This window comes from Haemaphysalis longicornis, unplaced genomic scaffold (genome assembly GCF_048455015.1).
Source record: "Haemaphysalis longicornis isolate Haplotype H1 unplaced genomic scaffold, Haemaphysalis longicornis Haplotype H1 scaffold_1, whole genome shotgun sequence".
NCBI lineage: Eukaryota > Metazoa > Arthropoda > Arachnida > Ixodida > Ixodidae > Haemaphysalis > Haemaphysalis longicornis.
In genome coordinates, this window is record NW_027526203.1 from 412920565 (window position 1) to 412991104 (window position 70540).

At 46.0% G+C, this 70540-nt stretch overlaps 3 protein-coding genes across 6 annotated transcripts; 1 reads left to right on the forward strand and 2 right to left on the reverse strand.

Moving 5' to 3' along the window:
* Nucleotides 1–1834: 1834 nt before the first annotated feature.
* On the reverse strand, nt 1835–19133 carry LOC144155529 (BEN domain-containing protein 5-like). 3 transcript variants are annotated; one of them, XR_013319586.1, is made up of 7 exons: nt 18689–19133; nt 16222–16361; nt 12974–13141; nt 6657–6795; nt 6516–6590; nt 4550–4676; nt 1835–2088 (listed from the first exon to the last, which is right to left on the reverse strand). XR_013319586.1 is itself a non-coding variant. In XM_077687036.1 (7 exons), exons 3-7 carry the CDS (start codon nt 13095–13097, stop codon nt 2001–2003), a joined length of 444 nt encoding a protein of 147 aa, XP_077543162.1. In that variant the 5' UTR covers nt 13098–13141; nt 16222–16361; nt 18689–19133; the 3' UTR covers nt 1846–2000. The 3 variants fall into 3 exon arrangements, 2 of the variants coding, with proteins under 2 accessions (XP_077543162.1, XP_077543163.1); XM_077687036.1 differs by having other exon boundaries at nt 1846–2088; nt 13083–13141; XM_077687037.1 differs by having other exon boundaries at nt 1846–2088; nt 13083–13141; nt 18651–19133.
* A 125-nt stretch (nt 19134–19258) lies between these two features.
* Nucleotides 19259–42872, forward strand: Dysb (dystrobrevin binding protein dysbindin). 2 transcript variants are annotated; one of them, XM_077687034.1, is made up of 10 exons: nt 19259–19987; nt 20307–20345; nt 20432–20488; nt 20589–20649; nt 21144–21276; nt 21913–22068; nt 26856–26897; nt 27923–28063; nt 30755–30868; nt 42573–42872. In XM_077687034.1, exons 1-10 carry the CDS (start codon nt 19932–19934, stop codon nt 42620–42622), a joined length of 849 nt encoding a protein of 282 aa, XP_077543160.1. In that variant the 5' UTR covers nt 19259–19931; the 3' UTR covers nt 42623–42872. The 2 variants fall into 2 exon arrangements, with proteins under 2 accessions (XP_077543160.1, XP_077543161.1); XM_077687035.1 differs by lacking the exon at nt 26856–26897.
* On the reverse strand, nt 41282–52758 carry LOC144155527 (transmembrane protein 231-like). Its single transcript, XM_077687033.1, has 7 exons — nt 52299–52758; nt 51561–51718; nt 51151–51279; nt 47644–47787; nt 46933–47014; nt 46768–46870; nt 41282–43403 (listed from the first exon to the last, which is right to left on the reverse strand). Exons 1-7 carry the CDS (start codon nt 52435–52437, stop codon nt 43247–43249), a joined length of 912 nt encoding a protein of 303 aa, XP_077543159.1. The 5' UTR covers nt 52438–52758; the 3' UTR covers nt 41282–43246.
* Between the last annotated feature and the right edge of the window lie 17782 nt (nt 52759–70540).

A 70540-nucleotide genomic window follows, 5' to 3' on the forward strand; every position in this document is an offset into this window, starting at 1 on the left:
ATCATCAAATCCAGGCATCCATGAAAGCAAGCGTCTTGTTCTTTCAAGCTGCGTGCTGCACGTCCATCGGTCCTTTGAGCAAAAACGTTGCTACCCTACCCTCGTTGCGTGGTCCTTCGAACCACATGACATTTGCGCGGGAGGTTCAAACACGATTTACAAAACATACTGGGTTGCGTTGACGCGCTGCGAGATAACGGCAGAGTAGCGCGCGCCGCCGTGCGTTCGCTCGTCCCGCGATCACTTCCTGAGACACAGCACCTATGCGCCTTGACCAAGACTGCAATTCGCACTGCGCACAAATTTCGCATTAGGGAGTATCGTAATCGTCAGGCATTTTTTTGTCTTGAAATAGCGGTTTCCATTTGCGCTGATCTTTAAAAACTGTGGCAAATCTTTCTTCCAGCTCCTGAACCTACAAATGTGGACAGAACTAGGCCAGAAATGCTGAGTTATACCTTGTTATCAGCAAATAAAAGTGACCGAAAAAGTTTAATTTGTGCTGCAGAGGTAGTCTGGGAGGTGTTTATAGTTACACTCTGAGGAAAATTTGTTATTGCGCGCATTTGCAAAAATTTTTATACTTGTTTTTTAGGATCTTCTGCTGACCAGTGAAGAGGCCTGCGGCTTAGTCCAGCATCAGCTTGACTCGGCATCTTCCCATACAAGCTGTAACGATTCAGCGTGCCGCTACCCTGTGCGCACGTGCTACAATTTTGGTGTAGTGCAGGGAAGCTTTGGGTGCTGCAGGAAAGCCCGCCCTCCTCAAACAAGTTATGGCAGGCAGGGCCATGTTCAGCCTTGATTCTACACGTAGACCCCGCCACCCCACCCGGGACTGACGAGAAGAGAAGCGGTGCTCCTACGGCAGATGCAGACTAAGACTGTGCTCACGCCAGCGCTTGCGCGACACGTGTGCCCGGACGTTTACGAAGACAGTGTGTGCAGTGTGTGTGCGCTCACAACCGCGGACCTCGCCCACCTGCTGTGGGGTTGTGGTGGACACGTAGCAAGCGGGGGCTGCAAGGACCTCCCCCCGGACATTTACGGACTCATGAGCTCGCCAGAATGCGAGCGGCAACTGCAGGCAGTCCAGCGGCTCCAGGCTGCTCTGGCGCAGCAGAGGCGAAAGGGGGACCCGCACCTTCTTCTTTCTGCCGCCCCTCGGGGTGGCGGAGGGAAGAGAGACGGGGACCCTTCTAGTAGCCCAGGATGTGGCCCAGGCCCCAGTGCTTCGAGGTCTGCCTAACCATATAGACAGGGGGGACGGCGAAGCCCTGCGTGGCCTGACCCGTCTCCTCCCGCCGGACAAATGTTCAATAAAGTCATTTCTCTCTCTCTCCGCTCACCGAGATCTCCTCTCCCCTCTCTATCTGACTCAACATGCGCCGGCTTCCACAATCCCGGGAAAGATTGTTCTTGTGCGTTTCTACTTTCTTCGGGCTGTGTGCAAAGCCCCGGGAAGCAACAGAACCGTTGCCGCTTCTGTGTATAAATGACACCCTCTGGGTAGTTCGAGTCAGTTGACTTCTTGGGCTGAACTAAGAGTGCCGCTCTGCCCGTCGGCTCCATGCTGCTCCTGTATCGTTGCTGCTCATCTCTTGCCATGCAGTAATCCAGTTGAATTTGCTCTCGGCTCCTTGTCTTCAACACTGAGGCAGCTCTCTGCTCACCGCTCGTCCACCATGCTACCACTACATGATGGAGGCGACCCAGCCGAAAAAAACCATTGGCCAACCAATTGGCTGACCCATTGGCCAACCAATTGGATCCGCAATGGGTCACCCAATGGGCCCCCAATGGGTCCTTCCTTTTCATGGCTTCAAATATAGCCCTTTGTTACCTCCACTTGGCTGCCAACCAAATGTAGCATCCCAACCCTTTGGCTAGGTCTGTGCATGTGCAATGCCTTTTTCGTTGAACCCTGAAAAATGACAGCAAACTTTCTGCACAATAAACATTTTATTTTCTTACTGCTCCGATGAATAAGCACACCCGGCCTAATCATCCTTGCGATGAGTCGGCAGTCCTCCTGTCCCGTCAACATCTCGATGGTCACGTGGCAGTGCTCCTCTGCTGTCAGCTTCCCTGTGTGATGTAAGAATAGTCAAAAAAAGTTTGTTAGAAGTTGTAAAACAACCAGAAAAAACCGTTTCCTGCTGCTTTAGAGATTATTGCTAGCTATGCTAAGCAAGGGGTGAGCAGGCTACCCAAAGTGCACTGAAATGCTCACTGTGCTACACCATTTCTCATTTCTTGACTGTTGGCACTTGCCATACATAAAAATTGTATTGCAGTCAATCGCGATGTTTTCTACAGATGTGGTGCGACTTTCCTTTGACAAAAATTTTCCACAGGGCGTCCCTAAAGAGACAGAAAGGCTGAATAAATCTTTGTTTTTACTGAAAGCTCAGACGTTTCGCAGCTCTCTTGGCTTTTGTTCGACGAGCAACAATGCATTACCAGGGGTGAGACAGCCCAAAGAGATTTGGGAGCAGTTTTCGGAGCAGCAAAATTTCGATTTTGGAGCAGAAGAATCTTGATTTGGAGCAGTTAGGGACATTTATTACATCGTCTTGTGAGCTTACGAAATCATAATTTCAGCAATTTGAAGGGTCAAGTACACATTCCAATCAGTTTTGAATACACAGAACACTGAAACAGCCTTACGTGAAAGAATTTTTTAAGACTATCAAAAAGTTCTAACTGCATTACCTTCTTCCTAACTAGTGATATTGTGCTGCGGCTGTACACAACACTGACAACAAAACTGCCGTTAACATTATCACATTTAAGGGATCTGCAATTGTGGCGTGTTTTTTTACCGTTTCAATGCTAAAATTATTATTTTTGTAATCCCAGGCTGCGTTGTACGAACGAGTGTAGTCACGGCAGCAGTTGAGCAACTTCGAGCTAACGGTCGCATAGCCCAACCAGCCTAACCGTTGCAGTCCAAGGGGCGCACATTCACCCCACGTGCGCCCCACGTAGCATTACTGTTTAGCCACCTAGATTTTGGCATTAAATTTCACTTCGCATACATCAAGTGTTATTAGTCGCGTGCTATGGCAACCATGCCAACCATGCCATGGTAGCCGAGTAGTGTTACTGTTTAGCCACCTAGATTTTGGCATTAAATTTCACTTCGCATACATCAAGTGTTATTAGTCGCGTGCTATGGCAACCATGCAGTCCTGCAGCCATTGGGCGCTGCCTGAACAGGTCGCAGCGCCGCAGCACAGCCCGCAACTTTCGTGTCGACCATTCCACCCCCGAGGCTCGTGATCACGCTTTGAAGCACAGCAACACCTCAGCATTTTATAACACCACAGTGTGCCAAAAAGTTCACTTCATGAACCCGATTATAGATGCACGCACCGCGTTTCGCACTCCAGGACAAGCCACGCGGAAGTCTTAGGCCCTACATTTCAATGAACTTTTTTTCGAGCTGCGCAACTTCTCGTAATCTCGCACCAATCTCAAACCATAACCCCGGGTTAACATCACTGTTCAGAGCCACAATTGATAGAATTAATAGACTGGAACCCAGCTGATTGCGTAAAATAAACCAGGGAAAATATCGGCGATGCGCAATGAGCGCGTGAAGTAGGCAGTAGCAGCCGGATCAGGCGGTGGCCATGTTTGTAGCCACAGCGATGCGCAATCACGAAGGCCATTTCAGCGAACCCGGACGGAAAGCCAATCGTGTTTTAGAAGCTATCGTTTGCTTCATTTCAGTCTTTCTATTTCTGCCATTTCTGTGTTTGCAATTGACCGACAATAAAAGTGGTGACCAGGATGCACGAGGCTTTCGTCCCCGCCGGAACTGACATGAGCATCAAAATCCGTGCCTTTCAGGCTTTTCTGGAGCAGTTTGGCGCAATTTTCATGCTTTTGGAGCAGCTTGGTGCAGGAAAATGGAATTGTATCAAAAAGGCGCAATATGCGCAGCTGTCTCACCCCTGCATTACTCACTGAGAAATAAGCAAACAAATCTGGCATTTCTCTCCCCCGCTTCCCTTTCATTTTTTCGTGATGTAGCCGTTGCGTAACAAAGAGCAGCATATAAAAGTTGTAGTATGCATTTTTTAGATACGTTGAGCTCATTTAAGGTTTTGAGTAGCACTTATTTCACGAGCTCAACAACTTCAGAACAGTTTATTCTAAGAAAAACACATTTATAGATGCTTAATTCTCCAATGAGCTCTCGCCGTTCTCAACTTATGTGACGTCACAAACCATAGTACCCGAAAACGTACGGGGCGTTGTCGCCTGTTTTCACGTTTCTGGCGTTTTCTGCCTTATTCAACACCTGCCGGTTGCGAGAATGGTGTGTTTAGATTCACAGCACTGTAATCTATTGATGCCAGTCGACTTGTTTTTACCCTTTAGTGTCCCTTTAAAAATACAGCTCAAGAGAAATGGCAGTCCACAAAGCGTGTGAAGGTTCCATAAAAACTAACAATGTCCAACTTTTCATTTTGGTCTCTCTTTCGTGCTCATCATGAATTTTTCAACGAAATTAATCTCAAAAGCCCATTCAGCATACCTTTTCACCATCTTCTCGTTGTCGGCAAGCTTCTGAATGATGTATCCGTTGACGTTTTTCATCGCCAGGTCGAACAACTCACTCCCTGGGAGAGTTCCCTTTCTCTTTAGGCGCTCCATATAGCAGTCTGCAGTTTACAGAATTAAAATAAATCACAATTCGATAGCAAACAAGGATGTTTCCTTTTAATCACATTCTCCGCAAAATGTGACTGCAGTAATGCAGCATTTCACAGTGCGCACTGCTAGTATGGTTGTAAAATTTGAGTATAGCATTGGCGACCTTTTGTTGCAACTTGCAATGCATATTCATTTGCGCACAAAAGTTCACCCAAACAGACACAAGTCTCTTGTTTGGCTGTAACTTAGAATTGACGGTCAACTGCAGAAAAACTTTGACCTCTGAAACCATTTTCATCTATAGTGTGCCTAAAAAAACTGAAATATACAAAATATGAAAGCTGAATTATGTGCACGCATACTACAAGCCACCCACAAATATCATCAATTTTGAAGCTGGAACTGAGACCAGCGGCCATAATGGCGAGACTGAAGCGACTTAGAAGCAGTCTTGGGCACTTCATCCTTTGTGTGGATGAGGCGCGCCGTAGTGGAGGGCTTCTGATTAATTTCAACCGCCTGGGGATCTTTAACGTGCGCCTAAAACTCGAACACACAGGCGTTGTTGCTTTCTGCCTCCATCAGAAAAGCGGCCACCGCAGCTAGGAATCGAACCCGCCACCTCATGCTCAGCAGTGCAATGCCATAGCCACTGCGGTGGCAACTAGCTAATAGTAATGTGTTACCGTTACCGGTCACTAGTTATGCTTTTCTGTAACTTGCAACTGTAACACTGTCACATTTTTACACGATCACTGTAACAGGAAATATTGTTACAGTGACTTCCTTTTTAGATGCGACGCTGAGAGGAGCATCTCTTGACGGCGGCCCTGTCCTGTGTGCGTCCGTCGTCCGCGTCCGCACAGCTGCGTCTCACCTCCGCTCGCCTCCTCTCCTCTCTCCGATAGTGAACACTCTCTCCCAACATCTGCGGTCGCGCTGCGCGCGGCTGCGCACTGTGCGCATATGCAGTACTCTCTCTCTCTCTCCACGGTCTCCTCTCCGTCGGGCGCGCTGCGCATAGAAGCGGAGTGCCGCGCTCCGGCCGGTCTCTCAGTCGACGGTCGTCCGCGCTTGCTCTCTTGCCGTACCTGACGATTGCTTGATGAGACGCCAATGGAACCCCCTTCAGTGTCGCATCACACCAGGGTTCCCGCGAGGGGAGGTGGGCGTAATTTTTTTTGTAAAAACCGATCCAACAGCAACACTCGTTAAAGGCCAATAGCAGTTTACGCTTTCCTCTCTTTTGGACTTTCTTCTTTTACATATCCTCTCCGCCTTTCACATTTTCGGAACAGTTTAGTTTAGGGGAAGTCACTAAAAGGGTTATCTTTCCTGCAGAATACCGAGGTCGGTCCGGTTTTTAAGGTTATTTAATTTTCTTAATTTTATTTTTAATAACTTTGGAGCTATTTTAAACTATTTTAATCCGCACCAATTAAGTCATCTCACATGCCTACCATTCATATGCCAGTTGATGTAGTGGTATCTACTGCGCGTTAAAAAAAAAGGCAAAATCTTGGTTTAGCTGGCCTTTAACAAAAGCTTTATGAAGTGTAATAGCTGCAAGCATTGAAAATTATGGCAAATTTAAGTTCAATGGTCCTACAAAGTTAAACCTCAAACATTTGGTAACCTGTGCACGAAAGAGCACACCGGCTTTTTCTGAGAAACTTAGGCCCCGTGAAAAAACTTTATCATCATAATCTGCCTATTTAGGTTTACTGCTGGACGAAGGCCTGGCAACAAATGAAGCTTGTACCATGCGGTATGAATACTATCGGGAGCAAGCAGTGTAGCATTTCACAAGCGGTTAGAGAAGTTCTAATTCTTGTCAGTGCACTTACCGCGCAACACTTCCACCTTTTTTGGAGTGAGTGCGTCTTTCCTGGGGCGACCTGGGAAGCGAGGGCTGTGTTTGCCTAAAAAAGTGAAGTGATAGTGTTCAGATCAAGGTGACAAAATGAACACCACAAGCAGCCCCTTACCAAAAAGAGACCGGTTCAACAAAGTTGATGGCTCCCAGATCGCCACCAGAAGCTCCTTCACATAGAGAGAGTCTTTTGGCTGCCTTTCGATTCGGGTCCACACTTCCCGCCGAATTTTTACACCCTGCCTTATGTCAACCTAAAAGGAGTATAACAAACCACAAGAACATGTCAGTCTGCACGAAAATCAAAATAAGTGAAAGTCACAAACAAATGCAAAAAACTTGCCGCTGAAAGCATCTCCATACGGACTCCATCGATGGAGTCGGTATGGAGATGCCTTCGCCAACAACGCTAAAGAAAAGCCCCATAAGTCAAACCTGTGTTCAACGACATTTAGCAAGCGTAGCTTGGTTGAGCAGGCGCACACCAAGAAAAAGCCACAAAAGTGCAATCTATGTCTGACGGCGTTTAGCGAGCGTGGCAAGTTGAATCGGCATCCTCACATTCATAAAAATAAGTACAACTGCACCCTGTGTCTGATGACGTTTAAAACCCAGCTGAGCAGTTTAACTTGGCACCTTTGCACTCACAAGGAAAAGCCCCACAAGCGCAACCTGCATTCATTGGCGGTTTCCCAGCGCAGTAGCTTGACTCGAGAATCTTCATGTTTACGAGAAACAAAAGCCGCCCGAGTGCCACTTATGCACGATGGAGTTTCCCCAGACCAGCGACTTGGCTCAACATCTTTGCAATCACACCCTAAAAAAAGCCCCACAAGCGCCACTTGTGCCTGATAGAGTTTCCCCAGGCCAGCAACTTGACCCAGCGTCCTCACAATCACACGAAGACATAAAAGGCCCCACAAGTGTTAGCTGTGTCTGATGGCTTTTAGCCAGAGTAGTGACTTGACTCGCCATCTTTCTATTCTTGAGAAGAAAAGTCCTGCAAGTGTCCCCTGTGTCCGATGGCCTTCAGTCAATGTGGCGTTTTGACTCAGCATCTGCACACTCTCAGCAAAGAAAATTTCTAGAGGTATAGGATGCGCTTGGTGGCATGTACCCAGCGTAAAGTGACTCAGCGTCTCCACGGTGAAATGGAAAGCTCATGAGAAGATATGTTCAAAAAAGTTTACCCATTGTGTCAAATAAAGCTTCTACTCTATCTTATGCTTATTGCACTGATGCAATATTGCTCGCAAAAAAAAAAAACACAAAGAATTTAGGAATAGTCATGAATGCTCAATACCTGTATAACTTTATATGCACAGCACCAAATCTTAAGGTGCATAAGCACTGAAGTTCCTGCTTAGCCAATTGCTGGCATGCAAGTTGGTTGCCACGATCATTTAGAACTGTAATAACCATATGTTTGCGCACTGTTAGCCTAATAATGCCTACTGGAGGACAAAGGCCCCTCCAGTGACTTCCTACCTATTGTCCGTCATCTGAATGAATTTTTTTTTTTGCTGTAGCGGGTTAACTATATAAAACAGCCATGCACACAAAAGTCAAAGTAAATATTGAAGTCTTTGTTTACCCAAGGGAAAACGTTACAGTTTTCTTAGGAACTTCACAGTTGATATCCAGGAATCAAACCCAGGACCACCACCAATCTAGGGCAGTCAAATTTTACTTTGCAGAATCTTACTCCACCATGGGGTTTCCCAAAAATCTGGTTAATTAGTAGAACCCCCTCTGCACTCATGCCAACAGCCTGACACGAGCAAAGGAAAATAATAAAAAAAATTGTTCACTGCAATTACAAAATTTATCACAACTGACCCAGCACGGCTTAAATATCCTGCTCTTTGGTTAAACAAAATAATTGCCCAACACTTACTCCAACGAACAACCCCTCTGGAGTTTTCACATTGGCTATGGTTTTGCTTAATCTGTTTACGGCAGTTTGATTCATGCAGTATTGAGGTAATGGGCATTAATTAAAAGTTTGTGTAAAGGTATTCTCAACATTTTCAACTTGGACGTCGGCGGATTATTCAGCTTTATTTCTGAATTTTTACCAAATAAATTTATGAATTCATTCATCCCTTGTGCAAATGCATCGCTTGCCAGCTGAAGCTGACAATCACTTAGGAACGAGGATCACAAGTGGAGTTAATCCTGAGAGCAGTGATTGAGTCATCTTCCGATCTGGGGCCCACCATTCGCTGGTAAAAGCACGGAGAATAAAACAAAGCCTCAAATTTATCACAACAATTGTTATAAACACAACTCGTTACAATTATAAAGTAAGGCAGGACACCAATAACTCCCATATAGGCCCAAATGGCTTTTAAAGCAGTAATGAGCCCAAAAATTTGGTTTCTTAATGCCTATATGGTTCACTTCATGAAGACGCCAAGACACCTTCCTGAAATAACAGAGTCGAATGTCACATGGAACCAATTTTAAATCAATATTATTGCTACAGTTTTGAAAGGCCGGGAAACAGCGCGGCTCAGCTTCTCAGTACGCGACATAGAAGCATCCAGCTGATTAAACTCGGCGTGGTCAGTCTCTCTCCTCTCAGCAACATGCATTTTGTCAGGAACAAAATCAAAAAGCTCATGCGGGGCAAAACTAACACAAAATAAACGTTTCTGGTGGGGTTTATGGGGTCTTTTGTCACCTTTTGCCCTGCCTACTTTAGCTCTAGACCTTAACTAAGCTAATGGGAAAGTGCGCATAGGTGGCCCTAAGAGTTGGCCTTGGGTGCCCTTGAAGCCATTGAAAAGACTGATGGCTTGCTTGGAAAGAAAGAAGGGATGTCAGGTTGGCCCCCCTCACACCCACTCCTGGGCTCTCAGCAGCTAAAACCAGAAACGATTCCATGAATGGTGCTGTATTTCATAATCGACAACTTGTTAGCCAGTCTTAATTCGTGCATTATTAGAGTTCATGGGCTAGCAGGAACTCATCGAAGCAACAAAACAAAGACAAATTTTCTGTAAGTACTCCTTAAAGAGAATCTTATTTCTACAATGTTTAGCAAGGTATTGCAATAACATTTATTAGGGTACAGAAACCGTAATCAAGTGTTGGTGAACACGTGGAGCCTGTGACACTGGTTCAAGCCTTGCAACAATGCCAGCAGCAATTATTGAAAGCTCTACAATGTGTTACACTGAAGGGTCACCTTTAAATTTTTGATCATTTATCCACTTACCAAACCAATCATTCTGTCCATCGGAGTTAGTTAATTATGAATAAGGGATTTTGTATGGGCAGCTTCAGTGACACTGGTCTACTCTCCCCACCATTCCCCTTTTTTGCACCTGTCAGAACTAATGAAGAATGATCAGAATTGCAGCTTGCTAAAATCGTCTAGTGACATTCAGTTTCCCTCATATGTAAAGAACTAGCACTTCCTCCTTACACCCTCGTCACACCCTCCTCCTTATATCCTCCTTACAAAGCGAACCATTTACTGTTTCGCTTTGAACACTCCTGACAACAAAGTTTGAACCCTCATACAACAAAGTTTGTTGAAACAACGAAGTTTGAACCCTCATACAATTGGTTGTAGGAAGGCTAGAAGCATGGGAATACTTTTATTGCACTCCCTGGTTGCTAAAAAATGCAATGAAGTGCAGTTTAGAAGCATCATTAAAGCAGATTTTTTTTTAAATAGGGGATAGGCTTTTAACAATGAAATCTGTATGAAATTAGAACTACTTGTGATATCCAAAATCTAAATTGATATTTGAAATCAGAATGCTGAAATACATCTGTTTGGAAGTTTTCATCTCAATAGCTTGAAAAATAAAAAAGTTTGTCTAAGACCAGCCTCCCCCCTTAAGCAACTGCTAAAAGGCGCTCGCTGTTTGGCCTCCGTGGCCTCGATGCAAATGGGACTGGACTGAAGCCCCCACAATTCAAAGTATGTTTCGCTAAGTTGCATGATTTTCTGTGTCACAAAACATCCTCTTAGGTCTATTCTACACGTTCTTTTCCTTACATAAGGGTGGTTTCGTACCTTTAGGTGTGCTTAGGTGCAGGGTGCAGCCTATCACCACGTTTAAACCACTCCGCCATGCAGGAAGTGCCGGACCTGTACCTATCGCGGAATGGTATGCCACCATAGACTAACTAAGTGTTGAAGAGAAACAAAGGGCTTGTGTAGCCTCGTGACCAGTTTGCACGCATCATAAGGCTAAACTGCCCAGTGTGGCTAACAGGGGACAGTAATCGGTATTTTCAACCAGACATTGCTACACTGTGAGTGGTTTATATGCCCACGGCGCACCTTTACTGTAGGTCACATAACATGTGCTAGCCACAGTGTCCGAGGGTGGGCTGTACTGCTCCCTTGCCAGCATTTCCTCCCGTGCAGAAAAGCCCTCTCTCGTTTGCAAAGAAGAATTCAGGAGGCTCGTCTGCTACACCGTACCTCTACACAGTGAAATGATTGGCACTGTCCACTTGGGTGATTTCCAATCCCCACAATTACGATACAAATACAGCGATGTCTGAGCATGCACGTGACTTGGTGATATAGTGATAGTGATGCCCTACAGGCGACAAAAGTCAGGTTGGTGACTCTGTCAAAGTTTATTTCTCAACTAACCGGAGGCTGAGCATCTTTTACTCACTTCGAAGTAAAGCACTGCGGTTTCATGCACCACTTACCAATACAAACTAGGGGCTATGCTTCCCGTATCCTACTTCCGCAGTGGGGAATTATTCGACAGCGGAAACCTCGTCCTACACACTCGTCCTAGAGACATGCCCCTGACAGGGCATGTCTGTTCACCCAGCAAGCTCATCTTTTGCTGAAAAGTTGGGAGACTTCCTACCATGTGCTGGGTACCGGAACCCTTTGCAAGAGTCTACATGACACTGAAATGCAGCAAGTGGAGCTCAGTGTTTTTTTGCTCCAGTCAGCTAGCCATGGAAGACCCCTTCAGACAGCGTACTCTAGTGTACAAGCTTTAATGCTACTACCTTTGAACACCACACAGCAGAGGCATAGCCAGGGGGATGGTTCAAAGCCAGAACACCCCCCCGTTCCCCCCGAAATTTTCTGAGCAGTGCATTCCCCCCTCTTTCCCCTCCTTATTTGAGCTTCTTTTTGTCCATGCTGTTCACACTTTGCGTCGGTATATTATTATGTAAAAACAAAATAAGAAAATAAAAAATAAAATGAATATGAAATGTTTGCCCGCAGGCTATTTTTACTTTTCAGCTTCTTTTTTCCGAAAAATATTTCTGGCTATGCCACTGCCACACAGACAGTTTTCAAAACGTTACTGACAACAGTACATTTTCATGCATGCAAACTATACTCAGAGACAACTTTCTGTGCAGTGGAGAGAAAGCTATGGTGGGAGGGTGGAGGGGGAGCTAAACTGCTCTGTGTTGCTGCGCCAAAGTAGTTCTCGACAAACTGGTTTCGGTTTCAGTTTCAGTGTGACAGATATGCCATTGATACACTTCATTTCTTCACATGAGCTCCGTGGTTGAGTGCACTGAACCACGATCACTGAGCATGCAAGCATATTGGCGTCTCCTTCCCTATGCTCCATTTGTTTGTAAACACAAGCCAATGCTTTGACCGGAGAAGTCAGTTCGGCCTTGGCCGATACCGTCCCACTCTGTATATTCCAGAAGTGAAGTAAATTTTGTCAGGGTTGCAGTTTTGAAGGCATGCACTGATACGTAAGCTCTTCTGAAGCTGAAAACTCGGCACCACCACCACCGACATCTGTAGCGTGCTTACATAGCGCGGGCACAAAATATCGAAAGAGTAGCCCGCACACACGCTTACGCACACGCTCGCTTACGCCAGCAAGCTGGCTAACCAAACGAATTCCGGAAACGACGGAGAGTCCCGGCTGCATCAGTCTCACTTGAGTGCATACTTTGCCAACCACTTGCTTCATTTGTTTTGACTGCTCTTGCTTCTCAAGCTTCTTAAAAATCGTATGCAGAGAATGAAGAGGCAAGCTACTGAAAGCTGTTGACGAGGACGCAATGTTTTTTCAGAAGAGAAACTATGCAACGCCAGCGGCGAAGACCGCAACTAAAAAAAATCTGAAAACCTCAAAAATAATGCTCTCTGTTTCACATATTCTGGCTAGTAATTTAGTGGCATTATCAATCTGAGGCTAAAACATAAGAAATTGTTTAGGTTACAGCCAGCCAATTATTTTTGTTGAACTAGTACTTCCAGCTGCGCAGCGAAATGGCGTGGTTTGGCTCCGTAGCCTTGACTGCATTGCCACAGAAAGTTGTCCCTGAGTATAGCGCTCCTTCAAAAAAGTGCCAACCTCAACTCTCACCTCGCTTTTTAAGAACAAAACAAGGATAACAGAACCTTGCCCTTTATTTTAAAAAGCAAATGCAATATTAAATATTAATAACTAATAAACCAACATCACGACATCCAAGAGCTTTTTGAGCTCATGCAGTTGCTGCAGCCACTACTTTGTTGCCTACGGAACCATCAGGGCCATCTTCACTGCAAGCCGTCCATCAAACTTACTTTTGGTGTTGGCATGTCAGGTTGTTCGCTGGTGCCCAATTTTTAGGTGTACAAGTGGCCTGCGAGCATGGAAAACCAAAGCATGCCAGAAGTTGACCGCAGAAACTGGACCAAAAAAAGTCACAGTGCTCCTATAGAGCTGCACCATGGCACCATAAAAGTATGGTTCCTCTTGCATCGTTAGTGACTGTAGCGAAAGTAAAAAAAAAAAGTGTACAATGAAAATAATTATGCTTGCAGTAACAGACACAAAACAATAACAAAAGAAACCCAGCATAACAGTGAAAATGACGCTTCGCACCATGCAATAGAAGACGACAACTTCACCAGTTACAGCGGTTCCGAGAATGCATACAGTTGACAGAACTTTGTTTGTCAACATGGCGTCCATACAGAGTGACTTCAAAGTGTAATGCGCACACGACTGCATGGGCATCAGCAATGACTGCAAGGGTAGTTTGCTGTAGCCAAGATGCAACCGAAAGATGGTCTCAGTTGCACTTCAGCAGGCACTCGTACAACCCCTTTTACTACTTTGCATGGTTTTCACAGGCTCTCTCGGAATATGCAGTGAGCCAAACATGCCTAGGGAAGGAGGGTAAAGCTTTAATTGTGGGCCCCAGTATCTGGTGGATCATGCATGGCACAGGAACATTCTATAGCTTCACAAAAAAAAAAAAAAAAAACCATTAGTTTGGAACACTGCAACGTAAGTGGCCATAAGCATTGCAAATGACAGTGCTGTCTCTTTGGAGAAATGGCCCCACACACTAAATTGTCTCTTGTATTTGGCAAGATCCATTGCACCTTCTAATACACACTGCTCAGAATGCCTTTTGTTTGTTCCTGAGAACCTAACGCAACATATAAAAATCACTGAAACAAGACATCACAAGCCAGTTTGCAATGCAAGTGTAGCTTGGTACGTGCCCCTCTAGCATCAGCATTATCTCGTTTGTTTGTTTGCACACATGAAGTTCGTCTATAGCATTCTCTAAGACCTGTAGTGCAAAATACCACATTTTTTTCATGGGGCGTATAAGCTACAACTAAGCAGCGGGGCACCACTTGAATTCTGTACCGGGGCTCAACGCAAAATACAGAACTTTACAGGGTGCAGTCATTCATTCATAGTTCTTCAGACTGCAGTATGTATGTTAAGCCATTTAGGCTGGGACAGCTGAAGAAGGCACTATCTAAGCTGAAGAAGGCACTTTCGGCATGATTATTCTTCATTACCTTAGATTTATTCATATTTATTTTTAGCCCCACGGCCAGGTTCCTGTTTGAAGTTCCTCAAGCATTTTTTGTAGGTGTTCTGCAGTCTCACTTAGCAGGGCTATGTTGTCTGCAAGCTTCAAATGGCTCAAGTATTTTCCGTTTGTCCTTAATCCTGTGTTTTCTCAGTCCAGCTTTCTGTATACCCCCTCCAGACATGCTATGAACAGTTTTGGCAAGATAGTATTTCCCCGTCTCACTCCTTTTCGGGTTGGGTATTTGTCATTTCGCTTGTAAAGGATTATCTTGCCTGTACATCCCTTATTATATGTTGTCTAGAAGTCTTATGTATGTCTCTTCTATTCCCTAGTCTTTTAATGCTTCCAACTCTTCAGAGGTGCCTATTGAATCAAATCAAATCAAATCAAATCCAATCACATTATTCAAACATCCTCAGATGCTTAGGGTCCTTGATAAATTAAGCCAATGGTTCGTCATCGGTCCAGCAGATAAGGGACAACTGAACAGATATATTCAATTGCTGCCGCCTTTTGGCCATTATAAACAAAAACATTTTTGCTTTTCCTAGCGTAGATATAGGTCATGCACGTCTCTGTTTGGAATTATTTCCATTTATGTAAAAATTTATGGTGCCTATACTTATGCCGTCGGGGGCCTAAATTGTTGTTTTGCCTGCCTATTCTTGGCACCGAGAATGCGCTTTTTTAATGCCTAAAAATCCGGCCTCTACTAATAAGGATGGCATTATTTTCATCTGACCTACGTTTAAAGCAAGCATGTCAGCACTTAACACAAATGAAAAGAGGCGAGTTTCATGGTGTGATAGGTTATTTTAGGATTAATGAATTTAAACGTGACTGTATATCACTTCAAGATGAAGCCCACGCTAGACTTCCAGTTTAAGTCACCCCTTTAGGCATTGTAAAAAGAAGACCTTGAGGATACCTAAGTACTTATGCATTATAAATGTGAGAACATTGACGTCCAATTGAACTGATGCACAAAAAAGTGCTCTTTCACCATGATAATGCACTGTCCTACAAATCAACCATCAAAGTATCAAAATTGCATGAACTTGGCTTTCAAATGGTTGCTCCCCCGTCCCCCCAATTATCCGGTTTTGGTAGTCTAATTTCTTGTTCGCAAACACAAAAATCTGTCTTGGAAGTTGAAAATTTTCATCTAATGAAGGTGTCATCGTTTCCATCACTGTATTTTGCTGCATTTTCCAATCCATGCTTTTGTAATGGGATCACAAAATTGTAAATCCAGTGTACCAAGTGTGTGGCCCTGAACGGAGAGTGTTGCAAAATAAAATTAATTATTTTGAGAAAAAGGTGTTGGCTTATCAAACAACCCTCATACACACAATACAAAGCAGAGAAAAGCATTCCATGAATAAGGGGAACACTCAAGATCACCTCTAACTCTTAATGGCCCAAAAGACATGCATATGCTGCCATCGAAACCAGCCACTTGACATGAAGGGTCTTCGTCTTGACTGTGAGTAGAAGTAAGAGAACACCACCAAAGATTGTCATGGCCTAGACAAGAAGACATTCCCATAACATCCGTATTCTCAGCACACAAGCTGTAACCTGTGTGGAAGGCTCCAATTTTGGCTGCAAACTACTTTAGAAGCGCAGTAGACAAGGGAGCCAAACGAATTCTAATTATGGTACAGTGACCAAACAAATGAAGGTCGCTTTTGCCCAAATACTGGTAAAAAAAAAAAAGCTGCTGTTATGCAGACATTACCTTTATCACAGCTAACTTGTTGGCCTTTTACAAATAGACATTACATAACGGTGTGCAAGCACTCGAAATGACCTTCACAGTTCAACCCACAGTGCACGTGTTAAAGCTTGGGTATTAAACATTTTCAGTGGCAGTTACGTACCGGTATGTCATTGCATTTTGGTCCAGCCATGTCACTGAGGCACCTTATCTTATCCTTCCATTGAGTTATCAGTCTTCTTTTTTAACCCTTCTCTCGGTAGCCATTGTTACTCGGGTGATCCATCAGTTGTCCATCAGCATCTGGTATTACAAAAAAAGTTCCGGTTAGGATGGTGAAGTCAGAAGATGGTTTTTAGGGTCACTGCATTTTTTAGTTACCATATTTTCCGGTGTATAAGTCGCAGATTTTTTTCTGAAATTTTTGTTGGTGCGTCTTATGTATGGAATTAATTTGGTACGTGGCGGCCGCGTGTGGTCCGCGCTCGAAAAGGTGCCTGTGTGCTGCATGATGTCAGCGCACGTCAAGAGACAGAGCTCTATGATCTAAATCAGTGATTCTCAAATGGGGGTCCGCGGACCCCCAGGGGTCTGCGAGAGCATTTGAGGGGTCCGCGAAGCCTACCTCAAAGCTTTTACTCAAAGCTTTTCTCGATTTTGCCAGCACTTTCTTGCAATGCAAAAAATGTAGCTTTGTCGCATTACATGTACATTTAGTTTCTCCGCGTAGCACCTATTTTAACAACTGCTTTTTGCACGACAAGCCAGCTATGAGAAGGAAAAAAGCATACACAGAAGAGGCAATATATAGGTGTTTAGAAGAATTTTAGATTCAAGACCAGATTGTTTAACATGGTGCACATCGTCATTAGCGTCAACCATAAAAGGCGGGCATCGAATAAGTGTGTGGGCTACGTAAGCTGCAAGTAGAAATTGTTTGACATTATGACACCAAACAACATATGCTCCATCGTGGGGTCCCCCATCACTTTAGCAAGCCCAAAAGGGGTCCCCGGGGCAGTCATGGCTGAGAACCACTGATCTAAATGAATGAATTATTTGTTAGCGAGTCGGAGGAACAAGGCTTCGATGGTTTTGCCTAAACGCCGTCTGTAAGTAAATGCCAGCTGTGTGTATCAATAAACCATTTTTGAGAAGTTAGTTCTGTCTAGACTTTGGACGGTAGATGCACATGTCTAGCACTGCTTACCGGGGGATGCGTTCAGAGGCAGCGGCTGCCGCAACCATGTACTTTCGCTGAACTTTCTAATGAACTGATCCTCTACGGGTTTACCTGATTAACAAGTGAGTTTTGTACACACTTAGACACCGGTGCGACTTATATACGTTTTTTTTTTTCCGGAAAAACTACCGTTTTGAGGGAGGTGTGACTTATACAAAAGTGCGACTTATAGACCGGAAAATACGGTACCTTAATTTCACATAGTAGTAGCTTTGAAATGTCATCTTTCATGACAAGATTAGTTTATGGCTTGCGCAACTGGTCAGTATGTACTAGCGATTTTTTTTTAGTATGTTCACACAGCAGAGAAGCAACAGAGAAAATTTTCTAACTGACTGCATGGAACAAATTGCTGTGAGATCAGTTAGCACAGTGTTCTGGGATTTTTTAAAATGCTAGGAGGCCTCTACAATAAATTCAAGTGAGGGAGGTGAAGTCCAGGGTTCAATATAATGTTTCCGGACAGCTCAAGCCAAAAACTTACAAGGTTCATTTTTGCAAATGAGAATTGGTTATCCACCTGAAATGTAGCCACATGGCTACGAAAAAAGCTGTACAGCTCCCCCCGAAAACTTCACAGTTCGAACTTTGAAATGAGTCCTGGTCTAGAATTAGAACCAGGGACCACTGTCTCTCTAGAGCCATCGCTCTACCAACGAAGCTAACCAGGGGGCTAGCCATTTGTAGTACAAAAGCAAATCAGGTGGCAACTTGAAGTGATGGATAAGTGTTAGCCAACCAGTTTAGGGGAAGGGCCCCTGGTGGAGTACTTTACCTAGAGGACTTCCCCTAAACCGGCCAGCTAGGGTGAGAATTTACAAAAATGGACCATCTGCCCCATGACTCAAGCATGTTAGTGGAGCATCAGACCGTATGCAAAAAAAAAAAAAAAAAAGGTTACTGGACTGAAGAATGCAAGCATGCGCTGTAGGAATTCTGCCTTGTGTTATGAAGGGTAGTTCCATGATTCCCTTTCATGGAGCCATGCCCCAACTGGTCTCAGGCCAGTATGTGGTGGTCCATGTAGGTGTTCCGAATCTCAAGTATGTATGTATGTATGTATTTATTGATAATTGGAATGGGAAGATCCACCAACAGGCGTAAATTGTCTTGCCTAGGGGAGGACAACCGCAACGCCTGCTGGTGTAGGGGATCGAGGTGAGATAGGGACTCTCTCAAGGGCTGAAAGCCGTTGTTTTTGGGCACAAATTGCTTTTACATCGACAGGCAAAAGCTGGTGGTCCTGCTAATGTCAGGCTCTGAGAATCACGCGTGGCAAGGCATTAACGTAATGGTCCCAAGAAAGCCAAGGATTTCGAAAGCAACCAGAAGTGCATGCTGAAGCCTACTTGGGGAAGGTCTGGCTTGCAGGCAGGGACTCCATTACCTTTCCCATTGCAGCTGGCTTAGTCACTGTGATGGTCTCAGAGGGCCACACCTCCTTGAGCCACTCTTCACTCTTCCAGTGCCGCGCAATCCAACCCAGTACTTTGTATAGGCCGCACTATCGCCTGCCCATCGCGTTTCCAGCATGCCACTGAATAACCACACCCTTGGGCAGGTTGTACGTTTTGTGTTTTTGACGGGGTCCTTACGCAGAATTAGAACGAGCGCCTCCGACTTGCCGGAAAGAAGACCCCATGCAAAAATCAAACGCGCGCCATGCAGATAAACCGGATAAACCACAGACAGTGGAAACCGCAACAAGCACCTCTAGAGCGATGTGACCATGTGACCAATGTGACCTATTTTGCATTGTTGATGCAACTTTTCTCCCAATCCAACGTAATTTCCGTTCCAACTGTAGCTCATAAATGTATTTCTTTGCGTGTCTTCACCTAGTTTTGCGAATAAAAGTTTTACCTTCTTGCTTTCACAATCAAAATCGCAGCGTGTCAGTGTCGCCACCATCGCTCCCTCACTCCTCACTTGCGATAGCTACTCCATGGAGTATGGAGAAAGAGAGAAAGAAAGAAAAGTAACAGCGGTAAAGGAAAAACAAAAACAAAATAAAACTTTGCTTCCCACTGTCGCCTGCTCTCGGCGGAGCCACCGTTACTGGAGCAACTCCCACAAGTCAGGCCTGGCAATGATCGTGGTTTCATCGTACCTCTGAGAGGTTTCTCAAAGTTTCCAAGGCCAGTGCACCGTAGTGAAGCATCTTTGGGTTGGATGGCATGACGGGGCTGGTGTTTGAAGACTCCCGATCTCTTCGTCCCGTTGCAGCTGGCTAGTCACGTAACCTCCCCGGGCAGCCGCTTGTCACGTTGCAGCTGGCTAGCTGGCTTCAGTGGGTCATACTGACCAAACATACCTCCTTGTGCTGTTTTTGACGTTGGAGCTGACTACTCACGACTCTGATCTGATGAGGCGTTGAGCCGCCTGTGTCGCTTTTCTAGTGTGGCCCAATCCAGTCTGGCACTTCGAATAGTTCTGATAACGTTGGTGTGAGCTTGATCATATGGCTCACTCCAGCGTTTTTCGGGTTCGGTTCTGTTAATTTTTTTCCTCTCTCTCTCTCTCTCTCTCTCTCTCTGCGTGTATGTTGAAGAAAGAAAGACTGCGTGTGATCGCGTATGGCAGCTTTGGCTAGGAATCGCCTTTGAATTATCTCTTTCGGTTGTTTCATAATGCTTGAGAATTTAAGGGACAAGTTGTACAGCGTGCAGCAAGACTTCAGTTTCAGGTTGGTTTATTACATCTTGCGCCTGACACGCGTAATTGCGAAGTGATTATGTGTGTGCGTGACGAATGTCAACGTTTCATGAACGAACGATGTTTCGTCTGACCTTGTTTTATTCCGCTGCCGCATTCGTTCATGTAGCGTTGTTGGTGTTTTTGTTTTGTGTTTTTTATGCCTGTTTTTTATGCCTATTCATGTCATTCCGCGCACTTCATAAATGTCTGAGAGCACTGGCTACTATTGGTACAGTCCGTACGAAAACAGTTGCTTAGAAATAGCTTTTTACAAAGTCTTGACAGATTCGTAAAAATTTTCATTTCAGTCTCCGGAATCTCAGCCTTGGTGATTCTTCGCATCCAAAGTAAGCGCAACCACGTTTCCAGTGTGCCCTGTGTAAATGCTTTGTGCTTACCAGGATTACGCCAATTTTCTCGCCTGTCTCTGTAGATCTCAACAAGAATGCGAAAAAAGGCTTGTTAATGCTGGAGCTGATTTTTTGCACTAGTAAGTAACTGGCTTCTTTGTAACACGTTTTCTAGCCTTCTGCTGAATGTGTCAGCAGTAAGCTCAAAACTGATCATAAATGTTTTATCTGCACTTTCAGCTACCAATCGAAGTGGGAAGAATTGCACAGTCAAAATGAAGGCAACGCAAAGAGAGCGGAGGTATGTCTACTGCCTGTTGTTATTTCCTGTGACATCAACCCTGAAAGGAAGCGTCCTTGAAAAGCAATTGACATGGCCATCTTAAACTCGCTCTTACTACTTACTACTTACTTGCTCTTACACTACAGGGGGGGAAGAAGGGGGGGCTCTTCAATTTACAGTCTCAAACTCGCTGCAGACTCCCCGAGAAGCATTTTTTCCATGTACGTCTATGGCTTTGGAAAATCCTTGGACTACCGGCGGACTGTCCGCCGGTAGTCCAAGGTGATGAGGTCACCTTGTATTTCTTACTATCTCACATTTTCAATATATAAGCCACTCTGTATTGAAGTTTTCTCTTGGCATAGTCGTGATGGGCAATGATTTGGGCTCAGTAGCACAAACATAACAGCTGTGTTATGTGGCAGGTACTTTGTGTGTGTTCACTGCAGCAGCTCCCACGGTGAGCTGCTTGCTGTGGCTACCAGGCTGCCCACTGCCGTTGAACTCTGCAGGAAGTGGACGTGCTGATTGCTGGGCTGCAGTCCTACTGCCACCAGCAGCTGCTGAGCATGCAGCAACTCAACCTGCAACTGGCACAGCTACCCAAGCTGCAGCAAGGGGTCCAGGACCTCATGAACACCATTGGTGAGGCCACAGTTTCCTTCATCAAAGTGTGTTAGACGAGAGAGACAGAACCGCACAAAACAGTGTAGTGCTCGCAACTGCTAAATGTACTGTAACAGATGAAAACGATGCAGCCGTGGGAGAGCTGCCCGACCACAAGGTAAAAACAAAAAACGAAACTAACCATTTGACAAGAAAGCACTGTGCACAGGAAACAGTCCAACTAAAAAGTTTTAGTTTGTCATGGTTTTGTTTCTCAGAGGTACAGTTTAGCGTTATATTTTTTATTTTGGAAAGCCTCACTGTGCTTGATCGGCCCGTAGTACACATTAGCGCACAGCTTATCTTAAGAGACATTGGCAGGCTTCATCAAACTCTGTATTGCATTGTAGCATCCATTCTCATGCATTTCAGAGTGAGCCCTAGTACATAGTACTACGTACTAGCATGGCATTGGTCAATTGCCTAGTCTTGTTGCGGTTGCTCAGGCTCGATGGAAGCACATGTCTGATGCTGTTTGTGCCAAGTGGCCTGCCCTACGGCAGTTCGTAATACTAGTCATTTACATTTTCACACATGCTCATGTGCTCTGTGAAATGGGTAGGAAGCACTCCCGTCTGCTCTCCACTGCCTCATAAGTGGGTGCTTGGTGTGCAGGGGAGCTGGAAGGCATGTTCGAGGAAGTGGAACTTCGCTTGGTCAGCCTGGAGGATGTCATTGAGACACAAGCCTTGCAGGAAAAGCAGCTGGATGAGCGTTTCAAGCTTGCATTGTATGGGGAAAAAAAGAAGGGACACTTCGAGAGCCTCAAAGGTAAGAACAGCCACTGTTCGCAGTGGCTGCTTGTTTTTCTTATGTGCCTCTGAATAGCTGCAACTGGAATCTGTGCTTTTGGAAATATCGTAGGCCGCCTGAATTCCCCCCAAAAACATGTAATCCTCTAATTTCGTAGAACACCAAATAATTAAGCACCTGTTGGGCATGTGGTAGCACATATCAAATATTTACAGTACAGTACATACAATGACTAGAGGAAAAGGATCATGACGTGTCATTCTATCTATCATCCTCGTGTATACTGTGCTGTAAATATGTGACCAAATAATTTTCCCCATAGTTCCAACAGAAGGCTCTCATCCAACTCTTTCGTTACTGCAGGAAATTTGACCGATTTTAGAAGAAAACTTTTTTTCTGTGAGAAAATTGGTTAGGCACTAGTTACAGGAACACAAAATGCAGATTATTTAATGCCCTTTCCAATAACACTAGTTTTTACAATGTTTTCATACATCATAGCTGCGAAAAAAATGTCAAAATCAAAATTCTTGTCAAGTTGTCGAAGAAAACGATAAAAAAGGAGTTGTGTATAACAAACCACCGGCAGTAGAAAAAATTTCAAATATACATTCTGTAGGAAAACATTTCAAAAACAGTGTGTCAGAAATTAAAAAAAATGTAGCACAAGTGGTGCCCGTGTCATGCAGTGAAGCCCAACCTTGATTTCAAAATGTGCAATTTCGGGTGGTTCCCTGGAAGAAATCTGGCGGTTTGACATTATCAGAGGCACCAATTTGTCTCCACGTGATGTAAAAACGTCTTGTCAATGACTGCCTTTGCATTTATGGCCAGCACAGTATCCGGACAAGCACAGGATGCAGAAAAACATGCGCGGAGTTGAAAACGAAGCTCTGTTGTTGATGCTTGTTGAATTTCACGGTCAGTTATCTCTCAAAATGTAAACTTGCTGTTTATTATCATCTTCTGACTCGCTATTGTAGCCCTGCTTGCAGGTATGAGGTGTGATGCGCTAGAATCGTTCCCTGCAAACCTTGGCTGAGTAGCTGTTGCGCAATAAAAAAGATCAGCACTACGAGCCTCTTGCATGGCAACGTCACCTGGCATTTTTTAAATGAAACAGTACACAACTTATTGCTGACTTCGTCCAAATAGACAGTTCAACTAAGGAGCAACACTAGACCTCTGGAGATACCATTGTATGGAAACGAAACTGCCAGGCGAACAGCTGGCAGTGTGTAAGGCCGCTTTGAAGCGCTCTCCTCGTTCGAGCACATATCTGGCGACTGGGTGTTATCATTTGACTTGCATCGCAAGTTCTTATCACAGAAATTGGGTTAGAGTGGGGTGTAATCAGGAGCAGCATTCTTTTTCAAGAATCAGTAGCAGACGCTGAAGGCACCATGGCAGGTAGGGTAACTGCGTAGTAGCGCCAAATATGAATTTCACAATGCAGAAACGAAACCGAAACTGTTGTGGTAAGTAGAACTACAACACAACACAGAACAATGTGCGCAAAGGCAATAAAACTGCCTAGAATCATAAAGTAACTTTGCAAACAGGCACTGCTTTGGTATTTTTAGCCCATTTCAGGAATTATTACTGTCAGAGTGCAAACCTGACGATTGAAAATCTTCTTGTGATTCAGCATTCGTGCCCTGATAACAAAAACTAAACACTGATGCAGAGTAATTACGAGTGGCATGCATTCTTCTTTGGTAGCAGTGATGCGCGATGACCACACCCCTTTTCCACACCCTCGTGATGTAAACACGTGTCAAAAATCATGTTTTTGTTGCAAAAATGAAAACAAAACTGATTTTGAAAGGGCATTTTCTGAGCTAACTCCAAATAGCTCTACGTGTTCCAGAAGCGCCTGGAACGCTATGAAAAGAGGCGCCCAAGGTATCGTTCAAATTGAATGATTTTGAATAGGTGCAGTAATGAAAGAGTTAAGGGCATCGATACGGTTTATCCATATCCATGGAGTAATGCACCTAGTTTGTAAGTGTACTACACCCAGTGGCAACAATTCCTTGATAAGCATTGCGCTGCTGAGCACAAGGGCGCGGGTTCGATTCCTGGCCGCGGCTGCCGCTTTTTTTATTGAGGCAAAAGGCAGAAACACCAGTGTGTACAAGATTTAGGCGCACGTTAAAGATCCCCAGGTGGTCAAAATTAATCCGGAGCCCTCCACTACGGTGCACCTCATCGTCTGCGTTGTGACGGCGTGTTAAACCCTACAATCAATCAATCAACTTCTTGACTAACTAGAGAATTACTAGAATGAAAAGACTGGTATTGCTACCCCCGGCCACTTTTAGCTCAGCAATGTAGGGTGCCACCAATTGTGGGAGAACGTCGGTACCGTTCATCTTAAAACCTATGATGAACATTGATCTAGCTACTTACACATCTGTGAACAAATTCTTCTCAAAGCTGCCTTGTTCACTATTTGTGTACTCTTCAGGGGCTGGCCAGTTGCGGCATCTTAATAAATTTACAGCTGCCTGCACCAGTGGCGACCATATATTACTGCAGGAGCTTTGATCAGTCTGAACAAATTGCTTTTTGGAAGATTAACTTCGGTATCTTATAACTTTGGCGGGAAGTATTGGAAACCCAGTCGCAATCTTTTCCTCATTTTCCTACCAATTAACCGTCACTATTATCCTATTTTCAGTATTATCCCCCGTGAAGAGCTTATTTGCTAATTTTTTTTTTCTTTTGCTGTCCATGCTTAATTGGTCTGCATAGTTCCAAACAGTACAGCGGTACAACATTTTTCCTGATAAAACTTGAAATATTCTGTTTGTGACATCAGTACAGCTTCAAATTACTTGTGTTGTTATCTTCTAGTGTAAACGTCCAACAATTGATAAGGCACAAAAGATTTACATTGCGTGCATTGACCTGTTGCTAATTTACTTCCAAAAAAATGATTTGCCGTGGTTGCTTTTGAAACCTAGCTCAGTAGTCAGTATGTGTAACCTGTAAAAATAAATGTTCCAGTGTGAACTGCCTTCTGAGAAATGGTGGCTTAGGACAGTGGTTCAGCTTTAAACTTTATTCATTCATTTAGCCACCAGTCACACTGCAGATTTAGTAGCTGGCCCTGTGCTGAATGTAGAGCACATGGGAAGGCTTTGCCACGCAAGTACTTGGGGCAGTTTTAGTGTACAGAGTTTGTCCTGAAAATAATATGCTGGCAGGGAACATGGGCCCATGTTTGCAGAGGATATAAAAGTTGGGAAAGGGTCGGGGACTGTATTTAACCTTCCCGTTCAGATATGTAATCAATTGCCCTGACAACACCTGTCAACTGTGCTGAGTTAAGGAAGTCTTCAGAAGCTGTATACAGCGATAACGAAATCACATGAGTACGAAATTCCCGCTGCAACGAAATATTTTTGGATTCCCGGCAAGCGTCCATAGAAGCCCATGTATTTCATATCTCACGGCAATGAAATGTTTTTGGAAAGCTATCCTGCATTAACGAAATCCGCTGCAAGTGTGGTCGGCATTTTATCTACCCATTTGAGGCTAACAGTGTCCAAAAAATGCTCAAAGGCATTTTTTTCGGGCTCAAAGTGCGTAAACTTCTGCCACAGTGTGCTTGCATGGCCGCTGTCATATTTGTTTACATAGAAGAGTGTGCAACAGGAGGCCATGGAGGCAGCCTCGCAGCGACACCACCAGGGGGCAACACAGGGTTACTCAAGGCACATCTTTGGCTTGGGCTATGCTAGGCGGCTAGTGTTGAACAGCACGCATGCGTTCATTGTGTGTGCGGCAGTCGGCATATTTTTTCTCAATCAAAAGCAAAAGTTTTTATCGCTGCAAGATAAGGCAGCCATCATTGTCCAAGCCAGTGGCCCAGTAGAAAAAGAGAGGATAGCGCCGACAAGTTTGGAGCTGTCTGGAGCTCGCTCTACCATTTTGGAAAGCAAGGACACCACTCTTTAATGGCGCACGTGTGCAAAACAAAGCAGCGACGGCTGTGGCCTTTCTGGACGTCAACAAAGCAGTGCACACTTAGTTTTGTGGACAGCATCGAAACAACGAGGTGCCACTGCCTGGAAAAGTTCAGCAGAAGAAGTTGGACTTCGCTTGCACACCCGGACATACTCGGTGCCGGGGCTAACGGAGAAAAACGTGCAGAGAAGGCGAACCTGTGGGATGTTTTGGATGCGTTCGACACGATTCGGTCATTCTTAGGCAAGCACGAATAGCAATGAAGCACTTCTTGTAGTGTGAGAGCTGAGCTGTGAAGTTACTGCACGGTAAGGCTCGCAAAGTAATATAACCGACTTTCGGAAATAAATTTTCAGTTTGCAGGCGATTTTCCTGTCGTTTATATGATTCATTCTCGTGGCAACAGAATTCCCGCAAAAGCAAATTTTTTGGCTTTCCCCGGCGGATTTGCTATTGCGGGGTTTAACTGTATGTATTGCTTAGGTGGGCTGTAGAAGCCATTTACTCTGGCTGGTGGGGCAAAAGTACTAAGCAGCTTCGAAGTTAGCAAGCAAACTCAGAAAAAAGAAGCTCTACTCTAGCTGGCAAAGTTTCTCAATTTGCCTCAAAAGTTTCTCAAAAAATTACAATTGAAATTGTAATTTTCCCCAAAATATACATTTTTGGGTCTTTGTTGTTTCGGTCATTTAAATACAGAAGCTATTTACCGAGGTTGGCTGTTACCTGCATTAATCAAAATTTTGTTTTTCATCAAAGGCGCTGAGGCATTTTGCTGCTCAGTATAAAGTTTCATGGTCAATTCCTTATCATTGCGTTTTTTTTTTTTTTAGGTGAAAAAAAAAACACCCAAGTTTACAGGATACCGAAGCATGGTGAATATCCCCAGGCAGTCTAAAATAACCCATAGGCTGTCATTACAATGCGCCGTATGACCAAGATTCATAGCTTCAGTGTGTAAATCCTGAATTTAAACTTTCGTTGTATTCAAGGCACAATCACAGAGCAGTGGAAAGGCCTGGTGTAAAGGCAAAAAAAAAAAAAAGATGATGCAAGGAAAGTAGTGTTTGCTTGCCTAATGCCACTAGGTGTTGTATAATTGAACCTAGTTAAACTGCACCTGTGGAGATTTAAGGAAAAAGGTTCGCTTGAAAGGTCTACTCTGACACGACTTCTGTTAGCAACATTTAGACAATTATCTTTAAATATGAGCTATGGCATAAGCAGGCTTAGTTTTACTACATATGCTACACTACTACACTGCACTACACTACACTAAGACCTCTGTGCCGTATTTAAGAAGACATCATTCTCCGCATTCTCACTAATTATGGGCGAACAACACACTCCTTCTATGTGCAGTCTTTGTCAAAATTTTCTAGGCCATGACGAAAGTGCACGGGCCACAAAAAATTTAACGTACAAGCTTGCGTCTCGAGCGAGGCTTAATTGTTTTATTCCGGGAAGCTAGAGAAAACACCTTTCTGTCTTACTGTCATAATTTTGTTATAATTCTGTTTGTTATAATTTGTATGTATTGTTTTGTTATAATTTTTTTGTTATACGTTAAAATTTGAATTCTTCTGGTCCAGAAGGCTTAGGTCTGGCCTAGAAAATTTTGGCAAAGACTGTATCGCCTCTGTTTTCTGTAGAGTTGGTGTATCATGTAAAACCTATTAAACTAATTGCACATGAAATGTGGCAGCTTAAAAAAGGTGATACCAAATTTCTACTTTGTCTAAATTTACCCCAAGCATTGACCAGGTGTGGGCCTGGAGCCAGCAGGTAGGGTAGTGTCCCTGTAGAGCAAAACAAGATGTGCCCCTGGCGTCAGGGCTTGGTGCGTATCTGTCTGCCAGTCTCTGTAAACGTGTTTGGGATGGGTTGTGGAAACGCGCAGAGAAGCTGGAAGAGGACCACCAGACTCTGTTGCGGCAGCTGGAGGAGCAGGAGCAGGAGGTGCTTCGGGAGCGACAGGAGACCTTTGGAGAAGTCTTCCGCAAGGACCTCGAAGAGTACAAAGAACAGAGAACACTGCACCGTAAGCAATGCATGGCTGCTCAGCATGGTCTTGAAGACTACTCATTAAAAGGGCCTCTTGTTGCTGCTGCTCAACGTCAATAGCAAGTTTCAAGAAAGATGCGTATTTTTATAAAAGCAGGGTGCCTGTGCCAAATTATACTTTTATGGTAAAGTGCCTTCCAGCGTAAGAGTAGCGACACCGAACTTGCGTTCTTCACTTTTGTTGCTCTTATGAGGCCCCGCTAGCCCACAAACTATAGCGTACAAATTAAAACTGGCCAATGTGCTGCTGGTTCTGAATTACAGCCCCTTTCACAGTTTCGGTTTCAGCTGCTGAGAGCCAGAAAGCAGGTGCAGGCTGTTCTGGGGATGAGTGGATTCGCTTCTGTTTCTGTCCAATCAAGGCAGCAGCCATGTCCTTGCCATCAAAACTAGTCAAGCTCTCCTTTCATGACCACCTGTACTCCACTACTCCCCTAGTGCCTTTGAAGGTACGTCCCGCCGCATTGAGCAAGTTTGATGAAACTGCCCAGATGAGGAAGCGATGGGGTGAAAGGTGAAAACAAGACGCCACAAGCTTCACCAAAAGGGGTTGAGTTTGTGTTGTCATTTTGGGCGTGCACAGACTTTTCGGTTTCTTTCTTGATTAATATGCTTGTCGCTGAAGGGAAAGTGGCAGACCACTTCAAGTTTGACCTGCTTGGAGCTTCGGTCACATACCTCCTACCTCAGCCTGTCTGATGTCACAGAGCAGCTGAGAAATTGTTCCCCACATCTCAAAATTGCAGCAATAATATCGATTTAAAATTGGTTTGGAACAATGTTATCAGGAAGGCATTTTGTCATCTGCATGAAGCGGACTATATTAGGTAGTTTTATAAATAGAACTTTGCTGCCAGTACTCCTTTAAAGTAGTGGCCGGGACTGCTTAAAGATTTTTAATGACTTCTAGATTACACCTTTTTTTTCCTTGCATGTAAATGTGTGTGAGCTTGGAGCTGCAAATACAGCTAATGTTTGAGTACTGCCATGGGCAAAACGAGCCAAGCAGAAGTGAGATATCTGAGCAGCAAACGAGAGCTTGGAGCGATGATATTGCCAACAATATCCAGAAGATCAGCCCCCGAAGTGTTGTCCTCAGTTTCTGCGACAAAACAAAACTACCGTGGCTTTTTTATTATAATTATCAGTGGTCCAGATCATGTGACTCTGGTGTGATCCGGCCCAATCATTATCATCATCATCAGCCTGTCTACGCCCACTGCAGGGCAAAGGCCTCTCCCGTAGACCTCCAATGTATACTGGTCCTGTGCTAATGGCAACCAATTTATCCCCGCAATTTATTCATGACCAAAAGGGGTGCTTAGGTGGGGGCAAGCACAGCACCTTGTGCACTGTTCTTGGAAGCTTCATTTCTGCCATTGGTCCTCAAGAGTGCACACGTTCCACTGGGTAGGTATTGTGGAGAACAGGGCTGCATATGCATGCAAGCTGCATGGCTCACCATGGCTTGTAGCTACTCTGCTAGAAGCAAGAGGCTCAGCAAAAAAGCAACACAAGGGAATCCTGACCGCAGGTGGAAACTGTCGGGCGGTGCAGCCATTTATCCTGGTCCACTCTCGCACATCTCATGAAATCTTGCCCTCAGCAGTGTGGCCAGTTTGTATTGCATTATAGCCTCATGCACTCATTCCACAAAGGCTGTGAACAAGTTAAAATAGCCCTGTTATGCCTTTGTAAAGGGTACTTCCATTCAGGTCAGTGGTCAGTATGCGTAATTTTTGTGAAAGTGTACCTTTAGGAACGGCTGCAAGCGTTCGAGCTGATTTTGTATAAGCAGGGAACCATGTTTTCACTAACTGATCAACCCCTAGTTCAACGTGGGCACCGTACGACTACAATAAGCTCGAAAGAACGCTACAGCATGTTGCAAAAGGTTCATTCTAATTTATGTTTGGCCCCTAGAATTTATGAAATAGTTCTGGATCTTTTGTTTGCTTCATGACTGTATTTACACTGTTTCTTACAACAAATTTACAGGCTTTCTCTCATTTCACTCTTTGCGGAAAATGAATGGTAGGTGTCAAGTTCCTGATCAATAGCCAGAGTGCACAGCTTCTTCCGCTGTGTGCTCTGGCTATTCATCACGCTTGCAGGACTCAACATCTGCGATGCTTTTTGATTAGGAGCTACGTGAGTGGGAGAGCCCAATGCACACTTCCGGCATTCTTGGCTTGCACAGAAACCCGCATGTGCGGTCTCAAATGTATGGCAGTAAGCTTTAACCACTTCTGTAAGTTGCATTTCCATTGGCAGGGCTTCTCGTCGTCATTTCATAGCTGACTGAACCACTGTGCGTTTGCTGAAGTTATAATAAATAGCGACTGCAGGCGTCCGTTGTCCCACTTTGTTTCCGCAATGGAAGCAACAGCAGTTAGTGACTGGTGGCACTGCATCTGAAGTTAAAATGTCTGTTACTAGTGAGGTTGTTGACCAAAATTCAAGGATAACTTGTCCTTTACAATCAACTATCTTCTACATTCGATGTCTATTATAAAAGAGGTCACTTTAATGGGAAAGATAGGGCATCCAACCATGTGGGTGAATAGTGTCTCTTATAACCATTTGTCTCCTTACATCCATGTCTCTTACAACAAGGTTCAAGTGTACTAGTGCCAACAGGTGATAACAGGAAGCGCATCTCATGCAGGCATTGAGGCTGTCCACGAGGCGAGAGTTGACCTGGAAGACATCGACCTAGAAGGAAATGATGAAGAGCGCGAAGCGTTGGACGAGTTCCTGGCTGATGTAATCTCCACCACAGGTTTGTCATTGTCCAGTGGTACTAGCTGCTTTCTAAATGCTAAAGCAAAACAACTCTTTCAGTCTGCTGAAGTCATAATTACATTGAGGTTTGAAATGTGAAAATGCATTTGAACAGGAGCTTGAACACCAGTTGCAAACCCCAGAATCATGATACAGGGCACGGGCCTCTCCAAGTGATCACCAACTGTTTGTCATGCCTAAGTCTGATCGTCAACACGTAGTACTGGCTTATTCAGACCACCCCTATTTTTTTCATCTCGCAAAACATGAAAAAGAAAGAAGGATGGAGCACAACAAGACAGAAATAGACACCGCACACGCTATCTCTTGATGAAATTTCTATTGACACACACAAACTTATAAACCGAGTCGTATAACACTGCGCATGCGTAACGCTCAATACAGTGGCAAGAACTACAATTAAAATGAGGGTTCAGCATTGCTCTTTGCACACACAACAAAAAAACGTTGAAAAACTTCTGCTAACCACTGCACACTAACACTGAAATCAAACGGCAAATCGAGGAAATGCGCAGAATAGAAGCAGCAGTATACCCTGCATACAGTATGTCCAGGGGGTGCAAAAAAGCCCTACGCGAAGTAAGAAGTAAACGGGGCGAAGTAATCAGCAAAAAAATGTGAAAAAAAGAACGGCTGTTATACCTTATATCCACCGACTGTTGCATCAGCTTCTTTAAAAAACATTGCATCATGATATGAAGTAGGCGTCTTTTGTGGCCCCAAAAAACTAAGTAGCATTTGTCTGGCACTAGAGATAAAGGTGCAGGTGGGAGGGAAAAGTGAGGGGATGCGGCACGCTGCACCATTCATTCCGTGTGCGTCAGGTGTCGTATGCAGTCACCGACCGATTCTTTGGACGCCCTATTTTCTGTCCCTGCCTGAATGTCCGGCCTCTGCCATGGCACCGTCACGTGCTCTATGGAGTCTATGGTTCTGCAGCCTTGAACCCATTTTGCATGTGTATCACCAGCTGATCTCGTATACAGCCTTGATAGCAGGCACCGCTTGTTGCACTGTCCTGCGAGCGGCATGGAGGAATGAAGTTAGTCGTCAGTCGCCACGTTGGCCATTCAGTCGTATATGGTCTGCTGTGCTGTTTGCATCGCCGCTTCAACAACCGATCGTAGTTTCAATCGCCAGTTGTTACCGATGGTGCTGACACCGCCTGACTTATCCGCCTCCTCAACGAAAGCTTCAAAATGTCACCTTCGCCGACGTGCAAGCTGACCTATTGGTATACGGCAATGTGGAGCCCTGCTGAAACAGATCGACGAATTTTCCAAGCCACTCGTAAATAATTAACTTTTTTTGTTGCGCGAGTCGTTTTCTCAGGCTGCCCGTTTTTTCGGTCGCTACCTCGGCCCCTTGAGGGTCTGAAAAATTTCAGGCGATTACAGGTCAGCAACTGCACAACCTTCTTTTTGCGTGTGGTCGCATTTACATGGGCAAGACAGGCCGATGCCTAAATGTCAGGATGAAAGAGCATGAGCGGTCACAAGGAACTGATGTTGTGTTGCACCTGACACTGCACTGCAGAGGATGTGGGTGTACTCCGAGGTTTAAGAGCACCACAGTAGTCACTAGACACAAAGACCAGCTTACCAGGGAAATAACTAAGGCATGCCACATCGCAAAAAGTGGCAGTCGTTGCATCAGCTACCCTTCAGTGTCACTGTGCAAAAAAGGAGTGGACTATCCTGATGCTGTTGGAGCGTGGCAATTACCAGAAGTTTTTCAATGTGTTTTGGCTGTTATGTGCATAGAAAGAAACGCTGAGCCCTTTTTTTGGTTGTACTTTTTTGGCAGTTGTGTTGGGTGTTGTACATGCACAGCGTTGTACAACCCACTCTTTAAGTTTGCATGGTTCAATTAAAATTTAGTAGAGAGACGGCGATCATGGTGTCTATTCGTTACTCGTTCTGTTCCATTCTTTTTGAACACTGTGCGAGATGAACGTATTTCGACAAGCCCAACTTTCCACCTTACCTGTTATTTTTATTTGGTAGCCTTTACCTTCAAACTGCACTGCTGCTTTTTTCGTGCATCATTCATTTCGCATGGGCAGAATAATGTTGTTATGTGTCGAGCTGAGTCTCTTGCTGTGACTGACCCTGGTATTCTGAATTCGTCCTCCATACGGGCCTCCAGTCGAGGAGATCCTTGAAAGCGATTTTCACGTGTAAAGGCATTGGGGTATCCCCCACTCACCGAGTCGAGGAAACACATGGAGTGGAGGACATAATCTGAATACGGCCATGAGTCTTGTTCACTTGTGCCACCTCTCACATGAACGCAAAATGTCGCGAGGGCACATCCCATGCTCTATTTTTTGAAAACTTTTCTGCTTCTCATTCCTGACGGGAATTACAAAATTAAGAGAGCGTTTCTTTTGCCTTCAGTTTTGACAGTCTATCGTCGCTAGGTATTATTGCGAACCACGTGTATTAACGTCACTGTGCTTGTGTTCTAGCAGCATTGTGGTACTCGAGTGTTTCACCAAGCACAGATATTGAATATATATGTATACTGAAGGAAGGTGTTAACTAATACCTTTTGAGCACTTCGTCAAGGATGATCTGTAGGAGTAGGCATATTTTGACGACATTATAGCCAGTGATTCAGTTCCTAAGCATTGCAGAAAAGCTGTAGCATCTCTGATTTAAAAGCCAACTGCACTGCACTGAAATTTTACCCCGCCCTGATTTCTTTTGAATGCACAGCTCATACTGTTGTAACTGGGGGATGGCTGATTGGAAACCCTAAAAAAAATCCCGGGCCATCTCTACTAATGGGAAACCTGGGGAGGGGCGAAGCATCCGGTGGGAAGAGCAGTCGCACGCTTGCTGAGGCAGTGGCGTGGTCTTCAAGGTTGGACCATATTTAAGCAATTAAATGAGAGACAGACTGGCCGTAAGTTGTCTTCGTGTCATAAGCTGCAGCTTGTTAGGCAGTATGCTAAGACTGGCCGTAAGTTGTCTTCGTGTCATAAGCTGCAGCTTGTTAGGCAGTATGCTAAGACTGGCCGTAAGTTGTCTTCGTGTCATAAGCTGCAGCTTTGGAGAACGAGCGTCCCAGTGTATTCTTTTAGTACGCGTTACATTTTAGCGCGAGGCTTTGGAAAACAAGTGTCTTGGTGCTTTAGTAGCGTGACTGCACGAGACAACAGGAGATGCTGACAGCCCGAGCCCCTAAGGTGCTTCACCCCTAAAGGCCCCTTAGCAGACGACACTGCACCTGCCGGCGGATTGCGCAAACAGCCATGAAGTGGAAGTGACATTCAGGCCGGCCAGGTACTTGGTCCACTGGGCACACTTCTCCTAGGGCTGCTGTGCACGCAAAGTGGTTGCGCTTATGTAATGGTTGCACTCGTCTCAGCTTCGGTGTCAAAATCACTGATTCTTGCTGATCGTTAGCACTGTGCATGCGCATATTTCAGCTGTCGTATTTGCTATCTTGCAGTCGTTTTAGGCACACTATACGGAAATGGTTCTAAACTTTCAGTCCAGTTCGTCTTTATATGGGTGTCCACACCTCCTGGCTCAGCCGTGTTGTAATTTCATTAATGTCTGCTCAAATGAGAAAATGGGACGTAGTTGGCAAGAAAGGTAGTTGTGTTATCAGTAAACACACTGGTAATGGATGGTCGGGTAGTTCTGCCAGTGAAACAGGAATGCTATACGACCATTGGCAAGGTTGAAAAATTGCAGGAAATATGAAGTGCACCATACGCACAGCTGAAATGTTTATAGAGCAAAGTCCATGTGCCGCTCGTAAGTTGACAAGTTAGCTGCACATAGCATATTTTCTTAGAACTTTGACACTCGGTCTGCTCTTGTAGTCAGGACTACTGTGACCTCCATACTGGCAATGATGAAGAATGTTGTCCTGGATAGGTATATCCTGACTGTGGCCCTGAAGACAGCTGGGCTACCTGTTGCCTGAGAAAGTTGTGTATGGTGTGGCCTGCTTACAGTGAGCACACTGGGGTTCCGAAATGCTTTTATGTGCGCAATTTACAATGTATGTACGGACTTTTTTTTTTTTTTATGTAAGGCCCAATTTTCTCCCAGAAAGTTAGCTGTTAACCACAATATTTATTATTACAAAGGGGCTGCAATTTGAAATAAAACTCTCCTAGCTACATCAAGGTTCACTATTACTACCTTAGTGTCACTGTAGTGTCACTAGTGAATCATGGGGTCATTAAAAATTGTTTACATCAGGGACAGCCTATATAAAGCTTGCTTGGAAACGTTTCTCACCTGTGCATGCTTGAAGGAAATTACCGAAGCATGGCTGAAGACATGAGAGGAATAGCAAATGTCTGTGTGATGTTATTCCCAGTTACAAAATGAAGCAGCCCACAGTTTCAGCATTACTAAGATGGCACCTGCAGTGGTTGTGGGAGTTCGACAACCTTACTTTCATGTTCTTGCCAGATTTTTTTGCATAGAGTGTACATTTGAAAGCATTGAACGTCTTAGAGTATATTAATGGCACCAAAAAAATTTTTGCTTGTTAACAGAAATTAAAACCAAATGATGGGAAAAACATTACTTTAAACTTGATTTCTCCCTAATTGGCAATTTTCAACATAGCACCGAATTTTTCTGCCAGAATTTTGAAAAACATAACACCAGGAAACAAAGGAGTTTAAGTATGCTACTGTTTCAATATTGGCAGGTGTAGAGCATTTTGCGGAGCAAAAGTGAAACGTTTGCCCAAAAAAACTGTTTTGAATTATCCTTGCTTTGTTTTATTTTTAAAGCTGTATACTCCAAACACTTTAAGTTTGTAAAAATGTTGGCTCCATCACTTTTATGCACAAAGTGTTGTGTAACCTTAACGTTTTTACACTCTGCACACATTGCGTATCTTGGAGAAGTGCACCTCTTCCTTAGCAAGATAAGCAACCTGAACGTCACTTGCACTTGAATCTAAGAAGTCCCCCCCGTAGGCCAGCCTTACCGCAGTGCTTTCTGATGACCAGTCAAGGCGATCAGTGGTGTGCTATTTCTCTGCACAGGCAGTATTTTCGAGTGAAACCATATGCTGGGCCCAGCCTCTCATGGGGTTTCTACCACTGATCAATAGAGACCGGAACTTTAGGCACAAAAAATCAAGGTTTTAGCCTCCTATAATAGGCACTGAAAAGTGCCATTTAGGCAAATATAGGAATCAAATATGTTCATTTAGGTACATATAGACTGAATTCGTATTTACTTCAGTATCATATTTTACAACAAATTTTTGACTTGCACTGAAAACAGCGGTAAGTCTTGTGCTGTGGGAAAGTACTTTTATTTTTTTCATGAGAATAAGCCACACAAGAGTTGCTATTTTAGCAGATTTACGTGAAGGGCAGGGTGATTTGACAACAAATAAAAAGCTTAAAAGCCATGACAATCTAGACTCATCCCAATGATTTGCTCCTTGAAGTTGCACCTCCTTTCAGTTGATAATTGTGTGCGAAAAAACGGCGCTCAACGTCCACTAAGTTAGTGGAGCATGCTTGTACTTCAGGACGCTCTATTACCTGATTCCATCTGTAATATCAGAATGCTTGCTGCTCAGAGCCTTCGGCAGTTCTCTTAGCACAGAAAATCTAGGAATTTTATGTCAGACAGGATGGTAAAATGTCAGACAGGAATGGCTCTTATCAGCAACCGGTCCTTCAGGGATGGTGGCATATCTGTCCGGGGCGTTCGAAATCAGCTCAGCATTCTTAGTCAGAGTGGCGTCCCAGCTCTCAGCAGTGGAAATGCTTTCTGCTAAAGGTGTGAAATAAGCACACGAATGTGCCAAGTTCAACTGTAGTGTCGTTTAAATAATTTGGGCTGCGGTGCTTTTGTTGACTGCAAAGGTTGTAATACCACCGGCAAGTGTTTTTGTAGTAGTTTTTCGCCCTTGTCCTAGCTTTTTTAAAAAGGGTTAAAATGGGCTCTGGTGGAAGAGGCACAATTGGTAACTTCTGCTTGAAGACACAACTGCGCCTCAAACAAAGATCTTAACTGGAGGTATTTATTCTTTGACAGGTCAAAACGACCTCCTCAGCCCTTCACAACACCTAGGAATCCCATGAATTGTACAAGGAAGTGCACTAATCCTGTACAAATAACTGAGTTGTTCTGTTCTGGAGGAGCACATGACTAGCGAAGCTGCGGGAATAACACCATTCAGTAACTATGCACTGTATACCGATTATCAATATTAGACAGCACGCAAGATCCTTTGCAATTAATTTTCTCATTGCTAGGTTTCCAAGGGCCCTTGAAGGCTACCCGGCACGGCAAATGACTGCTTCACGACTAGAGTACTTAAAAATTGCCGAAATTCTCATTCCTATAAGATCCGTTTCTCGTTCCTTCTTTATCCTACACATGCTGTATCTTGCCAGCCGGCAGTGTACCCATAATCGGCGCATGGCTGTGCACGTGTTCGTGGCGTCACCTTAAAACTTTGCTGTGTCACATTTGCATGTGGTTTTCCCCTAGGAGGCGTCTTTGACCTTGAGTGGCATGTGTGCGGTTGTGTCGTGTTCATTTTCTTCTTTGCTTGTTTTTATGCGTTAGCAATGGATAGGGCACATCAGTAAACATTTTCACCATTGGTCCGCGCACACAGCGCGTCAGAAGGACATAGAACAAAACAGCTTAAGTGGACAGAAGTGACGCAGGTGAGGTTGGCTACGGTGTCGCTGCTTACGGGCCTCTGGCGGCTTAGTTGGTGTAGCGAGGTCAAGGTGGTGGCGGTTCGAGCACGGTTTGAGTTTCTTGGCGTGTTTGGCATGGCTTACGGATTTTTCTCGTAAATGGCGCGCGAAAAACACCCAGTTGTGGGTCTTTTTGCGAGAACAGTCCTTTCAGATTATAGACTGGAAAAACCAGATGAGGCATATATAACACCAAAAGGCATTTTTAGGCGCAATATACTATTTCTCAAAATGCTCTCCTTCACTTAGTTCATACCTATATGTTAAATAGGCTTGATACGGGCTCAAGGGGAAAAGACGCATTTTGCCTAAGTTACGGTCTCTACTGATCACCATGACTGGTCATTCTGAAGCACTGCAATAGAGCCAACCTAGGGGGAAGACATTTTAGAATGTTCTCTCTAAAAAGCGTGTGCGACTCTGCTTCACCACATCACACCTGAATAACCAATGATTGCGTTCAGAAAAGCGAAGGAGGAGGTCTGTGATGATGCCCAGTGCACGATTGTACCCAAGCAATGTTCCCTGCACAGTGATATTATGCGATGTGAGCATGACTTTTCACTATGCATCATGTCACAGCACACACATCACGTTTTTGCAGCCATTTCTATATGGAACCTTGTTATCCATCAGATTTGCTCATCCAAAACTATGCTTGGTCGTTCAGGCACAGTGTGGTGAACCAGACCCGTGTAAATTATTCGGAATTTTTGTTAGCTTGCATGACTCATGGTCTATTCACAGCAAGTCGATGACAGCTCTTAGGGACTCTGCAATACGGGGGAGGGCACAGGGGGGGTTCGATTCCTCCCCCCCCACTCCCTTTCCCCGGGGCTGAACCCCCCCTGGTCTTAGCGCAACTTTACAAATCATGGCTCTAAAACCAAAGAAAAAATTCAGCCACCTTCGCAGTTGAGAAGTGAAAACTGAAGAAACAGCAGAACTGCTGGTCTTCACTACCTTTAACTTGGCTTTCCTTAGGTCTGACTTTCTTAAGGGAAAGATGGTTAAAAAGCAAAGCTTTCTCCATGCAAACTTAGTTAAATCAAAGTCGACAATCCACCTTCTTAGAGTCCAAATTCCAAACTGCCAAAGTCCAAAGCCAGTGGCCACGCTGCTAAGCTAAAGAAAATGCTGTGTGCCCCGAATGAGATGGTAGCGCAAGATGGTAGCCGCCGGTTTCATAACGCAAGGAACGAGGTTCGATTCCGGCCACGGGAAGCGTTTTTTTTTTTTTTCTTCAGGCGCGCACTCCCAACACCTGCTCGTGGGCTCCTTGCCACTTTCCCTCACACATCTTGCCCTGGCATTTTTCCCCTCTCCACTTCACCGAGCAGAAGTTCCTCTTAACAATCCACACGGACAGAAGAAAGCTTAAACAGCTCCACTGTTAATACTGGCTAAGAGTGGTCCAAAGCATGATGCCCAATACCAATGAGTCATCACACTTTGGACCACTCATCGTTACAAATGAGTTGAGAACGCCCGTGTGTTCGAAATTTCGGTGCACGTTAAAGATCCCCAGGTGGTCAAAATTAATCCGGAGCTCTCCAGTACGGTGCGCCTCATCACCTGTGTAGTGTCGGCACATTAAACCTCATAATCAATCAATCAATCAAATCAAATGAGTCATTCTGCCAGAATCTACGACCCATCTGCCAAGGTTATAATCATTGCTTAATTTACAATTCCTTTTGTTTCTTTTCTTCTTGCAAAGTTTTCCTGCTACAATACTGTTGCAGGAGTTTTGCTGTTCCTGTAAGGAGTAAATTATTTCCTTCCCATAAATTTATTCACAATGTCAGTTGTATCACATGTGAATGCGCTTGCATGTGCAGTTCGAGTGTCATGCAAAGGGTACGATTCCTCTTTTTTAACCAGACAAATAGCCTTAATTATTACAATAAATGATAATTCAAGATTCAGGGGTAAAAGCCAGGGCTGACATCTTAAAAAAAAAAAAAAAAGATCCATTTCAGGCACCAAAAAAACGTGGTTCTGTTTCTGGAACAAAAAATTGATCATCGTTATCATCATCGAGTGCTTCGAGCCCCCCCTGCTTCAAAACAGCTCCGAAACCTCTGCAGTGCTTCATCACTTTGGCTCATTTGAACCTTTCACGTACAGTCATTAAAACTGTTAACAACAACAAACGAGGTGCCAGCATATGCACAGAGTGGCAGCTTACGATAGTGCTCAGGCTGCTAAGCCAGGCTGTGCGCATGCGCTGAAGAACCCGAGTGCAGTAGAGCAGCATCGTGAGGGTCGATAACCAGGCGCCAAAGATGTGACTGTGGCTATCGTGAGCTGCCACTCTATGCGTAGGCAGGAACCTCGTGTTTTGTTGTTGTTAACAGTTTTGACGACTGTACATTGGTACATTTCAAACCTAATTCAGCAAAGTTATATAGGAATTTTGCTTGTTACACCCATGCAAGCTTTTTGAATATTTTCATTCAAGGGGCCATCAAGAAAACATACAACTTTGCTTGGACAGCCCATACCTCGCTGCAGTTTTGTTCAATGGGAAACATCTCTGCCATCACTGAGGAAGTACTGTTTAAAGGGGTGAACTTCAAATTATCCGCTTACTGTGCCATTATATGATGCAGCGGGGGTCCTGTGACGTAGTTTAGGGAGCAGCCAAAAACAGGCAGGCAGTACATGTAGTAAACGCCATTGTTTGAGAAAATGAAAGTTTGGAATCGTTGATCAAAGCTAGTAAAACCAGTGAGGGTGTTTCAGTGAGAGTAGCTCTATGCCTTGTAACGGAATAGCCACGGCCTTTGCCTTTGCTTTGGGCAAGGGAAGTGACTACAACTGAAGATCTTCCGCTCACCTGACCCTTCAGTGCGTCGTGAGAAAACGGTGGAGTCGGTTCTTGTGCATTTCTTCTGACTTCAGAAGCTATCACACTGCTGCAAGAGCCTCTCAATAGATCGCACAGTGCATTTGCAGTGCAGAAGTCGCTTGTGACTTTTTCCTTGTATGCATGTTGATTTCTTTTTCTTTTTTTCAGTGTAGCATTTTGTTAATCGCCTTTTGAGCACAGCACAAAATAACGTCATGCTTAATTTTAAGCGCTATGATCGTTAGTTGCAGTCCTCCAAAACTATTGCAATAATCCATTCGTTTGGTTTGCATAGTTAGACACATTGTGTCACAAATCAAATATGGAGAAGTAGCTAATGAGTTGCAAATGTTCGTTCTGTTTTTATCTCACGTTCGTTGTGTTTTTTTTTCTCAATATAAATTAATTTGGTTTAATTTGGCATTAAAACTGGTGTTAGTGCTAGTCTGACGAGCGAATTATTTTGATGGAGGTGAAATTTTATCTCATCTTCATGGTGCCTTTAAATGTGGACTCAAAGTGCACTGCACGTGCACGAAGAAATGGGAGAGTCAAAGTTTGTAGTAAATAACAGTTTGCTATTACCATGTTGTACTTTAAAATACTGTGAGGCAGCATAAACTGCAAGGCAACTATGAGTCCCGTGGGAAGATTATATCTCACTGCTGCACACAGCAATGGTAGTGCACTGCAGCATTGAACATGGCCACTCGTAGTGCCCCAAAATTTGAAGTGGTGCTTAGGCCAAACAGAAGTGGTATTCATAGAAACTAGTCTTAAGTGCATCACTATGTCATCAAAGTAAAAAAGGGAAATACAAAAGGGAAGGGGGAAATCTTTTATTTGTCTTACCACTCCTTTCAACATATTTGACAGCTGCAAAGTTGTGAAGTTGCAAAGGTGCTGTTTGCAAACAGAAAAATTGTATTTGGGCAGTTGTAAATGCAGAAGTGGCATGAAAAAAAAAAATAATGCAAAGGCAGCATTGCATCATCAGCAAAAACTATTTGATGGCAGGTGACATGAAGCATTCATTCAAGTAAAAGGTACGTTATTTGCACGAAACGCACAGGTGAGGTTTCTCATGAAAATTCCACAAACTGATTTAAAGCAGATTCTACCATGCAGATGTAAAAGACATCATAAACTTGTTATCAAGCTCCTGCTGGCAATAAAACTAAAACGGGAAACATTGAAACCGCTTTTGTGTTTTGAGCGGGAATGTAGCGCGCAAATAAATTTTAGGGTTGCTTTTAACAAAAAAAAATGTGCGCGTTGGAATTGTGCAAATACAGTAATATTTATACTAAGCAGCCCTCAACATTTCCAGTGCAGGTCTGTCCTGATTTTGAGGGGTAGGGGTGATCCTAACAAATTGTCCTATGCCAAAATTGGAGAAAGCGCCATTGCTGAAAGCATTTCCGTTGACAAGCCCTCTAGTGTAATATGGTTTTTCATCGTAGAATGTGATGTATGCCCGACTCCAGCAAAAAATCTCTGCATCTGTACGCATGTCACAAACTTTCTTCAACCTTATCCTGTCTTGTATACCCTGTGTAGTGGTGTACTGGCTAAAGATGGAAGATGTTGCTAAATGTTTGCAAAAAATAAATTATGTGTGCCTAGCTCCTAGGAAAAACTTGTTCACACATAGTCATTGCCATTGTGTCTTCAGATCCCACTCACATAAGGGGCAGTGCTGGTTCATCCTGCACCTCCCCAATGTGGGAAGCAAGCAAGAAATAGAAGTGCAATCCCGTTCCCTCTTTCAGTGGATGTTTTGTACTATAAAAATGTGCGGTGTCTAATTTCGGCGGCGATCTAGGCCAGTGAAACTGGCGTGGTCCCACCCCAACTTCCCAAGGGTAGCCCAAACATGGCAGCCCAAACAGCCATCGCACTGCCTGCACTGCTCACAGGAATGATGTCATATGGGAGGTGGTGACCAATGATTAGATACTAGTGTAGAAAGATTCCTTATTGTCCCTCTTGAGGAGCAGGGTGGTGCCATGTCCCACCATCTTCACTAACCTAAGGAATGTGTTCAGAAAAGTGCTTGTTTATTAAATAAATACACTTGAAAAGGGGATTAACGCTGAAATCTTTCTCTTGCAGATGGTTCAGTGGCAGTGGAAGACAGTGTTGAAGAAATAGCAGCACAGTAGCAACTGTTTGCAATGCCGGTGAGGACATGAAGACGTCAGAAAGAAAACAAAAAACTGGGGTGCTTGCCCACAACTGTGCAGCTTGCATGCTGCAATTCAGAAGCATGCTTGTGGGGGAACTTGACACAGTGCTTCTCTAGTCTATGCACTGAGCATGCTTGGCATGCGTAACCTTCAAAGAAAAATGGTGTAATATTATGTAATATAAAGCCCACTGTTAGCAAAATAAAGGAGTGAAATGTGCAACACATTCTCTGCCTTGAAATGCGAATGGGAGAGCGTCGTCTTCACTTTTCTGCAGGGCCCCAAAGGTGCGCGTTCCTGGCAGAGAGCACCAGAATGTGCTCTGTTGTCGCCCGTAATGCTAGCGTGGGGTTAAAGCAAGCGGAGGTGCAAAATCTCTGGAGCTAATACATGCCACATTATCTGCTTTCCCAGACGCCTTCTTGACGCTCCTTTTGATTTCCAGCCAGTGTTCCTTTCACCCCCAAAGCACTTGCAAACTCGGGGAACAAACAAGACGTGGCACTAACCTGCACAGCAAGTCTTGCCAGTTTTGGAGCAGGCTGCCCTGTCTGTGCAGCGCAGCGCTTGCAGTGCAGCGAAGCTGGTGGCTGCATGCAGCTATTCGTGACAGCTACAGAGCCTGCGGTATGTCTCTAGAATCTGGTTTGCAAAGACAAACTCCTTCACCCTTTGACCCAAAAACAGAAAAATTGCTAGGAACGCCAAGTACTGGGTCCAAGCATGCTTCAGCACTTGCCACGTGCCAGGGCGATACCTTTGCAAAAAATGTCAAGGGCCGTCAGACCGCATTTGCCCCCCTTTTCAGTCTCACTGCAAAGTGTCAGTTGAATAAATGCAAGGAACGAGAAACTGAAGATTTAGCTGGAATCCACACCTCTAACTTTTATCGGCAGAATGGCTTCACCCAGCAACTGGTATAGTACTGGTATGGCATAAAAATTTCTGTTGGTAAACTATTTTAGAGTATTCACACCTCAACCACACAAAAATAACTACCCTATGTATTTCTGCCTCATTATTTTGTCCGTGATCAGTATGAAGGAATTCCACCCATTTCTGAGGAAACATATGCAATCGAGCCCACTTATAATGGCCGCAGTTATAACGAACGCTCGGTTACAATGAACGAATGCGGCTAGACCGTCACAGCATGAATAGAGGCAATGGCATTTTGTTTCAGATATAACGAACTGGCGCGAGGGTGCAACTCTGGTGCAGCAAACGGTTGACTATCGCCCAACGGCGCCTGGCATTCGCAGTCGCCACTTCAATCGGCTTTCCGCGAACATGAAGCATCAAATGAACTGCGTGGAGATTACCCTTTTTCAACAAACCTGATTGCAGCCAGCAAAAGAAAACCAGAGGGAAAGAAAATGTAAACAAAAAAGGACATCGTCGTGGTTTCCATGTTGGTTTCCAAGCGAGATAGGGGAGAAAATAGAGAAAAGTTGTTGGCACTGTGCTATAACCTTCAGGCACGTATCTTTCTCCTGTCCAGCCTGTCTGCGAGCGGACAAATCCGCGGAATTGATTTTGTAGGGCCGCAAAATTCGCTCCGCGTGGATTTTGGCCACGTTGTATTTCGGCAGTCCTCATTTATGCTCGCTTGTGCTTTCCTCTTGAGTTCAGCCAAGAGAAAAGCGAAGAAGGAAAAAACACGACGCAACCTGAAACACGTGCCACGAAGCCGAAACGCGTCAAGTGCCACTGAGCTGTCATCGGTTGTTCTTTTCGGACATCGCTTATGTCGCCCGCTTCAAACATCACGAAGTTGGCCATTGCGGACAATCTTCTGCAGCGAGCAAAAAAACTACGACCTGGTTAAAAAGTACGGTCTGGCCAAGTCGACAATTTCTACAATTTTTAAACACTGAGAAGATCCTCAGCTCCAAGATCAATGCTGACCTGTTGACCAGGAAGCGCAACGGCCCCAATAACAATTCATAGGAAATTTATGCATATAGTATGAGCAATTAGTCAGCTTGTCTAACGTCTTTTTGGACCATGGGTTCCATTCCGGTGAGCGAGCGGCAAAATTCACTTCATGGCTGCAGCCAGCGCTATGTTATCGCCATGCGCCGTCCAGGCAAAGTCTGTGGCCGCGTTCTCACACGTAGAAAATGCTAAATTACACTTGTAACAAACTTCGAATATAACAAACAAATTCAGCATGACGGTGGAGTTGATTATAAGTGGGCTCAACTGTAGTTGCATACTACACTAAACTTTCGACAAACAAAGTGGCCAAACTGACCTCAACAGAACAAGCTCATGTTTCCTCGCCTTTTTGTGCTCAAATTAATGTTTATCTCTCAAAAGTTTCCGGTGCTTGGCAAAGCACAAGGCTTTGGGAAAGAAATACATGTACTTGCAGTATGTGCTGCTTAAGGGGGGACACCCCTCTTAAAACTATTTCTTTTAATTTTTGAGTAAACTCTGTGAAACTTGTTAGACTTGTTGCTTTTCCTCCACTGATTTCAAATATGGCATTATTTTTTTTGTTGGTCAATTAGGTCCCGAGATAATTAGAGGTGATTAACCTTTTTTGGAGGAACAATAGACAAAACTGTGTTGGTCAGAAAACTGTAATCTTTACATTTTCCAACACTATGAACCCTGGTGAGTGCAATAAGACAATCGGTTTTTTTATGCGTTGCTTGGAACTAATTTTACAGCTCATTAAACTTCAGTGTTTGAAGTTGGCACTCAAAATGGCTCCTTGCCAGTGTTGCCACCAAGGTTTAATGAGCTGTAAAATTAGTTCCAAGCGACGCATCAAAAAACCGATTGTCTTATTGCACTCACCAGGGTTCATAGTATTGGAAAATGTAAAGATTACAGTTTTCTGACAAACACAGTTTTGTCTATTGTTCCTCCAAAAATGGTTAATCACCTCTAATTATCTCGGGACCTAATTGACCAACAAAAAAAATAATGCCATATTTGAAATCAGTGGAGGAAAAGCAACAAGTCTAACAAGTTTCACAGAGTTTACTCAAAAATTAAAAAAGTTTTTTTAAGAGCAGTGTCCCCCCTTAAATGCCACAGCAACCTTGGTAAACTTTGATATTTGCTGCATTGTGCTTAGTGCCGCGTAATGCTGTGTTTCTTCCTGAGAAACCTCTTTGTTGTTACAACACGTGTTCCATTTTGCAGAGATTTCAACTATTTCATCTGCAATGAAAATTTCTGTGGCTGTTGACAAGCCGTCATTTGGCAGTTCCTCTTTCCCTCTTTTTTTTTTTTAATATTAACAGCTTGCACTAAAAAAGAGTTCATCTCAGAGTAAAAATGGCCGTATTGATATGCCATGAGTTTACTGTGCACTTCATGAAGGAAAATTAGTACTCAACTTCTGATCAGGAACCATGAGCTTCGTAGAATTACTATACATTCTGCAACAATGGCCATCTAAGGTGAGAACAACTCTTAATGCACCGTTGCTTGAGCACTGTCACATCGAATTTACAGCCACGATCAAAAGTTTACTGACGAGGAAAATGGCAATTTTAGGTTATTTCTCTATCGGTAGCAGCCCGACAAACTGCCGTGTGCGTGTGAGATGTCGTGTAGTTACTGAAGTAATGAAAAATACGGCACATAGCACCCCGGGCTGCCGCGCGGCTGAGAAATAACCCAAAATTGCTGCTTTCGGGGTCCGTAAACTTTTGATCGTGGGTGTGCATATTTCAAGCAGGGGCTGCCACTGAACCAACCCAAATTCAAATGTGAAAATGCTGATGAGAGTAACACATGTTCAAAACAATGGAATAGAATTCAACAGTACATGAATGAGTATCTCCATTCTTTTGGAGCCACTTGGCCAACTTGCAAGGAAGCAGCACCGTATTGTACAACAAACTGCAAGCATGTTGACTGAAGGTCACCTCGATTTGCCAGTCCGCACTCTAAGTAATCTGCGAACAGCCTGGTTGTTTTTTTTTTCTCCCCCATAGAATTTTAATTGCTACAGCAATAGAAATTCTAATCACAAACACACCCAAAAAACGAAAGACGGAGCACTCCTGTGGTGCAGTTTTGCGCAGTCCAAAACGACAAATCGAGGAGACTTTATGAACTCGTACAGCCTGCCACTAGTAGATGCACTGAAAGGATACCACAGAATCTCAACTGGATATTTTATCCTCAGGTTAGCCGTAAAATGTGCTGCCCCTGAGGCAGTTGTCCATGTACTTCGAACATTGGACAGCTTGGTTGTCACTGCACGGCAATAGAAAAAGTTGTTACATAATAAAGAAATACCACAAGTGGGCAGTACTGACCATTTCGTTTTGAATACTCATCCAGAATGTGGCCCAGATTGAACGAAGACATTGTGGAGCCTTCCTCTTGAATGACAGAACGCTGAAGAAAAAAAAGAATGGCATTTCCTTTCAAAAATAATCTGTTCCGGATAAACACAGCACAATATGCATCGCAGAAGTTTCATTTAATGGAACAGTGAAAGCACTGCAAGCTACAGTTTCCTGGTAGCCCTACCACACCACTTCATGGTACTGAAGCATGGAAGAAGTAATGTTTTCTCCCATTAATCCGCGTGGTGGCCAAAGCATGTGTGGCCCGAAAGTAGATTTTTGGTTACATTTCAAAATCTGATACCTGGAAAGTGGCCTCTAGTGCTGACACTTGCAAGTTACAATGGCAAGCAGTACGACACTAGTTATTTTGGCACAACATAGTAAGGTGGCTTGCATACCTAGCTCTCGCACATGGTAAGTAATAGGAAACTTTTTTTTCGTGCCACACTATTTTGTTTCTATTGCTATTCAATATGATGAGACATATGCTGCATATCCCATGCACTGCTATTGGTAAAAAAAATTGGCAATCATCAAAACAGTAGGCTATGTTTGCAGCTGTGAGCTGGGGTTAAAGATGTGACATTATTAACGGGCACCTTTGTCTAGCAAGCCTCTGGCCTAGGGCAGGCCTTGGGGTATCATGTGCAAATGTGCCGCATGGTGTACACGTACCTCAAAGCGGCGGTCATGAGAACAGTGGTGGACAAGCTCTCTCTGGTGCAGTCTCAGCTCTCCTGTCAGAGAGAGCTGGGAGCCAGGAATGCTGGAGTCGTGACTCACAAATGCCAGGCCCTCGTAGGAGACCCTGGCATATGCCTGCAAGACAGCCACACACAAAAAAAAGAGTGCGCAATGCACAACAAAACAACTTCGGTTTACGCTCTCCAATGCCTTTCAAGTCTCTTTAGAATTCACTAAAAGCTGTGCATCGGTCTGCATCAGTGCCCTTCAGAAAATCGAAGTTTTGAATAAAAATATCTGAGCAGCACCAAGCCGTCACCCTCTAGTTTTAAACCAGAATGAAACTATAGGCTGCAACAGTTAGCCTGTTAGCATATTTGCAAGTGTCCTTTGCAGCCAGCTGAAATACAACCGATGAGTGGCATAATTATAAGCATTGCAGGTGACTTTTGCTGCTGCTCAAAAGCACATGGAACTCCAGTAAAGATCTATTTGCAAGCAATAGCAGTTGCGATTCAATCTCGAAGGGGAGAGCATTTTTTTTAACGAAGTAGACTGCGAATAACTGAATTACAGAAAGCAACTTTAAGGGGGGACACTGGTCTTAAACAGCCTCTTTTAATTTTCAAGCAACCGTTGTGAAACTTGTCAGTCTTGCTGCTTTTCTCCCTCTGATTTCAGATATGCCATTATTTTCTCAGTAGGTCAATTAGTTCCCAAGATAATTAGCACTAATTAGCCATTTTTAGTCAAGCAATAGACAAAACAGTGTTGGTCATAAAAACGTAATCTTTATATTTTCCAATACTATGAACCCTGGTGAGTGCAATAATCGAAGCAGTTTTTTGATGCATCGCTTGGAATTAATTTTAAAGCTCATTAAACTTTGGTAGCACCAGCGGCAAGGAGCCATTTCGAGTGCCCATTTCAAACACCAAAGTTTAACGAGCTGTAAAATTAGTTCCAAGCAATGCATCAAAAAACTGCTTCGATTATTGCACTCACCAGGAATCATAGCATTGGAAAATATAAAGATTACAGTTTTATTACCAACACTGTTTTGTCTATTGCTTGACTAAAAATGGCTAATTAGTGCTAATTATCTTGGGAACTAATTGACCTACTGAGAAAATAATGGCATATCTGAAATCAGTGGGAGAAAAGCAGGAAGACTGAGAAGTTTCACAAAGGTTGCTTGAAAATTAAAAGAAATTGTTTTAAGACCAGTGTCCCCCCTTAAATGCGCATCGTGACTATGACTAGGCCCTCATATTGAGTGGAATTATTTGGCAAGTTTGAACTATCTAGATTGCACTGTATGTGCTTTGGTGCGAATTTTTTTAACATGAGCAGCACAGTGACCCAGCGATTGGGGGGTCCGATTGGAGAGCCACATTGGAGAGCTCCTGGGTTGATTGAAATTAACCTTCCCTTAGCGCTGTGAAGATCGGAATTTTTATTATTCAAGAAAACCCCTGCTGCAGCCTGGTTTTGAGCCAGCAAGATCATGCACAGCAGTAATGTGTGCCAGGAACTCGTAAGTAAAAATTACAAACTTGCCAAGTTCATCCACATGTACAGCCACTGTCTTATCCCGTACAGGCCTGTTTTAACTATGTTGAACAAGGTACTTTCTGTTTATAACAAGCGAGGCAATTCGCAATACAATGAAACCTCGTCAAACCGTATCCGACGGGGATGCGAACAAAGTACATAATAACCGGTACTACGGTGTATCTGAATGCATTACGTTAAAGAGAAACCGAGTTGGGAATTCGGCTTGACTACGTATAAAATGAAACTACGGCTTTTGCGGGTGCAGTTTAGCGAGATTCCGCTGTACTTGCATCAAAGACAGAGGAAAGGGCACCTTTTTGATGTCTTTGAATTCCAGATGGGACAGAGCAACACTGCACTGTGCATTACAAAGTATGCTTCAATCAGACAAGGGAATAGAGTTAAAATAGCTTTTTGGGGAAGAGGACTACGATCAAAGTTTTTAGAAAACAACAATCAAGGATTGGAGTGGACTAAATGTACATCCCGCATTACCACAACCACGTGCATATAATGGGTTACTTACTTTAGTGTCATCGGGGATAAAAGTTCCCAGGACATACCTGCAGCAAACCCTCATACAACATGGATACACAGTTAGGGCTGCCACCTGCCAGGTTTTGGAATGGCCTGGCCGGGTTTTTAAACAGTTAGCTGGTTGCCTTGGCCGGTTTTTTGGCCAAGGTTTCGCGATTATGTTTCTTTTGCGCTTTATAAGCATCAATTCAGCAACTACGACTGCAAATACTATGTGTCGACAAGCTCTGCCGCTGTGCAAAGACACACGAGCAGAGAAAATAGGCGGGCGTGCGCGCCCCCCCGAGATGGAGGGGGACCAAAGAGAGGAACAACACAACAAAATGCCGACGCCACAGTCAGCAAGTGCGGTTACTTTACAGTGCAGCACATTCAGAGCAATACCAAAAATCTATAGCACTTTCAGTGAAAACATTATGTCCATTTCTCTGTACGTAAGCACTAAAATGACTGGCATTGCATGTCAAAAAAACATCGTGTCTTGTTTTAGCACAAATTCAACCTTCTATATACCATGCTTCCCTCCACTCACGAGGGCCAGTTTTCTGTTCGGGGAAAGGTGGCAACGCTATGCATATTTCTTCACAGAGCATTCCTTCGAGCTCACAGGCACTGTTGCCACGGCTCCTCCTGGAGCTCTCTTCATCCTCGGGCCAGAGTGGAGGCATCACTTGGTCACTTTTTTGTGTTTTTCAAGCTCCAACAGCTAGATTTTGCATCACCAAAGGTTTACTTGCAAAGCCAGTTGTCGCAAAGAGAAGAAATCATATTCAGAAGACAGGTTTGATATATATTAGGATATACTGTCTGAAAGCACACCTTTTCCCAAGACGTTACAAATATGGCCCAGGCAGTGCACAAGCAGGAAGCCAGAAAACAGGTATGCTTGAGAGCACAAGGGGGCGCATGTAACAAGCAGATGACTTAAAGGCAGGTGCACCTCAGAAAATAATGTAACGGCGTGCAAGATGATGTTCATTCGACGTTCCACTTTCTGCCTATACTATTGCAGGTAAATGATTGTGGGACGCACTGTTTAAGCTATCAAACGGTAGCTGTGTGTTCCTGGATGCACTACCCTTGGTTTGTGCGTGTAGGCGATGCATCACACCTTGGACCATTGTTTTCAACTGTGTAGTAGACGCTTGATCACCAGGCACTGGAGAAATCAACTTTGACAGCTGAAAAGCGGGTGCTTCAACATTCAACTAACACCATACTCAAGGCATAATGCCCTTTAATACACAGAATTAACAGATACAGACCAATAGTAAGCAGACCAACTAAACTGCTCACGAACAGGAATTCCATTATGTTACAGTTCTTACCTGCATTAAGCATTTCATCTGCATGAAACTACAACAAGCAAAAAAATAAAAGCCACCTGCAGGATCTGCAACCCACCTTGATTCTGCAATCAAACAGGAGGAGGATCTTCACGTTTCTTGCATCAAAGCTTTCTGGCAATGGCATTTTAACATTGAGAATGAGCTCATCCATTTTTCCATCAGAGTCAAAGTCTTCTTCTAAGTCCTGGTGATAAAAGCAAGGTGATCAGACTGCAAGCTCCTTTGATAAAAGCAAGACGATTAGACTGCAAGCTTTGAACAAAGTGCTATTGTGACAAAAATACCACTTAGTGCAAAAAATGACACTAGTAGCAATAGATAATAGCACCATAAAAATGGCAATAAAGCTGCTGAACAATATTAAAAGTGCCCAAGCCATTTGAAAGAAAGGGCTCAACAGTGAAAAGAAATGGCAAGGAAGGGTTGTACTAGGAATTTTTTTTAATGACATGAAGAGCAACGTACCTCTATAAATGGTACCTTCAACCCCGTAGCATATGAGTTAAGTGTAGGGTATGAACTCCAAAAGACAAGGCCTGCATTCCCTTCTAATATAATTATCAGCTGACGCTTGAAGTGCACTTCAGGTTGTTCTTGGTACTGATCAGTCTTTTTCCAAAAACCTGTAAGAAAAATGTATTATCCCAAAAAGTGAACACACATAGTGCCAGCTCGAAATGAAGATTATACATCTTGTCTGTGTGTGCGTGTGTGTATATGTGTGTGTGTGTGTGTGTGTGTGTGTGTGAGAGAGAGAGAGAGAGAGAGAGAGAGAGAGAGAGAGAGAGAGAGAGAGAGAGAGAGAGAGAGAACATTGGCCAATAAGGGGAGCTGGGGGCTTTTCGATTTACGGTCTCTGACTCGCCGCGGATAGTCCGCGGGTAGTCCGAGGATTCTCTACGCCATAGCATGTGAAAAGCGAATGCTTCTGGGGGGTCTGCGGTGAGCCCGAGACTGGTAACCGAAGAGCCCACTGTCATAATCCAGATTGGCAACACAGCTCGGGTAACACAGCCCGCTGCTAGCATACTAATGAAGGTCAGATCCTTCCTCATGATGACTGTATAATAACAATAAAAATACTAATTTCGACCCAGGAGGGTAGATGTAAGTCAGAAAGAGTGAGTAGGGCCCCTGTGTGAACACTAACTACGATGCTTACCCAAGTTCTTGAAAGTGAGCGTTATATTAATTTCCACTTACCTAGATCCTTGTAGGCAAAAATAAATGGTGCTACGATTGTTAAACCAGTTACTAAGAGAACAAAAACAGTTGCCTTTGAACACAAGCTAGCTCTGTATTTGCAACGAACATTTTCGCAGAATACAGTGTAAACCGCCATCTGTAAACAAACCAGCCATCACCATAGCAACCAACGTTGACAGCAACCACAGGCACCATACCACACACTCGCTGCACTCATTCAGGCAGTGCAGCACTCGCCTCTTGTATTTTCGAGTGCGGTGCGTGGCGCCTGCACCTTTCTCTTCGATTTACCGACGGTGCAGAAAATGCAGGATAAGTTCACGGCTTTCCCTGCACCTCCCAGGGAGGAGGTGCAGAAGCAGACGACAAAAGTGCAGGACCAGTTCTGCAGCGGCGGCGCCTGCACTGAACTATGGTGTAGTACACTATCACACAGAAAGTGCAGGCCAAATCGAAGAGACCATTTTACTTCTGTACGTGTGCTCTACCAGCGCCTCCTTTATACTTTCTTTCAGTATCTGGCAAAAACACCGAAAATACTCGGGCCGAAGACGTCGGCCCTAGTGCGTGACCTCGCCGCATAGCGCCGCCACTTAAACAGGGAGACACGTCCGGCGCGTTGTTCAAACGCGCTTTATCTGGAGCAACTCCATGCGATGCCGTGCTCCCGATGCCGCGCGTTTCGAATGTTGTTAGGGCGAAAACAATGTAGAGATCGATCCAGAGACGTGTACGTGGAGTTACTAACCCCCAAAAACGTTTACATCGTCTGAAATAGATTCAGCAGAGCACGTACATGGTTTGACAAAAACAAAAGAAAACCATTCTTTATATCTACCATTTTCCATCCAATTAATTTTCTAACCCGAGAATTACTCTCCTAATTATTAAAATGTCAATGAGGCACTTGTAAGCACCCACGAGAGGCATCTAACTGCGGCATTTTCAGCGACGAACTAATTGCGTACTCATTTCTTCTGACTGGCAAAGAAACCCTGTGAAATATGAAAAATACCACGTGGCGGCGCTCCCACGGCGGCGCGTGGAAAAGGGTCGCGCAACTCTTAGCTCCCTGCGGGAGCTATATACAGGAACTCTATCCCGGTTCAGCTTGGGGCCCCACCTCGCGGCATATGGGCACTGCAGGCATACTACTCACTCCCATTTGGAAGTGCGAGACAGGGTTGCCACTGGTGGCGACTTTTCGCCAAATTGGCGACTTTGAGAGGCCCGTGGCGACCGAAAATCACAAATGGCGACATGGCGATTTTATGGCGAATTTCGGCTTGGGACTCTCGCTCCCCCACTTCTTTCTCCGTCCGTCCCGACGGCTCTGCCCAACGCTACCTAGAGGAAATTATTTCCAGTCTAGGTGGCGTTGATCTGCCTAGTCGGTGTTGCTTTGACACGGCCGCAATACCTCTGCGCGCGATGCGGTCATGCGGTGTTCGAAAATTTCAGTCGTCTCTGTTCAGTGTCTTATTTCGCCCGAGGCGTGGGCATGTCGAGGCGGCGGCGTGGGGGTTGGCATCGGGGGTCAGAAAGCGGGATCGTAATGTCGATCGTAATTCTGGACTTCCGAAGAAAGTCGCGGCCCAAAATCACGGGGAGACTCTGGCTTGGCAGGCGGATAAAACGACATCGACTCCTCCGCCCGCACCATCGAACTGTCAACGTTGCGGCGCCGCCGGCACGCGCAACACCGCTGGCAAGGCTGAACGCAGCTCGGTACTCCCTGAGGCGAACGGAACGCTGTTGCAAGACGTACAACATTTCGTCTCCGAACAAAGCGCTAGCTCTTGTGTCCAATAAAGCCGGGATTCTCGGCCCGCAATGACGACACTGATGAACGGAGCAGGCCCTCCGACGGGGTAACCCGGGCGGCCTAGGGAGGGGCCAGAATTACTTCGGCCGAACGGGTCCCAACTGCGCCGGCGGCTGGGAGCAGTTGCGCTTCATGTGGCCCTCTCTTCTGCAACGAAAACAGCGCAGCCCACCACGGGTTTTCCCGCGATTGGCATCCCTTGGAGTGTCTCCGCCTGCCGCCGGACCTGGGAGTTCAGGGCGGTTGTTGCAGGCTTTTTCCTGGCATTGGCCGTGTGGCGTCCGTAAGTGTATGGGTCCAAAGCTCGTTCACTAATTTCCAACAGACCTTTGTCTTCCGCTCCGACTGCGTGGGCGGCGTCCGGCGGGTGGCGAGAAAAAGAGGAAGCTCCCTTCCACGCGCAGCGGGGCTCAAGAGACTCGCTTGCCGGAGGAAGAGGGCGATACGCTAGGGAAGCGAGTATGTGGCCCTGTATCCACGTCGTCTCAGCGGCTCGCTCCTCCAGGTCGCGGAACCGAGCGCCGCGCAGGTACGCCGCAAAAGTGGGTTGCGCCTGCCTGATAACCCTCTCGACGTGTTCATCGTTCAGGGCTGTCGGTTCGGCGATTTGATATAGCTTCTCCATACTCCGCACAAACACTAGGAGGGATTCCTAGGGAGCTTGTGTGCGCAGCTCCAGTTCACGCCGCGTCCTCCGATGGCATTCCACTGGAAGAAATTAGCGACGGATTGCCGCCTTGAGTTCAGTGAACGTGGCGGATCGGTGACCGGCAAGCTGGTACCACTGCGCTGCTCGCTTCGTAAGCACGACTGGCACGATACGAGCGAGCATATCGCTGTCGCTGAGTCCCATATAGTGAAGTCGGTCACGCTGATGGTATCCTCGTAACCGCGGTAAACTGGTATTGCCAGCCTCACCAGTGGCCTTGACAGCTTCGGTGCCTCCAGGGAAACCTTTAGAGCGCCTGAAAGGGACTCGATCAAGCTACTGGCTTGCTGCAACAACGAGGTTGCATCTAGGGGAGCATCTCCGTTAGGAACGACTGCGTGCGCGGCGAGGGGTCCGCGGCGGGGCGAGAAAATTCTCGCTGGTCGTTCGGTGGCTCGGCGGCCGGATTGTCCGGAGATTTCGTGCGCCCAGCCCGCTGGTGTTGGCGAGTGGCGCTTACCGAGCCTCCGCTGCCCCCGCGTAGGCTACGACAGCGTACATGGTCTACTGCCGCGTTGCTCCTGAAAACGGGTGGCCTGTGCGACAAGAAAGCCTCTCTAGTGCGACCCAGGCCTTCAGCGGCGACGTAGCCGGCGTGAAACGGCGCGGGGCCACCGCGCGCCCCGATAGTGGCGAGTACGGGGCGCACAAGAGTACGGAGAGCTTCCGCTCGAGCCTCGAAGAGCAGTGCGCTCCCCAAACTGTGGTTGTGCTGGTTGTGCCACAGTCTCACAGAACAGGGAGGATTGCTGCACCGCGGCCGCGGCCGCCTGCGCGCAAACCGCCGCCAAAGTAGGCTTTTCCCGCCAAAGTGATGATGATGATGGTGATCAAAGGTCTCCCCTTTGAATCGACGTAACGGCATGCGCCATCTAGCCTATCTTAGTAACTTAAATTTAGTTAACCCTCAACTGAGATTTCTTTTTAATTCTGCCCTGCCGCTACCCCTGCTTGGGATGACACTTTATCGACTTCTCTGCTTTTTTTCCACCAATACTACAGCCGCTGCTTACTCCAGACTCCAGAGTGGGCTTTTTCTGCGGCGCCGGCTAACGGCTAGTCGAAGAACCAGGCATTAAAGCGTACCATACGACTGGCATTGAAAAACATCAATACAATATAAGTGTTTTGAACGTTGCTGATTTTTATGGGGTTATACAAAATTGGGAGCTTTTATTTTTAGGCGTTGCCGTAGATATTTAGTGTGGCGACACTGTTGGCGAATTCTAAAGCAAAAATGGCGACATTCGGCGACTTTTTGCTGGCCGTCTGGCGATATTGACCCAAAACTCAGTGGCAACCCTGGTGCGAGATGCGTTTGGCATTACAGGAGGCGATGGTGTGTGTGTTCTGGACGCCTTTGTTTCTCGATGAAATGCGTTGTGCTTCTGCGGGTGGATAGGCCTCCTGCGCTGCCCAGGGGGCGCTGCGCAAGCGGCTTCCGGGCAGTACTTCCGGGTAGTACAAAGCTGCGTGGGTCCCATAGGATCCCGTGTTGACAGAAGCAAAATGAGCTCGACGCTCCCGATTATTTTGCGACGTGGTCACCAGCTCATCCCCGACGCGTCCGGTCTATTTCAGCGATCAACTTGGCATTAGGGGAAAAAAGCTTTGCAGCGCTAAACACGTTTACAGCGCCGACTAAAGTGCCGGGACCGTGACGGCGTCTGCTACTCGCAGGTTCACCGATCGATGGTCGTACGAAGTGAAATGTTAAGTAAAATTTCTAGTTTAAACTAATACTCTAGGTGACAAAGACTTCTAAAAAACAGCCGATAAAAAAAGAAGAGTGACGCAATCGGCGATGATCGCGCTTTAAAAAGCCAGCGAGTCCGGCGGACCGCAGGCTCGCCTGCTGCGGTGCGCCGCTCTTTTGCGTACCTGCACACTATGCGTGCACTTTCATTGAACAGTGCTCGTTTGCGTCGCCGTTACGAATACATGGTGCAGCGTTAGCTTGCCGTTTTGTTGCGTGTCTCAGTGACAAAATTCCGCGACCGTCAGAAGCGTGAAATCTGTTTCGCGATTCCGAAACTAGTGGCCGTAAAAAGTGGTCGGGCGAACTAAGAGGCCGCTCGCTTTCCTTGTTTGCTCTCACTTTACTTAATTATGCAGCATACATTCCCAGTTCGCCCTTAATAGCCTAGAATGAGGGGCAGCAACGGCCGAGTTCCATGCAGCCGACACGGCGGAGGGCTGGACGTCAAATCGGGAAGGGGGGGGGGGGGGGGGGAGGAGGGGGCTTTGAATGCAAAGAGAAAAAATTTAGCGAATTTCTAATAATATTTCACAATAATCTGGCGAAGTGGGAACATAAGGGGGAGGGGGGGGGGCAATTCAACTGGAGGACGCCAATTCTCTGTTCTTGTCTCGCTGTCTAACTCCATTTGAAGTCAAAACTGTCGTGTCGGCGTTCAGATTCGACGACCTCTGCACTAGAAAACCAACACAGTCAGTGATGATCGTACGTAAATATTCGGGGCCCCGCGCCGTGTATGCGGCTGTGTTATGTTATGCTGTGCGTGTGATTTGGTGCGTGTTTTGCGTCCTTTAATAGCGCTTAATTTGTTTATTTAATTGGCGGTATTGCCTCATGCACCTACTCGCTAGTATACATGTACCCTGCCGTTCGTAAATCGTGCGGCGTAAAACGTTACGCAAGAACAGTTAGTTTGCGAAAATACGAAACAAAATTTCAACTCGTTTCAAAGGCGGTGCCAGGCCAGCAGTGTCAGCTGAGTCGGCTGCGCAACTCTTGCGTTCACTTAAAGCTGCCGATGAAGCAACCTTTTGCAGTTACCTCAGGATGTAAGATGAGCAGCGTTCCGTGTTTATGCTACTCTTGAACTTTCCTTTATCGACCGCACGCAAAAAGAAAAAAAAAAAACGAACTGTCGTCAAACAGTTAAACCACCCGATCTAGCGATACTGTCCCACGCCGCGACCACCGCGACAGCTCGCTCAAAAGAAAGCCGACAAATCGGCTTCTTTTAGCGGATATTATTTTGTTTAACCTCTGCAGCTACTTTAAGGGCTATTTTATACAGTATGCAGTCATTTAAACACGCCGCATAGCGCCACAACCAACTTTCACTCTGGCTTGTAATTGAAAACACATGGAGGGCGGCGAGGGTCGTCTGCTTTTGTACTACCCAGAGGCGTCGGCCGGTAGGGGCGCTGCATGTCGCCAAAACTCCAGCGCAGGAGGCCTATAGGGACCGGGCAGCTGGACGGGTGGCGCCACCACTCGGTGCTCCTTTCGTCAGTGGAATGAGCCGGTGCATTGGACTACACAGCCTCCCGTTGTTTTTGTCGTGTTTGCTTCGGTGCTTTGAACGTTTTGGTGGTGTTGTGAGCGTATATGTGCGGTGAAACAAAGTCTTGACAGATGTGTTGTGTTCTTAGATGCAGTAATGACTACGTAAACTTGTCAGACGCATCTAAAGTTGGGTATCGGCTACAATGGGATGAGCGCTTTTTGCAGCGATCTGCGCTTGGCTACACCCGTTCTGAGTACGAATAAAACTACTATTAGTAGTATTATTTTCTTCTTAAATGCACTAACGGCTACGCAAACTTATTGGATGCTTGTAAGGTTGGGAATGGGCTACATTGACACGAGCGATTTTTGCAGCGCTCTGCGCCTGGCTCCGCGCGATCTGAGTAGGAATAAAGCTATTAGCAATAATATTATTAATTTCTACCACTATAAATTATCTTCACTGGTTTCAATGACTACGGTTTCCACGTCAGCCTTAGAGTTGGGATACCTCGATACCTGAAGGCACCTGCATACGAGATGGAATACCGTGTAGCCGTAGAAATGTTGCGGTAGTTTACACTTTCGGTAACCGTGAGCTTTGTGCCTTCGGTTTTGGTGAGCGACACTGTGACAGCATGGGAGCCTGAAAGACGAAGTGGAAATCCCACATTTGTGGTGGTCATTTTATCAAGAGCCAAAGTTATTCACCAACTCAACAGCCCAAGCTACAAACCATCCACCATCCCTCCTCCCCATCCCGTTTTACCACCTGCGTAGAATAAAGGCTGGCACCGATAGTTAAAAAAATGTCGCAGCGTTAACGTCAGCCGGTGTTTTTGAATGCTTAAGTATTCTTTACAGAGTAGCTAAAAAATCGTGTAATGCTTGGTGAAGACACCAAAAACGCGCGATTATTTGCCTCAAATATGGGTGCATCAGCCCGAGTCCTCCAGCACAGACACATTTCCGACACGCTGGACAAAGTTTAAATTTGGAGAGGGAGCATGGAAGTTCAAAATTAAACAGCCAAAATCATCTAGCCCTCCGTCTAATGATTATGATGGTTGAACGCAAAGCTTTCTTCCTGCGAAATCGGATGGGAAATGGTCAAAGTCAAAGAGACGCTGCGATCAAAAGGCCAAACTGCGTGCTGGTCAAATTCGACGCTCAACTAGTCAAAGCCTAAATCCAGAAGGCAACCAAGGAAACCCATACGATAGAGCTTTGCGATAAACCCTCATTGTCGTTAGACGAAGGTGTGCATGATTTTTCAAGCGTAGGTGGCAGCTTGTAAACCTACCGCAGCATTCAGTTGTGAAGCTGAGTACAGGTTTCGGGCACCCTCCTGTCTTTCGTCCTTCAGCCACGCAGGAATTGGATTTTGAAAAACCATTTACCAACTAGCCAGCAACCATTGCAATTCTTGTAAAGCAATGCTTCTCCACGACAAGCAGTAACGTTCTACTATCATGCGGTATTTATTGTATCAACGATTCCCGGTGACTGTAGTAAGAGCATTTCTGTGAAATTAAACACGTTTCAGCCGTAGGTAATGAAGTTACGGAAGCGTCGTCCATCACAATTTCTGTTTTGAGGTAAATCACCCCCCAACTTTGTCTTTCGCTTGTGCACGACGTCGACGCCGTTTCGTCATCAACTGCCCAAGGCCAGCGCCGCAGCATTCCTAGATCGGTTGCACACACGTTCTTTGTGGGAGCATTTAGCTGCAGTATACTCCTAAATACGCGAAACTGCATGCAGGCATCAAAAATTGCATGAAGCAACAAACTTTCCCTTCCAGCTTGACTTCCAGCGTGGCGCATTGGCGTCGTCTGCTATTTGTAAATACTGAGTATGGGCGTAAATCACACACATGGCATGCCTAGTAAACGTCACATCCACGCTCAAGATTTACCGATCTGAAAAATGCACGTGGGGTTACGTACGCTTTGCAAGCCGCACCGCAGAAAAACGACAGAAAGCCATGCACAGTTACGCTGCGCTGACCGCCACCGGCATTCCACTGACGAGCGGTTCGCCACGGGCGGCGCTGTTCGCTGAAGCGACGGTGGTGCCATACAACGGCCGCCCGCTCCCTATAGTGCTTCCCATGGTCTGGATTATCTTTCTCAAGCGGCGTACGACTCAACCTCGCATGGGGTATGTGCAGTGTGCGTGGCTAAAGCCATCTCGGCTTGTGCGCCGGAGTTAAGTGACTTGCTGTTCGTCCCCGCAAACCGCGCGCGAGGTGAGTGCCGAATTTACGAGGGGCAGGAGGAGGCAACCCATCGTCTGTCAATCGCGGTTCGGACTTGCAACGCATGTTGTGACGTTGTGTTCGTTCGAAACGCATCTCTGGATTGTTTGGAGGTTGAATAAAATGTATGCGTCAAACCCGGGCATTCGGCTCAGGGCGTTCTCTGCGATTGCAAGAAAGAAGTGCCACGGGGCTTCAACGCTTTCTTTATGGAACGTACTCAAGTAGGAGAATATTCATGTCGTGTTATGGCCCTGTCGCATTCAATACAAACGGTTAAGCGTTTGTTTACACTTGTTTCGTTTGTCGTAAAATGTCCAAGCACTCCGGCACTCCGCTGGCAGATCAGCCGGCGAGCCGACGCTGAGCAGACGACTCATCTCTTTGCCGGAAGTGCGTGAAAAAGCCGCCCAATAGCAGGATGTCTAGCTCATGACGAACATCTGGGAATCGATGATGTAGACATGTGAAGATGGCGGCGTCCAAAAACACGAAGGAAAGGGTGAGAAAAAAGCGACCAACTTTGCAACAAAAGTGTGAGCTTTCCGCTGCGCGTAAAAGAGTAATACTTGGCACAGATGATGTTGACGACCCAATCTAACGATTGCGCTAGTCAATTTAGTGTGCTCAAAACGCCTTTCAGGGCCCCTTTAAAATAAGCCCTGACAACAATCCCTAGCACAATTTTTCACCACACTAACACCTACTTTCTCGCATGTGGAACTTCATTTTAACGATCAGATTGATTCAGAAGAGCAGCGACAAGCGGTTGCTACCGTGGCCTGCGCCGGTTCGAGCCGCTGAGTGTGCCGAGCTGGCAGGCACGGCCGGCGTGTGCGCGGACTGTTTCCGAAGGCAGAAAACGCTTCACAATTGCCTGCTTTATCCATTTCTTGCGAAAAAACGCGCGGAATATACAAATTCAGCTCAGCGATCGTCGTAGTTGACCATGGAGCAAAAACAGTGGGCGGAGTGACGCCGACGACGCATCGTATGCGCGCATCGGGTCATGTGTCTCAAATTCACGCGTACGACTAGTCGTGGCGACAGTCGTCACGATCAGTCGCATGCGAATCGCGTGTACTAATCGTACATGTGTCCAGCGCTTTAAGCGCTAGACACATGTACACACATGTGGCTTGTTTCAGCGAAGAACTAGCAACGCGTATAGAGAGTTTTAGAATAACGTACGCAGCCCTACGCAAACAATTAGCGAAAGCTATTTCTTTGCTTCGTTCGCACTGCGGATGCGCCGTACGCTAAGCCGGTTTTGTGTTTTTGAGTGAGTGCGTGGTGGTGGTAGGAGGAGGAATAAACTTTTATTGTGCACACCACGATGTGCTCAGCCTCCCAAGTCCAGGAGGCCGCGAGTCCGAGCTGCGTCCAGAGCTCGTTGCACCAGGGCTTGCTGTCGCTCTGGTGCTGAGCTTGTCAGCTCGGACTCCCACTGCACAGGGTTGGGGGATGGGATGGGGTTAGGGTGGTGAGGACAAGAGAAAACAAGGTGGTAAGTCGTGAAAGGTATGTGACAGTGCGGGCAGTTGTAGGGGAAAAGGGACGGCGAGATGTGGTGTAGGATGGGGTGATTATAGAAGGTTTCAGTTTGCAGGCGGCGGTAAAGGGTGGGAAGGGGAAGTGGTCAGCCTCCCATGTCCAGGAGGCCGCGAGCCCGCGCCGATTCCAGAGCCCGTTTCCCCAGGGCGAGTTACTGCTCCGGTGCCGAGCTGGTCAGAGCGGACTCCCACTGCTCAAGGGTGGGGCAGTGAAGGGGAGTTGGGTGATGCGGGCAGGATAAGACTAGGTGGTAGGTGGTAAGAGGAAGGTCACACGCTTGGCAGTTATGGGGGAAGAGGGATGGGGAGATGTGTGAGAGAATCGTGTGATTATAGAAAGTTTCTGTGTGAAGGCGGCGATAGACATAGGCTTTATGTGGGGTAAGGGATGGGTGGGGAAGAGGGTACCTTCTTCTGTTGTTTGTGTAGTGGGAAAGGATGGAGCTATAGGTGAGTCGAGCGGTGTTAAGGTGATGCTTGCGGAATCTGGACGTCCTGTGGTATCTAGCCTTGCAGAGGGGTGTGCCCGGTTGTGGAGAGCGCGGGCTGCGGCATGGGCAGCTTCATTCCCAGAAAGACCAGAGTGGCCAGGGGTCCAAACTATTGTGATCTCTATTTCTTCGGGGAGACAGTGAAAAATGGGAAGAGCTTGAGGGGCGCCAGGCCAGCTTGATGCCACCGGCATGCTTGCTGAGAATCGGTGATGATGGTCAGGTAGTGCTGTTTTTGGTGGGTGGTGGTCGCGTGAGCGACGGCGAGTGGCTCTGCTGTGGGAACTGGTGGCTGCTTGTAGGTGGCTGCAGTGGCGAGATGGCCGGTAGAGTCCAGGGTGACGAGGGTGGTGTGTGAACCGTTTGGAGTATGCGTGATATCCGTGTAGCGCCTTTGGGCGTCGGTTCCATATCGCCTTGTGAGCGTTCTGACACAAGCTTCTCGCCTTCCCTTATTGAATGTTGGATGCATATGTTTTGGGATTGCGGCGACCCTAAGCCGCTGGCGAATGTGAAGGGGGATGCGTTGAAGTTCGTGAGTTGCAGACAGGGTGGACCGGCCGATGGTGCGAAGCACGTTCCTGCCAGTGGGAGTAAGGGCCAACCGTTGTAGCTGTCTTCCAGAATTTCGCTGAGGGTATTATGCAGCCCAAGTTGACGCAGACGGTCATTGGAGGTAAATTTAGCCCAAGGCAGCTTTGTAAGTATTGCGGATTAGGGCGTCCAGCTTGCTGGTTTCTTGGGGTCTGAGATTCACGAACGGGGTTCTGTATACGTGAGACGGTTGACCATGATGGCTTGGACTAGACGGCAAGTGTCTGGCTCTTTTAGACCGTATGACGATCCCCGGATTCGGCGTATGAGGTAGATGAGCTGGGAGACTGTTCGGTGCAGTTGGGGGAGTAGGGCAAGATGGTGGCAAGTAGCGGGACAACCACGGAGAAAGAAGGACAACCAACCACGGCACCGCTCTTCTGTGGGCATTAATTTGCTTCAGATGGACCAAGTTCTTTGCTCCTGTGTTTTTAAATATGTCGCGTGGTTAGCACGCCGCCCTCGCGCAGCTCTGTATCGTCGTGACATCGCTGACTGTCCGAACGAAGCTTTGTAGCCAGGCCAGCGACCGAAGCTGTGTGTGTGCATGTCGTGGACGCGCTCGCTTTGCAATGAAATGCGTCGTTGTGCTTCTGCGGGTGGACAGTGCTTCTCATGCTCGGGATTATATTTCTCGAGCGACGTACGACTCAATTTCGCATCGGGTATGTACAGTGTGCGTGGCTAAAAGCCTTCTCGTTTTGCGCGCCAGAGTTAAGTGACTTGCTGTTCGACCCCGCAAACCACGAGAGGTAAGTGCCAAATTTACGACGGGCAAGGGGAGACAATCGATCGCCTGTGACTTGCAACGCGTGTCGTGGCGTTGTGTTTGTTCGAAACGCATCTCTGGATTGTTTTGAAGTTGAATGAAATGTATGCGTCAAACCCGGGCATTCGGTACAGGGCGTTCTGTGCGATTGCATGAAAGGAGTGCCACGGGGCTTCGTTTGCTTTATGGAACGTACTCAGGTAACAGAATATTCATACCATGTTATGGATGTGTTGCATTCAATACTAACGGGAAACCGTTTGTTTGCACCAGTTTGGATAGTCGTAAAATGCTCAGGCACTTCGGCAGTCGGCAGATCATCCGGTGAGTCATTCCGCAAATAATTCGACAGATGGCGCTGTAAGCACTAGCGTGTCGCTACGCAAAACTGATGAGACGCTCAACGTTAAAATCTAGTAACATCGCAGACGCTCTGCTAAAACTTTCCTCGCGGTGTTTACGTAGGGTGACGCAAGAATTTAGCGTTTAGCGTACGCAAACGTAAAAACGCTGTACAAAAACTCCCGTATGCTATGCGTTGCCACGTGCTGTCCGCGTGCTATCCGCTTGTGGTACGATCTTCCATACCATCGCGTTAAGAGCCACCTTAATCGCGTCGCTGACTAACCCGGAGATAAACCGACATCACTTGCAGATACATTTTTTTTTTCAATTTAAACAGGAATAGTAGCGTTCGCTTCCGTGAGCTCCTGTTCTCTTATTTCAAAGTTACAACTGACATAATGCACCCCCCCCCCTTTTAAGTGCAGAGCACTTTAGGGGCTCGCCTTGTCTAGCGCCACTAAGCCTTGTCGTCGTAGTTCGCTCGCTGGACCCAAGTAGAGCCACACGGCGTTCCGTCGTAACGGCTGTCTTCGCGGCGTAACCCAGAGGCTTCGAAAGCCAAGCGGTTTATATGGTCATAAGCGTTCGAAACTCGTGAACTGCTGGCCCTTGTCATACATCTCCCCGCTGTTTAGCGCAAAGAAAACTGTACGTATATTTGAGCCCAAATATACGTAATTAACCGGCAGCGCCCGCGTTCATATCGTTAGGAGCGCTCGTTGGGTCGGTTTTCCCGATAGTAAGCGAAAAAAAGTGCCAGTGCAACGCCGGCACGTGCGGGAGGAAAAGCGAGCACAAAAAGAACAGAACTCCCGCTGGAGATAGTTTCAGGCAGGCGGTGCGCGAGCGCTTCGAAGGCGGGAAATTTGAATTGCATTTGGTGGTAACAGTGAGCGGATAAAGGCGCTACAGCCCATTATGGCGGATCACTGCTCTGCACTTCCGACAGCTTTCACATTGAGTAAAGGGGATTTATTTTTTTCTTTTTTCGAGTTATGGTATTGTGTTTTACTTGCTGTTCTTATTTCTTGTATAAATTCCATTGCCGTTGTGATGACGTTTTGATGATGTCCTTTTTGCACAGCTTACTTGACTTGTTGATGTATACATAACATATGACTAGTTATTGTATACCTTTTGTCCGTTAACTGTTATAATTTCTTCTTCAACCCCCCTTACCCAATGCCCTGATGGGCCTGTAAGGTACTTTGAATAAATAAATAAATTGTGAGCAAATTATATAGTATTCATATTCGGCAACATTGTAACTCACTTCGGCGCTTGCTTTACGTCACATTGACGACGCGCTTCATGCATATTTTAAAAGGCGAGTCTTTCTTGGGCTATCTAAACGCGATAATTTTGCTGTCTGTCTGTCGGTCCGCCTACACTCGGTTCAGCCGTCTCCAGGCCAAAAAGAAAGAATACTTGACCGCGAAGTATATATATGCAGAACCATTCCAAATAACTACAACTGCTGACATGGGCCATACGTGTCTATATTATTTAACGCAAAGGAAACCCCGGGCACTTTTGAGGCAACATATATGTACATAGCCGACACTAACGTCACTAAATAAAGGTTAAATAAAGGCTTTCAGAGTATCGGCACTTTTTTCTCTCATTGTTATGTGCCGCCAGGATTTTCATTGGTCGGTCGGCACTAGAGTTCCTGTATATAGCTCCCGCAGGGAGAGCTATATACAGGAACTCTAGTCGGCACCACGTGATATTTGTTTATGGCCGCAGCCATTTTATTTCTGTGCGCCTCTCTCTCTCTCTCTCTCTCTCTCTCTCTCTCTCTCTCTCTCTCTCTCTCTCTCTCTCTCTCTCTCTCTCTCTCTCTCTCTCTCTCTCTCTCTCTCTCTCTCTCTCTCTCTCTCTCTCTCTCTCTCTCTCTCTCTCTGCTGCGAGGACGCTAGAGCAGCCGGTCACACTCTGCCCGTCACAACCGGCGGCGGTTTGGTCGGGAGAGATGGCAACACTGCAATCCAGAAACAAATCGGCCCCCAGCGTTTCCGACTGCACGAAGTGGCGGTACTCTTAAGCGTAGCTTATTTAGTGACGCTAGCCGACACTACCTGCGTTCTTCGAATTAAGGATTGACGTTGGGTTGGTTTTGTACGCTAGCAAATCAGAGCAAATCAAAGGACAAAGCATTAGCTGTATACAGCTGACGCGGGAAAGCGCACTTAAAGCGTAAACAAGGTGATCACATACATTTGGCCTTTGATTTGACATGCACCGTTTGGGCCTACTTGCCCATATTGTTCCACGTCGGCTTCATGCGCAGACTACAAACGCTGCCTCTTTGGGCCGCACCGCAATTTTAGATTTTGCTTAATATGGTGAAGGTTTGTGAAGGAAGGACTCAGAATATGATGAAGGAAGGACTCATAATACCATGGCATGTTTTCCCGCAACAATGGCGGCGCTTCCACGCACATAATGGCACTGTTTGGGTGTTCACACAAATTCCAGCCTCCCCTGTGAACTTTTGCCCGTGCATAGATCGAGCTTCAGTGTAAAGAAAGCTCCTCGACGTAAAGCGAAGTCGACAATGTTTCCGCGTGTTTAAATGAACAAAAATGCTTGAAAATAAAGAACGCTACTCGAGCAGGCGCATATAATAGCAGTGGGGTTTACTAGTGTACGTTGGCGTTTGCATAGCTAAGAAACAGGGCTAGACATAACCGTGAATTCTCGTTGCTGGCCGGTATTATAGGTAGTGATCGGTACAACCGGCATTGACTGGTATGACCGCACCATTTTATGCGAGCAGTCGCAGGCCCCACTGCGAGCGAAGCGAAGCCGGAGAGTTTGGCGATTAAACTTATAGCCCCACCACCTGACGGAGCACGCCTTCCCTACACGGCAATTTTTTGGCACGCTGGCAGCAAGAAACGCTATGCCGGCAGCGATGGGCAGGTCGCTATCTATATAGCCGGTCGTGGTTTCACTAGTTTCGCCACGGCCGGGCTATAGCCCGGCGCGCACGCCGTCGCTACCGCGCTATCCCGGCCGTGGTTTCGCGAGACCAGCACCAGCCGCGCGTGGCCCGCAACGCCGCAACGAACCACCCGCGAACTCTGGAAAATTGCGTGCGCCCGAACAGCGCAAACCCTTAATAGGCAGTTTTAGAATAGAGGAAGCCGGCGTTGGGGGCCCCCAAGAAGTTGGGGGAACCCAAAAGCAAGGCGCTCGCGCGCGGCACTGTCATCCCCTTTCTCGCATGTGGAACTTTATTGCAGCTATAATTGCCGTTTGAGCCATCGGTGACCAAGACATCTGCGTAGCCTGTTTCGATGATGATGATGATGATGATGATGATGATGATTAAAGGCCTCGCCTTGGAATCGGGGAGACGGCATGCGCCATATAGCCTATCTTAGTAATTTAAACTTAAGTTTAGTTAAACCTCAGCTCGTATTTTTTAAATTCTGCCCTGCCGCTACCCCTGGCTGGGATGACACTTTATCGACTTCCCTGCTTTTTTTCCACCAATACTCTAGCCGCTGCTTAGTAATAAAGGACTCTGGTAATACCTACTGCTGACCAGTTAATGCTTCCATCAACTGCGAAGCCCAGTGCCTCAGGAAGTAGGACTTTCCCCCCCAATTCTAGCCGGCTGAATCTTTTGGCATTCTGTATACTATGTGGTCGATTGTTTCTTTATCCCTGCCACATCCCACACATATCTCATCCTGGCACGAATATTTGCTCATGTAAGTTCGAGTTCTCAAGCAGCCAGCCCGTGCCTCAAAGAGCAACGCACTACCTTTATTGTTGTCATAAAAGATCTCTTTCCGGATCTCTTGTGGGCTTGCTTTATCGATTCCCAGTGATCTCTTCTTTTCAATCCTCTCTGTCCACATGAGCGTCTCTGTTTCCTTCACTTGCTTTTTAACTGCCCCCATTGTTTATTCGGCGCGGTCAAGTTATATTTAGTCGCCAGCTTTCGCGTCCTCTTCCGCCATTGGGTGTCCACACTTTTAAGGTACAGGTACCTGTGCACTCTGGCTGCCCAGTTCTTCTCATCTAAATGTCTAAGCCGCTCCTCAAAACGTATTTTACTTTGCGCTTCCCTCGCCTCAAATGAAGCCCAACCCATATCGTCTTGTACCGCCTCATTTGTAGTCTTACTGTGAGCTCCCAGTGCTAATCTGCCGACTGCCTTTTGGTTAATCCTCAGTCCCTCGGCGCACCGACTGGTCGGACCGCCGAACCTCCGCGTCCGGTCAGCGTAGGCTTAGCATCGCGGCAGATATCTGATCGCCGCTTTTAAAATAAGCCCTAATAACAATTTCTAATTTTCCACCACACTAACACCTACTTTCTCGCATGTGGAACTTCTTTTTAGCGATCAGATTGATTCGGAAGCGCAGCGACAAGCGGTTGCTACCGTGGTCTGCGCGGGTTCGAGCCGCTGAGTGTGCCGAGCTGGCAGGAGCGGCCGGCGTGTGCGCGGACTGTTTCCGAAGGCAGAAAACGCTTCACGATTGCCTGCTTCATCCATTTCTTGCGAACGACGCGCGGAATCTACAAATTCAGCTCAGCGATTGTCGTAGTTGATCGGGTGAGTCGAGGAACGAGCCGCAGGTTTCGCTTCAGCCATGGTCACGCGCAGTCTCGCTGGCTGCGAGAGCGATGCAAGAACGCAAACTCCAGCTTTGGGGTGCACGCTATTTCGGCAAAATAGCGTGCGCGCTAGACGAAAACCACGCAAACCCAAAACCCCAAGGACGGCCTGGGTTCTGCGCATGCGCAGTACGACGCCCCAAGACGCTTGGGGGCCCCAGAGCGTTGGGGCCCCCATTTTGCGTACTGCGCATGCGTACTAGGGTGCGCGCGAGGAATAGCACGCGCTTTTGCGAATGTGTGTTTTACTCTGAAATCCGCTGGGCCCCTCACCCCCCCCCCCCCTTCCTCTTCGCCTTCTGCAGACCACATCATGGGACCTGTGGAGGTTGATTTGTGCACCTGTACTTCTGGTGACGTGCGCAATGCGCTGAAAGACTGAATCGTTGGGACTTCTCGTGATAAATTCTCGCCCTTCGGCGAGCCGAGTGGGTGCGCCTTCCAGGCTCGGTAGAGAGCGTTGCTCTGCCCGTTCAGCTGACATGCTGTAAGGACGCCAGGTTGCTGATTCCTGTATCATGGCTATTTTATTCTCGCCATGTGTTAGACAATTTAACTTTTTCTCTTGGCTTTGCATCATCGAAACAGAGGCAACTCCCCTGCAAGCCGCTCGTTCACCACGCTACCACTACGTGACGGAGGTCAGTTCTGGGACACCTTCGCCAATGTAACACTACATATACACTACATATAACACTACATATACATACATACATGGATACATACATACAAAGCCCCCATCCACTCTGTCTCTTACGACACTCATACCGACTCGCCCAAACCTTCACCAATTAGAAAAATTCTAAAATTTCGGTGTGGCCAAAAGAGGAATTTTGTCAGCATGGAAGTTTAAGTATTGAACTATGCATAAAAAAGGAACAATGTCACAAAACATGTATCCTTTACGGTTACAGGTCACCATTTTTACACGCATTAGGAGAGTGCAAGGGCAAATTGGCGTTTTATTCAGACGATATTTTCTTATCAGGAGCACAAAACTTTTAGTTAAAAATCACACACGAAATCACATAAATGCACAAAATCTCAACTCCAGAAGCGTTCATCGGCGTCTCATAAGGTCTGGCAAGTGTGCTGCTTTCCTTGTTGACAGTCCTCCGACTTTGAACTGTGCCGGACAAAATCTGATCCGTCGCATCAATCTCGGGACACTACCAAACAACATGAAGACATCTCCTGCCGGCCTCCGTCGTTGCACAGTAAATGCACACGTACGTCGTGACAATAAGCCTGGCCGCGCACAAAGAAGGAGCTGCTTACTTGAAGTTCCAGCCATCTGCTATAGAAATCCCATCTGTGTTCAGCACTCCAGCAGAGCAACTGTAGGCCAGGTATCGTGTTGCGTGGTGCCGGTGTTTCAGTGTGCATCAGGGCAGGGCCGCATGACCTCGTAATAAAGTATCTCACTCACTCAGTCGGGGATACGCTTCCTGGCCATTGTGACTGTGCAGGGACTTCTGTTGCCAGACTACCGCCGAGGCTTCCTTATCGAAGTTTTTTGTCACTCGAAGTCGCTGTCATTGATGGCCAAGAGAGGCACGAGGTGGGGTGGCTGCCGACGATGGACAGCGCCAGGCGACCCACAACACACCTTGAGGCCTTAGCCGCCATGCGACTGGGGCCTCAAGGTGTATTGCGTGTGACAGCCGGTGATGGACACCGCAATGTGGCAGGCGCGATGGCCGCTGTCGGGAAAGGTTCAAGACGCAGCCGTCGATGAGGTGCACGCACCGCAAGTTCCGAAGCGGGGTGGCCGCCGCTGGTGGGGTACAGGGCCC

Bases quoted from the DNA above. Each gene is read 5' to 3' on its own strand.
- LOC144155529 (XM_077687036.1), bottom strand. The intron at 6,591-6,656 runs GTAAGGGGCTGC...TCACTTTTTTAG, and splicing joins GTTGAACCGGTCTCTTTTTG to GCAAACACAGCCCTCGCTTC. The intron at 2,089-4,549 runs GTATGCTGAATG...TACATCACACAG, and splicing joins AACGAGAAGATGGTGAAAAG to GGAAGCTGACAGCAGAGGAG.
- Dysb (XM_077687034.1), top strand. From the start codon at position 19,932: ATGCTTGAGAATTTAAGGGACAAGTTGTACAGCGTGCAGCAAGACTTC. The intron at 22,069-26,855 runs GTAAGAACAGCC...TTTTTTTTTTAG, and splicing joins ACACTTCGAGAGCCTCAAAG to GTGAAAAAAAAAACACCCAA. The intron at 26,898-27,922 runs GTGAATATCCCC...GGAAACGCGCAG, and splicing joins TTACAGGATACCGAAGCATG to AGAAGCTGGAAGAGGACCAC.
- LOC144155527 (XM_077687033.1), bottom strand. From the start codon at position 52,437: ATGGCGGTTTACACTGTATTCTGCGAAAATGTTCGTTGCAAATACAGA. The intron at 51,280-51,560 runs GTACGTTGCTCT...TTTTATCACCAG, and splicing joins TGAAGGTACCATTTATAGAG to GACTTAGAAGAAGACTTTGA. The intron at 47,788-51,150 runs GTGGGTTGCAGA...GCTGTCTTGCAG, and splicing joins TGTTTGATTGCAGAATCAAG to GCATATGCCAGGGTCTCCTA.